The 71874-nt window shown below is 32.5% G+C and overlaps 8 protein-coding genes and 1 pseudogene across 15 annotated transcripts; 2 read left to right on the forward strand and 7 right to left on the reverse strand.

Annotated features, from left to right (window-relative positions):
• Positions 1-8259: 8259 nt before the first annotated feature.
• LOC124830959 (uncharacterized) lies at positions 8260-9204 on the reverse strand. The gene has a single exon (XM_047304869.2). It carries the CDS (start codon positions 9056-9058, stop codon positions 8519-8521), a length of 540 nt encoding a protein of 179 aa, XP_047160825.1. The 5' UTR covers positions 9059-9204; the 3' UTR covers positions 8260-8518.
• Positions 9205-10623: 1419 nt separating this feature from the next.
• Positions 10624-11404, reverse strand: LOC124830126 (uncharacterized). The gene has a single exon (XM_047303798.2). It carries the CDS (start codon positions 11281-11283, stop codon positions 10912-10914), a length of 372 nt encoding a protein of 123 aa, XP_047159754.1. The 5' UTR covers positions 11284-11404; the 3' UTR covers positions 10624-10911.
• Positions 11405-14487: 3083 nt separating this feature from the next.
• Positions 14488-15551, reverse strand: LOC148204552 (uncharacterized). 2 transcript variants are annotated; one of them, XM_088103740.1, is made up of 2 exons: positions 15394-15538; positions 14488-15109 (listed from the first exon to the last, which is right to left on the reverse strand). In XM_088103740.1, the coding sequence occupies exons 1-2, from the start codon at positions 15485-15487 to the stop codon at positions 14802-14804; spliced, it is 402 nt and encodes a 133-aa protein (XP_087959866.1). In that variant the 5' UTR covers positions 15488-15538; the 3' UTR covers positions 14488-14801. The 2 variants fall into 2 exon arrangements, with proteins under 2 accessions (XP_087959866.1, XP_087959829.1); XM_088103703.1 differs by having other exon boundaries at positions 14491-15112; positions 15394-15551.
• A 2965-nt stretch (positions 15552-18516) lies between these two features.
• LOC148204553 (uncharacterized) lies at positions 18517-19736 on the reverse strand. Its single transcript, XM_088107488.1, has 3 exons — positions 19612-19736; positions 19318-19377; positions 18517-19199 (listed from the first exon to the last, which is right to left on the reverse strand). The coding sequence occupies exons 1-3, from the start codon at positions 19721-19723 to the stop codon at positions 18700-18702; spliced, it is 672 nt and encodes a 223-aa protein (XP_087963614.1). The 5' UTR covers positions 19724-19736; the 3' UTR covers positions 18517-18699.
• An 8523-nt stretch (positions 19737-28259) lies between these two features.
• LOC148204554 (uncharacterized) lies at positions 28260-30433 on the reverse strand. Its single transcript, XM_088093783.1, has 2 exons — positions 30286-30433; positions 28260-30126 (listed from the first exon to the last, which is right to left on the reverse strand). The coding sequence occupies exons 1-2, from the start codon at positions 30398-30400 to the stop codon at positions 28493-28495; spliced, it is 1749 nt and encodes a 582-aa protein (XP_087949909.1). The 5' UTR covers positions 30401-30433; the 3' UTR covers positions 28260-28492.
• A 2854-nt stretch (positions 30434-33287) lies between these two features.
• On the reverse strand, positions 33288-34573 carry LOC124834356 (uncharacterized). Of its 4 annotated transcripts, none has more exons than XM_088093802.1 (4): positions 34434-34573; positions 34212-34359; positions 33959-34141; positions 33288-33838 (listed from the first exon to the last, which is right to left on the reverse strand). In XM_088093802.1, the coding sequence occupies exons 2-4, from the start codon at positions 34339-34341 to the stop codon at positions 33606-33608; spliced, it is 546 nt and encodes a 181-aa protein (XP_087949928.1). In that variant the 5' UTR covers positions 34342-34359; positions 34434-34573; the 3' UTR covers positions 33288-33605. The 4 variants fall into 4 exon arrangements, with proteins under 4 accessions (XP_087949928.1, XP_087949925.1, XP_087949922.1 ...); XM_088093799.1 differs by having other exon boundaries at positions 33288-33880; XM_088093796.1 differs by having other exon boundaries at positions 33881-34141.
• Positions 34574-40892: 6319 nt separating this feature from the next.
• On the forward strand, positions 40893-43316 carry LOC148204555 (uncharacterized). 4 transcript variants are annotated; one of them, XM_088103880.1, is made up of 5 exons: positions 40893-41253; positions 41335-41518; positions 41825-41896; positions 42743-42807; positions 42903-43316. In XM_088103880.1, exons 2-5 carry the CDS (start codon positions 41444-41446, stop codon positions 42913-42915), a joined length of 225 nt encoding a protein of 74 aa, XP_087960006.1. In that variant the 5' UTR covers positions 40893-41253; positions 41335-41443; the 3' UTR covers positions 42916-43316. The 4 variants fall into 4 exon arrangements, with proteins under 4 accessions (XP_087960006.1, XP_087960042.1, XP_087959908.1 ...); XM_088103916.1 differs by having other exon boundaries at positions 41376-41518; XM_088103782.1 differs by having other exon boundaries at positions 41386-41518.
• Positions 43317-47019: 3703 nt separating this feature from the next.
• On the forward strand, positions 47020-48177 carry LOC148204556 (thaumatin-like protein 1 pseudogene; annotated as a pseudogene).
• A 3787-nt stretch (positions 48178-51964) lies between these two features.
• LOC148204557 (uncharacterized) lies at positions 51965-54492 on the reverse strand. Its single transcript, XM_088109555.1, has 2 exons — positions 54378-54492; positions 51965-53092 (listed from the first exon to the last, which is right to left on the reverse strand). The coding sequence occupies exons 1-2, from the start codon at positions 54460-54462 to the stop codon at positions 52503-52505; spliced, it is 675 nt and encodes a 224-aa protein (XP_087965681.1). The 5' UTR covers positions 54463-54492; the 3' UTR covers positions 51965-52502.
• Positions 54493-71874: the final 17382 nt, after the last annotated feature.

The raw sequence follows: 71874 nt of genomic DNA on the forward strand, positions 1-71874 counted from the left end.
AATATTTTATGTTATTTATGATGTATTAGTTAATTATTTAGGTGTTACTTTTTATGTGGTATTTAATATTTTGTTATTAATTTTTTTATTTGTTATTAAGTTTTTTATTTGTTATTAAGTTTTTAATGTTTTATATTGTTAATGATATGAAGTTTTATTTAATTTTGAATAAGTTTTTTGTTTTTTTATTTAGTATTTAGTTTAGAATATTTTTGTTATTTTGTATTTATTGTATAGTTATAATTTTTTTAACTTTTGATTTAATTTATAAGATGTTTATATTTGATAATTTTATTTAAATTTTAAAATTTTTTCTTATTTCTTATTTGTTATTTATTACTTAATTTGTAATATGTAATAATATTTTTAAAATTTAATTTAATTAATAATATGTTAAATTTTTATAATATAATATATTGATATTTTTTTTATTTAATTGGTAATTTATATCTTAATGTTTATAATATATGTTTTTTATCTATTATATAAATTTGAATATGTTATGTTGTTTCGTCATTAGTTAAATTTTAATATTTTAATGTTTATTATAAGATGTGGATAAAAACTATTTTATGATTATAAATTGTTATATTATAGTAATTTAAACACTTTTATATAATCACAATGATAAATTTACACAGAAGAGAACATGTTAGGAAACAACATAATTATATAAAAAAATATCAAAATAATATTTTATATATTATAAAAATAAACAAAAGTAATAATATTAAGAAGAAGTAAAAATATCAAATATGTGTTCTAGAAACAATTTGATGTATCACGAAATCACATAAAAAACATATAATTAACATTATGATAAGGCACTGGTGCAATAACACGAAATAACACCGGTTATTATTTATCATAAACACCGGTTTTACGACCGAGGCGTATACCAACGAGGTAAAAGGAGGTAGGTTTTATGCCTCGGTTATGAACCGGGGCGTAAAGGAAGAAGATTTCGTCTCGAGCCACTGTAACCGATCTCATAAGGTTTTGGTTTTTTTTTTAATTAATTTCCTGGTATACTGTCCCACCGTTTCGAATAGTCCATGAAAGAGTCTCCAGAACAACAAAAATGTCTCTGGATCAAGAACAAAACCAAGCACAAGATTCACAGCGGGGACAGATCAAAAACCCAGGATCAAGAACAAAACCAAGATGAAAAACCCAGGATCAAGAACAAAACCAAGATCAAAAACCCAAGATCAAGAACAAAACCAAGAACAAAAATGTCTCTGGATCAAGATCAAAAACCCAGGACAACACGGCATGACGGCAACAGAGACGACAGCGGGGAGGATGCGGTGAGGCAGCAGGCGGTGGATCTGGAGCGCCGGATCTGGAGCTGCGGATCTGGAGCTGCGGATCTGGAGCTGCGGATCTGGAGCGGCGGATCTGGAGCGGTGGAGGCGCGAGCACTGGCGCAACAACAGGAGGAGGCGCGAGCACTGGCGCGACGACGGGAGGAGGCGCGACGAGGGGAGGAGGTGCGACGAGGGGAGGAGGCGCGACGAGGGGAGGAGGCGCGACGATGCGAGGAGGGGCGACGACGGGAGGAGGCGCGACGATGCGAGGAGGCGCGACGACGGCTGGACGCGCGACGACGACTGGACGCGCGACGACGGCTGGACGCGCGACGACGGCAGGAGGCCAACCCCAAGCGGCAGGCGCGACGAGGAAGGGAGGAGGACGAGAGTGCAGAGCTGCGCATAAGAATGGGAACGAGAGGGAAGAGGATTGGGCTACGAATAGCATATGGCACGAAAGTTATACCCGAAAAAATAGCATATGGCACCGGTTCAAATAAACACCCGAAGTTGAAACGTGTATAGGCACCGGTTTTGTAGGTAACCGAGGTAGTAATGATTTTTAATAAGCTCCCAGTCTGATTTGCAGTGTTATGTGGAGAGGTATAGGTCTCGGGTCATCCAGGAACCGAGGCCATATCTGCATTCTGTCTTGGGTCATCCAGTAACCGAGACCATATCTGCATTTTGTCTCGGGTCATCTAGTAACCGAGGTATATAAGTTTTTATACTTCGGTTTTTATTTAACCGAAGCGTATTTGGCGCGTCAGATACCGCTTTTTGTAGTAGTGAGGGAAATATTTTAAAGATTTAAAAAAATATGAGAAATATGAAACTAGTCAAATTGTTGAAAAATGATGAAAATTATTTTATGTTACTCAATCAATTAAGAGTTTACTCAATTAATGAATTGTAAAGGAGAATTAAACATTTTCATACAAAAATAAAATAAATAATAAGTAAAAATATTAAAATTGAACAGAAATAATTGAATATATATACATATTCATTTATATTACCGTACCTAATTTAAAGAATTATATATTATCTATGTCTCCCGATATTGATATTAATTTTTTTATCAATACATAAACAAGTTGGAATAATACCCGCGTCAACAAGTTTAATCTTAATCACTTGTCATTCACCCTAAACTTATAATAACTTATTTATTGTCATTGTGACATTGTTGTCAGTGGAATTAATATTACTCCTTATTTTCATTTTCACTCACAATGGACTTATTAACTGTGGTAAATTATATACTTTTATAATCACTTAGAAGTTTTCCATCAATCACTATTTTCTTTATTACTTCCACAAATTAATCATTTGTAAGGTTATGTCTTGTCAACTCATACGTGACTAATTTGTTCTTATAATCATTGTATGCTAATACTTTTCACGACTAACAATTTTTTTTACGTTAAGTTTAGAATCAACATAAATATAAGGTTTCCGGAGGTTTTTATTTTTGGACAGAATTTTAATTCGGTCCTTTTCTTTCTCGGCGTCTCAATTGGGTCCTATTTTTATAAAAATTGTAACAATTCGGTTCTTGCCGTTAAATTGAACCCAACGACATCAGTGTCTTGTTGACGTGGCACACTGGAATGAGTACATGTAAGGGCTACTCTGTCTGACGTGTATATTTATATTTTTTTAAAAACAAACAAATGAAAAGTAGGGTTTTGGTGTTTTTGATGATGGTGCTAAAAACGGAAATGGTAGCCGCGGAGGTGGCGGCTGGGGAGAAACCCACTGACCCTAGCGGTGATTGTCGATGGAGTCCAGAGGAGGCAGAGTTCTTACCTTTAGGGTATGAATTTGGGGATTTAGGTTTTAATTAAAGTTGACGTTGACAGAGAGCATGCACAAACCCTAACCCTTGTCGTTCTACGTTGACAGATTGCAAAGTTCAATCAATTTCACTGACTTTTTTAGATGTGGTTTATGCAAATCCACCTTCTTCCAATGCCTCCCTTCTTCCAATGCCTCCCTTCTTCTAGGATTCTCTTCCATCTGATTTCACTCTGCCAAGCTGGAGGCTCATTATTGGCTCATGAAGAATTTTACTTGAGAAAATCTTTTTCCATTATTGTAGAAGCAAAAGAAAAACAAAATGGAATCTGGAGTTAGGTTCTACTCAGTTGATGAGTTCAGATTGGACCCCAAATGGCTGATTGATGCTAAGCATCTCTTTATTGGGCCACAGATTGGAGAGGAAACTCATGCTAAAGTCTATGAGGGAAAGTAAGTTCGTATATTCAAACCCCATTTCCTATTTCCTATTTCCTCTCCCCAAGGTTAAATTTTTAATCTTTTCTTATTGGGAAATTGCATATCTCATGCCTGGATGTCATTTACTTTTGGATTTGTAATTATTGATTGTGTATGTTATTTACTGATTTGTAAAGCTTATTGGAAAATTGCATATCTCATGCCTTGATCTGAATAATTGTTTTGAAATTTTTGATGAAGTTTCTTGTTTTGTCAATCAGCTTCTAATTCTTTTTGCTGGATTTTAAAATCCCTCCACTCTGTCCTTTAACTTTTCTCTTAATTTTACAAAGTTTTTAATTTTAAAACTATCTTAATACACATCATTTATCCACGTTAAGCAAAAAAATCAGTACAAATCAGGACAACGTGCCACGTTTATAAGATACTGACGCCGTTTGACTCAATTTAACGACAAGGGCCGAATTGTTGCAATTTTTACAAAAATAGGACCCAATTGAGACACCGAGAAAGAAAAAGACCAAATTAAGATTCTGCCCAAAAATAGGGACCTCCTGAATGATTAAACCTAGATATAACTGATATAAAAATTCTAAACTTTTTAAAACGTTGAATAATTGTTATAAAATATGTCAGTTATAAAATATAAAAACCAAGCATGGAAAAAATATTAAAAGATGTTATTTACATGTTTATCACCTTACTTTCTATGATAATTAAAATTACATTAATATATAAAATATTATTTTCTATGACAATTTTGAGTACAACCATCACAAAAAGTAAATGTCATAGAAAATAGATTTTCTTTTAAAATTTATGTATTTATTTCCCTATCTGCACAACAAATATTTTCACACAAGATTTCAAATAAACTACTAATAATCTAGTACATAAATATTTTTAAACTTTACTAAATGTTAATGTGTTTAAATGTATACGATTATTTAAGTTAGCTATACAAAGTTATTAATTCTATAACAATCATTAGAATAAATATTTTTGAAAAACATGTTCACAACTCTCAAATTTTTCGTAAAACTTCATAACGAGTCATTGAATATCTTCATAAACAAATATTTATTTTATCAATAAAGATAAAATTAATAATCAAATATTTACATTACCCAAGTTAATTGCATATTACATTCTTCCATAAATCACTGATATACATGTGCCTAGTCATATAACACTCGTACTTTTATCTCTCCAATTGATTGATGTGAGCATTATAAAGTTAAATACAAATAATATATATAATTGAATAACAATACAAAAAAAATGACTTATTAGATGTAATGTATTGCAGTCTTTTCTAATTATGAAAACTCCATCAATTTAAATGAGCTTTCATATCTTAATATAAAATAATATTCATTAAAATTATACTAATTACTAAATTTATTTAACTAATTAATGCATATAAAGAATAACAAATAATAACATACATATTATTACTACTATTATTATTGATATTATTGCGATATAAAAGTATTAAAATAAGGAGTACAAGTACATATGATGCTTCGAAAAATAATTTCATCTACTCAAAACTTTAAGAAAAAATCAATAAATTTTATCAACCAACCTTTATTTTATACTAGTCTCTCATTCTCTCACATATTAAAGTAAAGTTTGTCCACCAACTCTTATTTTAAACTATTATCTCATTCTCTGATATATATATATATATATACTACACTGTGTGGCATAAGTTTAAATGTTCACATTTTTAGTATTTATTTTTCTCTGGCTGATTATCTTCAAGAAAGAGTATGAGGCAAACGGAAATCTCTTCTTTCATGTAAAGTTTTTACTCTGTTAATAGTTTCTGTTATAATAAGTCTCATTTATTATGATAAATTTTCGTTGTTATAATAAGTCTGCTTTATTACGATAGATTTTCGTTTAGAAAGAGTTAACATTTTATGACTACCTAGCATCTATTTTTTGTTGTACAATCCGTGCTTACTGAAGTTTATATTAGTTTATACAGTCTCGATCGGATTTTAAGGTTATCTCTTAGCAAATAAACTATAGATGGAGTATAGTTTATCAATCAAGACACAAATTATTTTTGTGTTAAACTTTACGAATTGTACCTATCATCACACAGCAATTTTTGTTTTAAAAAGTTAAAAGAAAGTGAGAAAGATGGATTCACACCATGTTTGGTAAGAAGTGTTGTATCAGTACTGCTATATACTGTTGTTCTAATGCATTTAAAACGATAGCACAATCACATCAAAATTGATAGCAATGGCATCACTCGAATGTAATGGTATCAGATGCAGTGGAGTTTTCAGTCACACATTATTTTGCTCAATTATTGATGTTGCATGCTTCAACCAACACGCGATAAGCTCCAATCTGCTATTCCTAAACCAGTACTTACATTCAACATTACTCAGTTTATTATACATCTAACTCTCCAAATTCAATATTTTATTCACTTGCTTTATAAGAGCCAGCACGAACATATACGTGTGTCAGCATTTTATTACACTGTTGTATTTTTTTTACATTAAAATAAAATAATCATATAAAACTTATTATATTGTTTGGAAAGGACGACGATCATGAAAGTTAAAAAATAGAGAATGTAAAATGCTTTCTTGAAATACAAGTTTATGATAGTTAGTAGTTATGCAAGTAATAGACTCTTCTTTTTATTTTTTTGTCTGAGAGAATATGTAATATTATGATAGTAATTTTGGAAAACAAAAATATGTGCACAAATTGAAATATCTCATCTGTTATTGTTATGAGTGTATATAACCATCATTGGAGGGGCAAGTAAGTGCAAAATTAATGACAAATTTAGAGACAAGTGCAACATACTATAAAAAATATATTGAAATTCTTGCTGATATAGTGAAGAGAAATTGTTTTCAATAGTGAAATGGATAGAAAGATCGAGAGCAAAGATAAATGTCATAATTACGTTCTTACTAGATAACATACTAATGTACATATTTAAAAACATACTAAGAAAATTGAAATGTAAAAACATACTAGATGACAAATATTCTTCACGAGAATTTCACAAGATTTGGAAAATAAGAGAAGGATTCAAAGGATGATATAGCAAAATAAAAATCTAAAGGATAAAAGGGACATAAGGCAGATCTGTGGGTTAAGAAACTTCGACACTTTAAGTCATAATGTTCAAAGTAGGAAAAGTCAAACGAAAGAAGTTTGTCAAAAATGATTCCAAGAAAAAACTAATGTCACATGGAAAAATTTGACTTGGTTAACTTTGAAGATGAAGACATATAGAAGAAGAATCACAACTTTGTTTTATGGTAGCCATGATGGAGTTTAAACTACCTTTGAATGAGTCACATGAATAGGTAGACTTTATTAACATTCATTTTATCATACAGGCATGGAATGAGCTTCTACATAAGTCTTTACTGCTTTTGGAAACCTTCTATTAACTGCTAAAAAGGATTTAAGAGTTGTTTGTGACTAAATAGCTCAGCATTTGAAAATCATGTTCAACTCTACAAATGATCTAATCACTCAAAATTTGGAGCAGAGATAATACAATGAGAACTGTTCAAAGTAAACGAAAATGTGAAATAAAGTCCTAAAAGTCTAAGTAAAAACTTTGGAATAATAAGAACAAAAAATGATTCATTGATTTTGTCAGTAGAAAAAATCTATAGAAAAAAAAGAGAGTCTTTCTTCAATAGGCCATCCTCCACATGTAGACAATCTACTAAGATAGAACAGGGTTTTGAAAAAATTCACATCCTTGAAAAGATCGGAGAAAAAAGGCTTGATCTTCTTGTAAGAAGTTCACAACACCCCCACATGATAGGATATCAATAAGTTGTGAGAAGAGAAAAATAATCTCATGAAAATTCCTTTTAGTTTAATTTCGTTTGGTTATTGATAGTTTTTAGTTCAGTTTAGTTTCTTTCCCACTTCTATTGCTATTTAAGGTTAGTTTTTGCAAAACATGATTTACTTGTGTGGCACGCAGTACTGCAAAAGCTGTGAATAGGATGCAGCATGGTCCAAAAATCTTAACCCTTATGAGAATGTAGATCATAGCAAAATTGAAGAGAGCAAAAATGGACCCCTTTAAAAGATCCATAATGGATTGTCCAGAAAAAAGAACAGTACGCAACATCTAAGACATCATGTAAAAATTAGCTCCACCTTATATTCCGAACAAAATTGGTAAACTTTTCTTCTACGAGTAGGGACTCCATATATACAAGCTTGGTAATATTTAAATATACCATAGTTACTTAGTCAGAAGATATTTGTATAGATAAAGTGTCTCCATACCGTGATGAAATGCAAGTGCAAGCCATTTCATTCAATATTTACCATCGGCAGATCCCAGGTGCTTCTGTTCTTCTCTTTGCAAGCACTTGCTCACATTTTGAAGCAGCATATACAAAGCCAACTGCATGAGTGGCACAGACCAATTAAATTGCTTATTTATAAAAGAAAAAAACTTAGATAAAAGTAGTGTTATTGCTGTTAACCAATTAGAAATTAAGTTTTACCTTGATAATCTGCAAAATCTTCTGATTCAGACTTTTATGATGCAAGTTACCGAAATACAACTTCAATTCTGATAAGAGAACAATATAAAACAGAACTGTATCCAAATTCGTCTCTATAAGTGTTTAACAAGTAGCTAGCATAAAACAAATTGTAGGCGTGGGGTGCGGGCAATGAGAGGGAGGAGGAAAAACTGTGTGCATTTCTACTTCACTTCAAAATCTTGAGAATTTGCAAGGCAAGGATTCCCATAAGTAGAAACATGTGGTTCTACTCAATCAAAATCAACCGAGTTTAAGAAGAAAATTTATTAGCATAATCACCACTAATGAAAAAAACCCATCGAAATCCATCGCACCTTACACCATTTCTGTTACATCTCAACAGACAAAATATGTTAACAGCTACAACCAACACCTAGAAAACAACAACAACATCAACTATCGAGTAGAACTACTACCAGACCTCATGCTGGACCAGGGGAACTTGGCATCATCGACACTCTCGCGGCGGCCCAAACGCCCATGATTTTGGGCCCGGAAGGGCCGTTGGGCCCTGAAGGGCTGCTGGGACTCTTTCCTGTCATCGAGCCAGTGACTCCTGGCGTGGGTGTCTTCCTCGACGACGCTGGACGTGGTTTGCTTGTTGACCCTCTTCTTATCCTCCTCGATGATTCGGATCGGGTAGAGATCGGGCGAAATGGAGAGCGGGTTCTTGAGAGTGACATAAGCCTTTTTGTAATCGGGTTTGGCGATCAACAAGCCGCCCCGTTTCTTCTTCTTACCCTCCATGTTCAATGTCTGAACCTTTTCGACCTCGAACCCGTAGAGGGATTCAAGAACACGCTTGATTTCGATCTTCGAAGCGGAAGGAATGGTCTTCAGTGCAATTTCTTGGATGTTGGTGAAGGTTTTGGGCATCAAAAGTTTTATGGGTAGGTTTGCAAACTGCACCACCCTTCTTCCCATTCTGCTTCCCATGGTCGTTCACGACGTCTCTCGCCACACTACCTTCGCAAAACTTCAAAACTTTCCCCTCTGCTCTTTTGCCCTGAAAATAAATATCGCTTTTCCGGCCAAAACCCAATTTTCACATCGGGCCTGATTATTTTTGTTCTTTCCAGTCCCCAAAAGAAGAAGGCCCAATCTTGAATGAAAAACATTAGGAATTATAAAATAAAATGATATTTTATAATTAAAAAATATATTTTTCAAATCAAACACCTTTAAAATCGTAGAAGAGTAGAAGTAAACTATTTTTCGGAGTTTACCTGAAAGATCAGCAGCATCCAATTCGTAAAGTCCAAACAATGTACAACGTTTAAAAAATGTACAGCGTTCTCACAGTGGTTGCAACATTGTCCCTGGTATTATGCGTTGACTCAACAAACATTCATAATTTTAACCTTCACTTCCATATATTTTTTTTTATTTATTTTGATGGTATAATTTAAAATATAAATTTTACATTTTAAATTATATAATCTCAATCATATTTTTTATATTATAAATAATACAATTCAAAATATGATTTTTTATATTCTAATGGATATAAATCAAAACGTGTTCCAGAACATATCCAAACATTTTAACGTTTAAGTCAGTTAAGTAAGTCAATTAATAATAAATATAATAATTAATAAAAATAAATCACATATCTTATTAAAATGCATTATTTGTATCATTGTTCATAAATTCTTACTTTGAATAATAACTTATTAATCTTGAATTATTTTAGTTAATATTAAATTATTGTGAATAGTATGTGTTGATATGATGTCGTCGTGATTTAATAAATACACATTAGGTATTTGTTTACTTAGCAGATCAACAAGTATTCAGGAGTAGGTCATATATTTTTACAATCGAAAGAATCTTGAACATATATAGTACACAAAATATAAAAAATGTATTTTAAAGTATACAATTCATAAGATGTATATTTTTTATTTTATATCTCAAAATACATAATATATTCTAAATTTTACATTTAGAATAAAAAAATTATGAGGGTGCAGATTAAAATTATGGAGGTGTAGGAAGAAGATGCCAAACAACCAATTTTTGCTTATTGAGGTGAATTTTTAAAACTAAATCTTTCTTTTGTGAGCCCAAATTCTGTAAAGAAAGAACCAAAACAGATTCTAATAATAAGTTACAAGTGCTTATTTCAAACATTCATATATTTAAGTATGTGTTTCAACTAGACCAACATATAAAATAATTCACTTTTTGAAAATATTTTTTCTAAAATATTTAGGAAGTTACCAGTGAATATTTAAACTGACAATCTAGTTTTCTTTTTTATGGTAAACGTTTAAAGGGGAAACAAAATTTAAAGTGAAGTATGAGATGTTATATCAGTGAGAAAAGAGAGTGAATTCTTTATTTTTCTTCTTTATACAAGGCCACCCACTTTTCCATCATTTTCTAGATTTCTGCATTAATTTCTGCAAGAATCCTGTGAACTCTCCTTCATTGATCCACAACAAGAAAGAAAAGAAAAAGAAAAAGCCCCTTCTAAAGTTGGAGTTATGTAGTAATAATTTATCTAAAACCAAAACAAATCATAAGAAAATAGCATAGCCATTTAATCTTACATACAACATTGCATGAAGTTGCTTCAAAATTTGCCATATAGTCGTGCAAAAGTAACCTATTGTAGCTATATAACTCACTGGACTATGGATACCACCACTCCAAAGGAAAATTAACAGTTCACTGCACTTATTCTCTGATACGAGAAAAATGATCTCAGACTAAGTTCTCTGTGTTACAATAACTTTTACTGGTTTAGTTACCTCTTGATAGAAACAGTAACAACAGTAATCATCTCATCTTGTAGCCAAAGGAAACCAACGTTGGTGGAAGGAAGATTGGTAAGCCATCATGAACAAGACAAAGAGAAGCAACAGTGCCACTCCCCATGGAGACCCTCCAGCTCTGTGAAGCGACTCTCTCTCTTCTGGCAAAGGTATTGGGAACGATGCTCCGCTTGAGAGGCAGTGAACTACCAGCAGCAACAGCAGTGGAACCAGAGCCAGAAAGATCTTCACCTGCACAAGCAAGTCCTCGAACAAGGACTCGTAGTTTATGTACCAGGAGAATGCCAGCACGAACAAAAGGATGATCACGAAGAACACAAGGTGGAGAGGGAAAGACAAATACTCCCACAAGTAGTAGTACTGATCATGGTACCTTGCCATGTTGAGATGTTTGTGAAGAACTAGTGGCTCAGAATTTTAGATGTGAGATTGAATGAGATCTTGTTAATGTTTCAGATGTTGTGTGGAGCCTTCTCGGGGTTCCATATGAAGAGAAAGTTAGGTCAAAAAGGTTTATATATAATAAGAAAATCACTTACCACATTCGTTATTCATTCTTTCACACCGAAATTAATTAAAAGTCTTTCAATTTATGTCATAACTCTCCTAAAGAAAGTCACAGTTTATGTTTCTGCCATTAATGGAAGCAAAAAGTATATGTTAATTGTAATTATGTTGATGCAGCCACATCATAAATAACAGATAAAAGAAAAAGTATAAGAGAATCAAAGTAAAAATGAACTGCGTTTAAGAAAAGTAAAACATACATAACAAAGTGAAATACGAATTAATAGTGCCTGTCAAAAGAGAAAGTAGAGATTCTACTTTTTATTTTATTCTGGTGAGGAGTGAGAAACATCGAGATTATCCCAGAGACTATAGGAAGAGAATAATAATTGCTGATTTAGATTGAAAATGGTGTGATCCAATGGGGAGGTGCCAGATACTATGAACAAGGAACAAGAAAACGTGTGAAGATGAGAAAATCAAGGAATTAAAATTAGAAATTTAGAAGCAGTGAACACTGTAGTTTCTGATAAAGAGGAGGCAAATGGGGTCATTCCATTGGGAAATCTGCGTCTTGCTTATTGCCATGTATGGCCCATGTTTCCACTTCCAAGCTTTATTAGGGTTTAGCTACCACATTCTTCACTGTATCTGATTCTTATCAGATAAATTCGTGTCCATTTGCATATTCTATATTACGCGAATAATTAATATATATGATATAATAAAAAACAGAAATAAAAAATAAATAAATTAAGAAACAAAATGAAGATATCTTAAGCAAAATGCATAAATTAGTTTAAGTTTGAGCAGAATTTTCTCTTATTTATCTAGTTAGAAAAAAGATACACACATAGTACTCTGTCATCCATGATCATGCATATTTTCATCCGTTCTTTTGTCTTTTTCTCTTTTTGATAATGTTCCTCCGCTCCTTCAATGGTTGCTTTCAATTGTTTTTGAAGTATCTCTTACCAGTAATAATGCAATACACAGAATCAACTATTTTGATTAGGTTGGACCACTGTAGTTTAATCCAAACATCATAATAAATATTCTTCACTGTTTTAATAATGTAACTAAAATAAATCAAACTTAGATACCTTCATAACTTGCATGTACATAGTCTTAACATCGACTCTCATCTTGAGTCTCTATTATATATAATATAGAATGTTAATAAATAAGATGTATGATGTATGAAAAGACAATTTTTTTAATATATGATTTAAGTACTTTATGATTCAGTTGTTGAATAGTGATAAATACTTTATTTAAAATAAAGTTATAGATTAACTAAACATAACGTAGAAAAATATTTTTCAGACGAAGTTAATATACAAATTATGTCCCTGTTCTGGAAACTTTTTTTATTTAACAAATCATAATTATATTTTTAATATAGGTGAAAAATTACATTTTAAATGATATTTTTGAGTTTTTTTGTTTTATTTTTTTGTGACCAACCCACCAAACTCAAACACGCTATATGTGTGGGTGAGATTGGGCTTGCTAAAATTAATCCGTTTAGAATATGGACTTTGTGAAGCCCATGTTTCACATGCTTTGGGTTGCGGCATCCATCTTTACGTTAATATAATGGGTGTTGCTCCCTCCACCTCCACATCCTTCTCCCTCCACCTCCCCAATTATCTTTAATTCCAATTATATCCTTAAAGTTAAAATTTTTTATTTTTATTATTTTATTATTTTAATATTTTAATATTTAAATATAAACTAATATAAATATACATTATTAAAATACATTAAAAAGATATTAAAAAATAATAAATCAAAATATTAAAATATCTAATAAAATAATAACAGAAACATAAAATTAAAACAAAGCTTAAACGGATGACATCCTTCAACGGATGTCAACATCCGTTTAAGGCGAAACGGATGTCGACATCCGTTTTGCCTTAAACGGATGTTGACATCCGTTGAAGGATGTCATCCGTTTAGGCTTCGTTTTCATTTTACGTTTTAGGGTTAAAGGATTATTGGAAAGATTATTGGAAGGATTATTGGAAGGGCTTAGGGTTTAGGGTTTAGGATTATTGGAAGGATTATGACTACGTACCTGGAGAGGAACCATGACAAGCACATTACACCACAAACGCACTACACCACGTACTGCACCGAAAGCAAGAGGAAGATTGCTTGATAATTCTTTTCACGATCACTGAGCTTTGCAGAAAAATATTTTACTCATACAAGGAACTACGTAGGTTATCAGTGAAATATGTTATAAATGAGTAAAATTAAAAAATAATAATTCTAAAAATAAAATTTTACTGAGGGGCAAAATAGTAAAGGGGAGGTGGAGGGAGAAGGCTGTGGTGGTGGAGGGAGCAACACCCTAATATAATTTATTAAGAAAAATTACAGAAAAATCAACAAAAAAAAGTAATGGTTTCTTTATCAAAATATAAAATCAGGGGTTATCTAAGGGTAAGAAACTTATTAGTACCAGTTAAGATTATTGTTCTTTTTATTGAATGTGTATGATTGATGAAACTTTCAAAGTAGTTATTTTACTCCTTAAAAACAATATAAAAAGAAATTTGATGAAATATTTATTTAGGTATGGTAACATATTAATTTTGATCTCATGTATCTTTTTAATTTTTAAAATAAGTTTTAATCATTTAAAAGTCTTTTTATAATTGGACACTAAATAGGAAGGGATGAATTTGATCGTACATACGTCTTAAACTACTTGTATCTATATTATATATTAACTTTGGAACGTTTATATTAAAGCGTTTGATTCATAATTTGTAAAAATTATTATCATATTAACATAATAAAAAAAGAGATATTAGAAATTAAATGATACAAGTGGTGATACATGTATTCATTTAATCAAATATATTATTAAATATTTGCCTTGCCATGGCTTTGAAGACATTTATTTATTACTTTTGATGTAAGACATTTTTATGGTAGTTATATATACCAATAAAATAATTAATTGATTTTAAGACATTTATTGATCTATAAAATTTAAATTTATAACATTTCATGAAAAAATTAACATTTCATAAAAAGGAGAAAATACTCTATAAAAGGCAAGAATTTATTTTAAATGATGCCTATATGGATGGTTAAGAAGACGAGACAGTAATATTGTAGTAACTTCTAAGAACTTAAACTCGTACAAGCTACTCTTTTTTTTTTTTTAATTTTATTATTATTTTAAAAGGTGGTATATTGAAAAGATGTGCTTCAAGTACATCCATGATGATTGTGGGGTAACCCTAGCAAAGATAGATTCAATGCTTTTATTTCTAATTTCTTATTTTCTTATTTCACATAGCAGTCATCACATGGATTACACGTGTTATTTGCAGCCTATTTGACCACACATCCGCAACCTCCGCCGTGACCTAATCTCCTCCGTGTCCTCCTCCGGGGCTTCCACCGGGGCCTCCTCGGGGCCCTCCACCGGGTCCTCCACCGGGGCCTCCTCGGGGTCCTCCACCGGGTCCTCCACCGGGTCCTCCTCTGGGTCCTCCACCAGGTCCTCCTCTGGGTCCTCCACCGGGGCCTCCACCGGGTCCTCCACCAGGGCCTCCTCTGGGTCCTCCACCGGGTCCTCCTCTGGGTCCTCCTCCGGGTCCTCCTCTGGGTCCTCCTCCGGGTCCTCCTCCATCTCTTCCCCAGTCATCTAATCCTGCTCGTGTCTCGGAATCTTCTGCTGCACACGCATATACAAACATTTTTAAATATTTTAATATATAATATCCATTCTTTCATTTTTATGTAGAACAGTGTCTTACATTCAAAGTTTTTCAATTAAACAACATAATTGCATGCAAGGGCTATGTTTAGAAATTATGTTTAAATTCTTTCACTAAAATTAATTTTCAATTGCTTTAGTGAAATGTGAATAGGAATAACAAGAAAGAAAGATGGAGATTAATTGGTAGAACAGTGGTTCTTGGTGATATGAGGAAGGAAGAGATGCAGTATACTTACCCATAGTACCATGTTTAGATGGCTGAGTTGCCATAGCAGAGATGAGAAGCAACGTGCAGAGGAAGCAAAAGAAGAAAGTGGTTTTGGTATTCATGTTTGATACTAGGTTAAGAGTTACTGTGAGATACAAAGAATGTAGTTTCTCAATATATAGCTATTTATAGTGATAATGGAAGAGTATAGAAGAGAGCTGAAAATAAATGATAGCTCTTGATTCAAGACAGAAAAAAAAAATGGAGTGAATGATCCTTATCAACACCACTGAGCCACTAAAGGGTTAAATTGGGACAAGTGTAAACTGAGGTAAGCAAATCTAACACAAGATGACAAGTGGCAAGTGATTAAGGAAATCCGCAAACTCGTTGCTTAAAATATGTAACAAAATTTCTACAAACATTAAACGAAATGGATATTCGTGCTGTATTTTTGGTTGATCAATGTCTCAAATTTTCTGCTTTAAGTTCTGGGGGAGTCCTCAACTTTATCTTTATATGAAAATTTTGATACGTTGAATTTAACTTTATCTGGAAATTTTACTTGGGAGTTTCAACTTTATCTTCTCTTTTTCTTCTAAGTGTATACTACTACTAGTACTACACCTGTTACATAAATTTTGAACGGGTTTTTATATCGACTTACATAAACGTAGTCAAAAAAGAGATTTTCAAATAAGGGCATGAAAAGTTGTAATGTGGAGGACACAAATCAAACACTTTATATGCAGGTAATAAAAATAATTTTATATAATAAATATTACAATTCTAGTTATATTTTAAATATATAAATTAAAATTTTAACAAACTAATAATGTATTCAAATATAATGATAAATTAACTTTCTAACACTATTATTTTTTTAATAAATGATAAGAATAAAAATTATGTAAAGAGTGATTGACTAGGTTAGCTCTTGCATTGAGTCGCTTAGAGACAGAACATTCTTTCGACCACCACGGGATGAAATATGCATTATATGACAACTATAATTACAATAAATTCAAAGGTTGTCACCATGGTAATGGACACACTAATTACACAAATTTTCTTTTCACAAGTCAACTATTGTTCTTAGGCTTATCTATTATCCTAAGAATATATATATTATTCGTCATGTATTTTCAACTTTTCGCAATGTAATATGGAGAGGATTTGTATAATTATCTTTTATCTTTTTTATATATATTATTTTGTATATGGATTAAAAAAATTAATTGTTTTTATTTAATATATTTATTTTATTGATAAAAAGTTAGATTTATTATCCATATGCTTTGGAAAATCCATACAAGTAAATAATAGATTAAAGTTGATAAAAAATCACACAATAAAAAAAATCTGACAATAATTTAAAATTATGGTGGGTCTTACGTCTAATAAACAAGGGACAGGAAAGGTATGGAAGCCAAGTTATCACTGACTTTTAGAAACGGATGTTATAGTATGATTAACTTAACGCTAATTTATTATTAATTTTTATATTGAATTAATTTATTATTAAAATAAATCTTATGTATATGTTGTGTATAATTATATATCTGATTTATATTATATTATTATGCATATATATATATATATATATATATATATAACACAGTCAAATCATCTTTCTCTATCTACACTTTTGATATACAAAAATTTTAAAAAACCTTTAAAATTTATAAACAAAAGTAAAATTATACAAAATTATTTTAACCTATCACCCCAGGAAAGCGAAAATAATACAAAATAAATAATTACAAAGAAAATACAAGAAAAGAAATCATCTAATTTGTAAAAATATTATAATTTCACTTAATGTCAAGTAGGAGAGTTTCCAATAATACTTAATTTTGATTACTTTTAGATTAACAAAGAATGTTGCATTGTAAATATCTCAAAACACTTTTTTCCAAGTTATTATGAGTTTGTATTATGAAAAAGACTTATTTAAATAGATATTTTTTTAAAAAAAGAGACAATTGTTCATATTAATTAATTATGTAATTTATTTAATTGATTATGTAATTACTTCATCAATTAATATAGAAACAAGAACAATGTTTTAGTTTTTATTAGATTAATTGATTATCTTTCAGATTAATTGATTAACGCAGAAAAAAACATAGTTTTAGTTTTGCATTAACATTAAGTGATTATGTTATTAATGTAATTGATTAAAAAAATAATTTTTGCAAACTTTTTAAAATTTGATTTATTTAACGCTAAAACTAACTCTACTTTATTAAAATGAAATTAAATTAATTTTATGAAAATCTTAACTTTCGCAACCAATCTAGTCATAATTATGATCTAACTATTCTAAATCATTCACTACGTATGAATATCTTGATCTTATTTGACATATGGTAACAACATTTGTTAGTAATGTTAGCTTGCAGCAAGAGACTTTATTATAAAGTTTTAAACCTATGTTTGGTTAATTTTTTGAAAGGGATTTCATTAAACATTGCTACAATTACAAATAACTGGCACAATCCTATCTCACCAAATTATGACATCATAAGAATGAAGAAAGATGAAACTAGAACAAGTCTGTTCTTGTATGCATAATTCAAAATTGTTAGAAATCATCCGTGCTTTTCATTGATACGATAGTATCAATATATACATCAAAACAAGAGGAATCATAGTTTATGATTATGGATCTTACCAGTGTGAATCTCTATAATTATGATCCTATTCAAATTATTGATTTCTAATAATCATTTATAAGAAAAATATTTGCCATGCATTTATTTACGTTATTTAACAAAAAATAATCACTAAGTTTTTCTCAATAAACTATGGGTGACAAGTTCAGTTTCTATATTTTCAAATTTCGTTTTCTTCCATATTTCATCCTAAATGGTAATATAAGAAGAGCTGATCATCAGAATTCACCAATGATAATAAACAACAGAACTACTAATCCAAAAGTATGTGTTATTCTGCACAACTCACATTCCTCCTTCTCTATACCCACGATATGATCCATATAAACACAACGGTACCAAAGAGCAACCATAAAACTTTCAACGTGTGAGTGCAGGGATTGCAACTTCTTATATAATTTATGTTCGAAGAAAGTTATTAGTTTTAAATTAGGTGAAACTTGTAGGAGGTACAGATAATAGCATGGATTCCTTGTATAAATATATATTATATTGATTCAATATATGAAGTTAAAATATTACAAGAATAGGGGAGAATGAAACCAATTATCTCATTGAAAGCTACGTTTAAGTTCGAGAAAGAACTAAGTAGCTGTCTAACTTTGGACTTTGGTTTCATTTGCACCAACTCCTTTATTCTGCATCTCATTACTCTTTCAATATCCTCCTCCTCCTTCTCCGCCACCTTTTCCTCCTTTACCACATCCGTTTCCACTACCGCCACCAGCAATGCCTCCTCCTCCATGGCTTCCACAACCTCCTCTTCCACTGCCACCACCGGCACTACTTCCTCCCCCTTGGCTTCCACCACTTCCCCAACCTCCACCACCTCCCCAACCTCCACCACCTCCCCAACCTCTCCCACCTCCACCACCTCCCCCACCTCCCCCACCTCCACCACCTCCTCCACCTCCACCGCCTCCCCCACCTCCTCCCCCTCTTCCACTGCCACCACCGCCACCACCACCACCTCCTCCTCCTCCTCCTCCAGCACTACCACCTCTTCCTGGGCATCCACCACTACAATCACCACCTCCTGGTTTACCTCCTTGGCCACCGCCAGATCCACCACCACCGTATCCGCCCCCTCCTTTTCCTCCCTTTCCTCTATAATGATCCGTACCATAATTTGACACGAGTTTCCTACCGCTAAAAACTGCAAAATCGCCAGGTTTAGGATTAATATATCATGTTTATTTCCTCAAATTGCCATGATTTGCAAATATTCCAACTGACTAAAACAAAAGGAAAAGAAAACGAAAGGAAATACTCACAGAGTCCCTGCTCGTCATCGCTTCCAGTAAATTTCTCGTCAATTCCACTCATTCCTGGAGCTTCACCAGCAAAGGTTTAAAATAATACACGTCAATTTAACATGCATTTCATGCACCAAATAATTGCAAATAGGAATGCACTTCTAAACTTTGATTAATCTTATGGCATCACAAACATAGATATATTGGCACGTCGTTTCTATATACTCTTGCTAAATTGTTTAACAAGTTTAATTAATTGTCGAAAAAATAAAGTGCATTATCGATACTAAAATAAAGCTGAGAGCTTCGTACCATTTCCCTCTTCTAGAGGTGGATCATCAGCCACAACCGCAGCGATGACAACCACCGCGGACAGAAAACACAGCAGAATAAAAGGCTTGAGATTCATTTTGTTACTAACCATAACAATACTTGAGAAGGATGAAAACAAGGGTCAGGGAAAACCCTATATATAGTGCAAGAAAAATATAAAAAATTGCATGCGAGTGAGTGAGCAGGACCACATCTGAATAGCAATATTAATATCTTTGGCTCTTTTTCGCGCACTTTCAGGCCTTCTCTAACTTTGCCATGAAAACCTGCTATTCTAAACTGTTACATTGCGCACCTCCCAGGTTCAACAACACCAAGTAAAATGTTTAACTACATTGAAATTCAAGTTCTCTTCTGACTAAGTGCTCGGAATCTAACTCTGAGTACAAGTTCAAAAATTAGATAAAAATAAAAAAATAGAATAATATATAAAGGTAAAAAATCTATTAATCTATTATCTTAACATTTTGGATAAAAATATCAATCTTTAAAGATTTTGGATAAAAAGTGTAATTAACTCCAATGTTAAGTTCCTTGGTAGACCAACATTAGGAACCAAGTTTCACATTCAGTGTCATCTGGCACTTTAGGTTTTAAACTTTCTTCTTTTATCATTTAGCAAGAACATTTGCTCCTTGATTTGGTGTTTTTGTGATGAAAAATTATACTATCATATAAATGTTTTACATTTATTTTGATATTAATTTTCCTTACTTTTTACTTTCTTTTAATTTTGAAAAAAATAAAAAAAAATTATTTTTTATTATCATTTTATTCTTAAACTGTGTATCAAATATTAAAGTATGTCATTAACTATTACTTTTTTTTATGATAGCTTCAATATGCGTATTTGTTAAAAGTAATGATACTATGACTATATATTTTTATCTTCATTTCACATATAATACAAATGTAAAATAAAAAATAATTTTTTATATTTTAAGAAAATAAATAAATAAAAAGTAAAAAAAAATGTGAATAACAAATGTAAAAAATTTATATGTATTAAAATATCACTTTTCTTTCGTTACAATAAAGATGACAACCTGACATATCATCTAAGTTTCTTTCAGTCAAAGAAAGAGAAAAAGATTGGAAGAGGACACTTGAAGGTCAAATATTAGGAAGAGTTTCTGATTTCACGTATCCATGTCACTGACCATGAAGAACACTAGGACAAATGAGGTAGGTAATATTTAAAGAAAAAAAAGTATTTTGAGACATTTGTTTTACGACATTTTATATGTTATTCTTTTTAATTAATTCACTATTTATTTATTATTGGGTTAAATATGTTTTTAGTCCCTAAACTATTGGCCGTTTCTGGTTTTCGTCCCTCTTTCAAAGTAAGGTATAATTTGGTCCTCATTTTTTTCGAAACGTTCATTTTAGTCCTCGAAAACTAAACACTGTTTAAAAATTTGGTCCTCATTTAGCAACAAATGAGGACTAAAATCAAAATTCCGACGAACGTTTCGAAAAGAATGAGGATCAAATTGTACCTTACTTTGAAAAAGGGACGAAAACCAGAAACGACCAATAGTTTAGGGACTAAAAACATATTTAACCCTTTATTATTACACTGACGTACTCTAAACTCTTAGGGATTTGGTTAATTATAACACTATCCATTAAAAAAGACCATGCATGCATGAGTTGTGCTGAAAGCTAAATAATTAACAAGAGCTAAATGGCAGTAGAAAGTTTCCAATATCCTAGAATATTAGGGCTTAGGCACATACACACCACACACATACACAATACATATATATATATATATATATATATATATATATATATATATATATATATATATATATATATATATATATATATATATATATATATATATATATATCAGGTAAATTTGTAGCTACTGAAACAATCAAGGCCAAGAGGCCATAGGACAATGGGGTTTCCTTATAAATCATTTTTCATTAGTAAACAGAAAGTTGAGTAAAATTTTTTGATAAAAGATTGATACCATAATTATAAAGGAACGAAGGAAAAGGTTAAGAAAGGGGTACTGTTGATATCAGAATTGATGGTTAGTTTTGGCTACCGATTCATACGAGTGTAATATAGTTCCTGTATCAAAAGTCTTCCTGAAAAGAGTTTCAAGTAAGCGTGTCTTGTTAAGATAAACGACGATACAAAAAAAAAGAATATTTTTTGGAGGAGGAGTTACCAATGTAACAGGAACTCACCCTTAAAAGGAAAATTACTGAAAATTCAAGTATGAGTCTAAGTCCCACATTCGATAAAAATGTAAAAGGTAGGTAAAAACCCGTTCACCCTTAAAAGGAAGATTGTTGGAAATTCAAGTGTGAGTCTAAGTCCCACATTCGATAAAAATGTAAAAATAGAGTAGGTAAAGACTCGTTCACCAAATTGTCTTAAGATTTTGGATTGAAAATAATACTCAAATGAAACACTTTTATACCTTTTAATCTCTTAATTAAATTTTAAAAAAGAATAATTTTGACATAAATTATTGTACAATATTTTAACATAATACATATGTTATTTTTAATTAATTTATTATTTATTTGTTATTATGTTGACGTACTCTAAATTTAATGAAAAATACATATTATTTTTCATTAAATTTTCATAATAAAGAAGTAATTAACTAATTGCTTGATGCTGATTTGTAGGATGTTTTGACTGAAAAAGCTAACTTTTGACAACTCACATTTGTTTTTCGTATTTAAAAATTATGTAATAATATAATATTAAATTAAGTCATTCATTTAAAATATAAATAAAAACATTAAATTAAAATGGTTATGGAATGATGACAGGGTATTTACCTATCATTTACGTATTTTGATATAAAGAAAGCATTCACAGAACAATTCATTCAAATAAATAATAATATATTTTAAAATTCTAAATTAAAAGTAAAATAATTTTAATCAAAACACTGTTATTTTGAGTCTGTAAGTAGGTGAGTGGGTGAGTCAAAATATTATTACCGTTATACTATTATAAGGATTTCTCCATTGAAGGTGGGTAAATCTTGAACAAATGGGTATATATATGTTGCGCAATAAAATTTTTAAATGAGTATTTATTCATTTTTATTATTTTATTTTAATAAGGAGGATTGTCAAACGTTTAATTTTGAAAAGGGACTGTAAACGTATAACTAATCTAAGTATCATTAGCTGTAAAATAATGAAAAGCACCAAAGTTAACTTGAAAATGTCTACTTGCTTCATCTTGGAGTTTCTTTAACTGACTAATAAATATAAACGAAACTTAATTCAGTCTCTTTAGTTTCTTTTATATAAATTATAAGAATAAAAACAAAACTTTCAATAGTTCATTAAATGTTTATCATAAAGTTTGTAAACCATCAATTCCTGTAGTTTTGAACATGGAATAACCTTCATTAAGAATATGTATTGTAAAAAATAATATCCATTTTTATTTGACATTTTATGATAAAAAAAGAATAGAAATGTTAACGAACTTATAGTTTTAGGTTTCAAAATATAGATTCCAAAAAGAAAAAAAATCGTTTCACTAAAATGCAGCTAACAAGTCGCTTTAAAGTCAAACTAGTCATGTTCATAGCTAAATTAAAAAAAAAGAGGACTAGAGACATTGTTCATGACGAATCTATTGATATGAATATGTATGGCTCAAATTGTATTTTTAGAAAAATGTAGTAATCAATATTTACTAAACTCAAAATTTTAAACACAACAAAAATTGAGTTTAAAAGCGTCAAAGATTACATAATTCTAAAGTTTTCAGCAATAATAATTATACATCAGATGTAACAAAATTTCACAGTTAATCTTATAGAGTAATATTTTTTAAATATTTCGTCCGAATTAGGTTAGATCACCTTCCAACATACATTAATTCACTACAAAAGAAAATAATTTTATTGATAATAAATATTTATCAGAAACTATAAAAATTCTTCGGTAAAAGTGTTGCTAATAAGATTTACCGAAAACTATATTCATCAGTATTTACATTACTAAAGTACAGGATATTATCCAAGGATTTATCCATCAATAAATTTCATTGATAAATGACACAATAGTTTTCAGTGCATTTATTTCCTGCTTACCAAACAAACATCCTAGACATAAACATTAAAAAGGCTGTACAAAATTGATAACACCAACTAGACAATAAAATCCAAACAAATATTATTCAATACGAGACAAACATCACAAACATGTTTATATGACAATCCAAACAAACATAGAATTTTTAAGGGTTAAATATGTTTTTAGTCCCTAAACTATTGGCCGTTTCTGGTTTTCGTCCCTCTTCCAAAGTAAGGTACAATTTGGTCCTCATTCTTTAGAAAAACGTTCGTTTTAGTCCTCAAAATTTTGTTTTTAGTCCTCGTTTTAGTCCTCAAAACGTTCGTTTTTTCGACTAAAACGAACGTTTTTTAAAGATTGAGGACTAAATTGTACCTTACTTTGGAAGAGGGACGAAAACCAGAAACGGTCAATAGTTTAGGGACTAAAAACATATTTAACCCAATTTTTAAATATATGTCTATAAGTAACAAAGTCCTAATAATCTACATATCTATCAAAGTTGTTTCTTTTTCAGGGTGTTGTTGCTGTTGGATGATTCCTTTTTGTTTTTCCTAAACGAGTAATTAGTGGGCAATAACCTACGATGACAGTCAAACCAACAACTTTTTCGATCATAATTTAATGTGGATGTTTTAGTATGCTCATGAAATGGGGACAACCTAATAAACCATATGTGCTTCAATCAGACAACATCCCAGACAACATCCCATATGCATGAAAGTCATTAATAGTCCACATCAAAGCTACCCTATAAAGAAAATTTTCTTCCTTAAAACATTATACATCCAAATATCTCTCTACAACTTACTCAAATCATCAATTAAAGACTCTAAATAAACATCAATGGAAGCGTTAGGATTAGATGGACTTGATATTAGACACAGTAAAAACATATAAGACTTTGTCATTGGTTTATTGTTGTGATAGTCATACACCTACAAAAATTTATGGAATTGATGAAAATTTACTAATGGAAATAAATCCATCGATAAATTTACATACGAATTTTGAATTTTTAATTACATATAAATTTTATTAATAGGTTTATTATTAATGCAAAAAATTCTTCGATAAATTTGTGAATAATACATATTTTAGTTACTGACAAAACAATTGGTTGATAAATGAAATATGTTTTACTGATGAAATAATTCGTCGGTAATTACATAACTTATTATCAACAAATAAATCTGTTGGTAAAATGATCAACAAATTCTCTATCCAAATCTTGCAGTCAATATCAACATATATCCCTTTCTTCATCTTCTCCCATGTGCAACCCACCACAACTGCAACCTGGGGCCTTGTTGCCATTGCCCTTTGCCATCGACTGAGATGAGACAGGCACCAACACCACTAGCGAGATTTTCTTCTTTTCCTTCTACAGTGTTCGCGTTTGAGCTTCTCCAACGAGCCCTTGCTCACATCGTTGCAAGTTTCTCACGGTGTCGACACAATAGTGCGAATGAGAACATCACCGGCGCTGACAACATCTTTCTTCCCTCCCTCTTTCTCTCTCAATTTGAGAATCATGAAAACAGAGCACTGCAACCTGACCTTGTGATAAGTGTGATAATTACCTTTTATTCACACTTAACATAATCCCTTATTTGTCTCTTTGTCATTTATTTTGTGTTGAATTCCATGAAAAGATGCAAGACTTGTATATAGTTGTTATAAAGATAGATACTTATTTATTTTTGAGTTATTTTGAAGAAAATTGAAAGAATTGGAGAATATTAATGTTGTTAAAAGCCACTCGCTTATCTCTACTCGGCTAGCGAGAGCTTGACAATACTACCTTAGTCAAGAAGCCTAATGAGTTGAAAAAAGTCACGTGTCTGAAAAGCAACCTCTCGCCCAAGAGAGGATTTAGTGGTCCAAGAAAACACTTTTTGGTGAACCATTTAAAGTGTTGAGAGTTTTTTGGATGTGGGAATGAACCAGACACTCAAGACAAGGGTTGAGGCAGTTATAGGGTTGAAGAACTCCGTCTTCCTTCATCCTTTTCATCACTCCAATCCATTCTTGTTTTCTAGATGTATAGGAGTAGCTAAATTCCATTTCATTGGGGTTGGATGTAAAGTACCTAAACTCTTTGTAGTTCTTTCTATGCAATAGAATATCTTTCATATTTCTTGTGTTCTATTCGTTTTATTCACTTGCATGATGGAATATCTATGCTATTTTATTGGTATCTAATAATTGGAAAATGCTTTGGAACCTAGACATGGATAAAACAACCAAGAGGCTAGGCTTTAGACATAAACCAAGGCTTTGGGTCATTAGACATCTTTTCTTAATGTAAATCTTGTGTTTGAATATCTAAGGGATTAATATTTTCACATAAATATTTAGAACTTGTCTATAAGGAATTAGGGCTTGTATACTTGTGATGTTAATGCTTGAATATGTTATAAATATATTGTGTGGATGAATGCATAAAATTTTTTGGATCATGGAATCCAACTCCGATGAGTCTTTGCCCACATCACTTTATAATCTTTATATTTATTTGTTTATATTCATTGCTTAAACTTGTAAGTAATTATAATTAACAAACACAAATATTTTGGGAAACGATATTTGGACTTACAATCTATATTACTTGCACGGTTTGGTGCATTTGCCAATGAGTTAACACCTTGCCGAAAACAAACATTTGAACATCATTTGCATGAGGTTTCTTTCTACTTCGCATGATGGTTCCCTATGATTTTCATTTCCCGAAATAAACTGGTTGGATTAGTTGTTGTTTGAGGCTGATAGTACTTTGTTGGTGACAAAATTCATGAAAATAGAAAAATAAAGGAAAAAAAAAGAATGAAGGAGGAGGAAAAAAATGAACTAGATCGTAATATTTATTGACATATTATATTGATAAATATTTTTGTTGGTAATTACCGATGAACATTACCGATCAATTTTATCCATCAATATTTTCTTTAGTATTTAGCTATAGAACAAAAATTTTCTCAATAAAATTTACTGATAAATATTTTTTCGACAAATTTTTGTCATCAGTACAATTTTAACTTTTGATAATATTACTTTTCTTGCAGTGGTATAAGCACTTTTGCTATACTTCTGATTATATTTTGGTTTTATAATAATTTGAATTTATCGTATCACTAATGCTCAACTTTTATCTTTGTGTTCGATGATATCAAAATACCCATAAATTTCTCATTCTGTCACTAATTGCAAGTCATTTATATTGATCTAAAGTACTTTAGCATTCTAATTTATGAGTATCCTCCAACAAGTTGACTTTATCCTTCCAAATCCGGAAACCTCTGTATTTTATTATCCTCTCAAATTTGCAATACTTCAAAGGTTTGTTTTCTTTTTTCTTTTTTAGTTGCATGAATTTCCAACTTGTCAATTCAGCCTATATATTAAATTCAGGTTTCTCCAACAAAATTCGCATTTCTAACACCATACTCAACCGCTCTTATTATTTTTGGGATGTAGCATTCATTGTTTGATGTTGATGCTTGTAAGTGTGTGAATTAAATTCATGATAAGAAAATTTGTAGACTGAAGTTGATTTTCTATGTATAGAACCAATGGTGAACTTCATTAGGGTAAATGCACCCTGTGTTTTAAAAAATAAAACAAGAACAAAAGATCATAACAACGTAAAAAAATGTTTTTAGGATTTCAAAATGTTTTCTTATAAACATTTTATACATGAAGTGAATATCAAATAGCCCGGTGATTAGGTTTCTCTTAGCATCGTTCAGCTAAGAAGGCTCCAACGTATAAACTAAATGTTAAGATTGAGTAGTCTACAATATTTTAAATTTGTGGAAATTAATTAATTGTAGAATTTATCTTTTCAATTAAGCTTAAACTAACCACTTTTTTCTTCACTTTCTTCAGTGCTGCAATCAGTTCTGTGTAGTGTTGTGCGTGAGAGATGGGAAATGTGTTGTGTGGGAGGGACATGATATAGTAGAAATGGTGTTGCGTGGAAGGAGATATGAGAAAGTGTTATGCGTGGGGAGGAGATGGAAGAAAATGTTTAGCAAATAGATTGTGTGAAAACTCAAATGTGATGCCTTTATTTAATCTTCACTCAAAATCCAACAACCCCTAACTTTAATTTCAAACCTAATTCTAATTTTCTAGACCTAATTTCAATTCAAACTATTTTAATCAATTTTGTTGAAGAACATAAATAGCTAATTAATAGATAATACTTTTTTAATTAAGAAAGCTATATATTGATATCATTATACATAGCATTCAAATCTAAAAACACTATCGATTGGTATATCAAAAAAATAGTATTTTTTTTGAAAAAATAAATAAATCAAATATAGATAGCATCTTTCAAATGAAGCCTTTTGTATGTGTAGTCCATTTTTTTTTCGTAAAGTTCTATGTTTTGATTTCGTGTTTTAATTCCATGCATTTAATTAAATAAGGACTCTTTAGAGGGCGTTGTCTATTGATAATTTTACAGGGGTGATCCTCTTTTTTCACATTGTCTTAATATATTTCTGTTGTAGAATTCATTCATTATCAAAAACAACATTCGTGGTATCTCTTACCTCCACTAGTGGGGTATATAATAAATAATATTATTTAGGTTAAATAAAGTTCTATTAAGTGGATAACATTCCACTACTTTGTGTTCATATAAGGATGACAACATACTCTTTAGGAGTTAACATAACTTGTTCATAAATTATCTAATTATGGTCTTTAAGATAATTCTTAATGCCAAATCCACGAGGCTTTCCATTTTATTTATCACTAGGCTTGTCATCGTAATCTCAAGGAGCTTCACCATTATAACCATGAACAAGGTTGTCTCCATAAACACCATTTCCATGTCCACCTCCACAATTACCGAGTCCACCATCTCTTGATTCACCTCCATGAGATTTACCACCTCCATGATCGCCTCTGTAATCACCGGGTCCACCACCAGGTTTATCACCTTGATGGTCGTCTCCATTGGGTCCATTGTCTGGTTTATTACCTCCATGGTTGTCTCCATAGTCACCGACTCCACCACCACCTCCAGGTTTATCACTTCTATGATCGCCTCCATAATCACCGGGTCCACCCCCTGATTTATCACCTCCATGGTTGCCTTTGTGGTCACCTCCATAATCGCCTGATCCTCCGCCTGGTTTATTACCTCCATGGTTGCCTCCAGAATCATCGTGTCCTTCACCTGGTTTATCACCTCCATGGTTGCCTCCATAATCACTGGGTCCATTGCCAGGTCTATCACCTCCATGGTTGCCTTCATAATTACCGGGTCCTCCGCCTGGTTTATCAGCTCCGTGGTTGCCTCTATAATCACCTGGTCCTTCGTTTGGTTTATCACCTCCATGGTTGCCTCCATAGTCATTGTGTCCACCGCCAGGTCTATAACCTCCATGGTTGCCTCCAAAATCATTGTGTCCTTCACCTGGTTTATCACCTCCATGATCACCTCCATAGTTACTGGGTCCACCACCAGGTCTATAACCTCCGTGGTTGCCTCCATAATCATCATGTCTTTCGCCTGGTTTATCACCTTCATGGTTGTGTCCATAATGATCGGGTCCTCCATCTGGTTTATCACCTCCATGGTTTCCTCCATAATCATTGTGTTCTTTGTCAGGTTTATCACTTCCATGATCGCCTCCATAATCACTACGTCCATCGCCAGGTCTATTACCTCCATGGTTGCCTCCATAATCACCGTGTTCATTACCTGGTTTATCACTTCCATGGTCGCCTCCATAGTCACCAGGTCCACCGCCAGGTTTATTACCTCCATGGTTGCCTCCATAATCATCGTGTTCTTTGCCGGATTTATCATTTCCATGGTCACCTCCATAATCACTATTTCCACCGTCAGGTCTATTACCTCCATGGTTGCCTCCATAATCATCGTGTTCATTGCCTGGTTTATCACTTCCATGGTTGCTTCCATAGTCACCAGATCCACCACCAGGTCTATTGCCTCCATGGTTGCCTCCATAATCACCGTGTTCTCTGTCGGGTTTATCACTTCCATGGTCACCTCCATAATCACTAGGTCCACCGCCAGATCTATTACCTCCATGGTTGCCTCCATAATCACCGTGTTCATTGCCTGGTTTATCGCTTCCATGGTTGCCTCCATAATCACCAGGTCTACCGCCAGATCTATTACCTCCATGGTTGCCTCCATAATCACCGTGTTCATTGCCTGGTTTATCGCTTCCATGGTTGCCTCCATAATCACCAGGTCCACCGCCAGGTTTATTACCTCCATGGTTTCCTTCATATTCACCGTGTCTTTCGTCTGGTTTATCACCTTTATGGTCACCTCCATAATCACTAGATCCACTACTAGATCTATTACCTCCCTGACCACCTTCATAATCACCTGGACCTCCATATTTGATATCATCGATGTGGTTTTTGTCTATAACAAGTTCAATTACAAACACATGGAAGAACATGAGCAACGGTCATAATCACATATATTTCATATGAAAGCAGAGTAACTATGATTGAGGAACAAGACACAAGTTTTATCATGAGTTCAGTAAAGTTATTGAAAGCAAATGCATGCAGAACTAACCCTTTGTAGAGGACATTGAGGGAGTCTGAGCAAGGTTCCTAGCAGTCGCATGAGAGGGTATGAGAGAAGCCATGGCCAAGAGGCCTAGGATGAGTAAGGTTTCGTGAGAAACCATTTTTCAGAAATATATGTTTGGTGATGAGACGTTGAATTGAAAATTAGTGAGGAAGTGGCCGTATATATAGTAGTAGGAAGGAGGGAGATTGTTGGTGTTGAGCAATCATCTTGCCAATTTAGTCTAAATAATAATAAATTCAGTTTTCTCCAACAAGCTCAAAATTTCCACTTCTCGTACAACACTCAACCTAACGTTCTTTCTTCATAATTTTCTGAAGTAGCATTCATTATGCTTGTATGAACGTAATTCTGTAATGAAATAGTAAAATGTGGAACGAGTGCATATCTAAACTTAAGCTTGCATCGCCATCGTTACAAGCATGAGGTTAACACGGAAAGTTAACATGGGTATATATGGGTCATGAGGATGATATATTGACAACTCTCACTTAACAACACTTACATAACAATTCTAAAATATAATATTAATATTTTAATTATTATTTTTTAATTTATTATGCTAATACATATTATTATATTATTAAAACAGTTGTTGAGTGGGTCTAATTACTCTTTCTCATACCTCATCCCGTGATGTCATTCTGAAACTATTAATATTGTTTCAATGTAAAAATGAGAAATGCATTCAAGTGATAGAAAATGAAATCAACTATAAAATTTATAAAATCAAGTTACTGCTTACTATAATAATTTTTAGTGATTTCTTTTTGAAATATTTAAGTTGATATAACATTGCCAAATGCATATAATTTATAGAAAAAACATTCATTTAAAAATTTGGATATTTTAAAACAAATATATACCAAATTTTATCCGTGCCCCTTACTGTAAAATGATCACTCATTATTATATAAGAAAATATTTGAATAATGATTATTATTAATAAATTATAACTAATTTATGAATTAGGTTTTAAATTAATTTTTATCATCAAGATTTTTATTACTTACATAATTCATCAATATAGATTTTTTTATCAAAAAATATTAATTAATATTATAATATTAATGGAGAGTTGAACTTACAACTTTTTTCTTTCACTTACTATTTTATCTTTATTATTAAGTGAACCTTGTATGATTTATTTTTGCATTTATCATATAAGCACTTTTGCTATACTTCCGATTATATTTTGTTCATAATAATTAAAATTTATCGTGTCACTTATGCTCTCGATTATATCTAGATACCCATAATTTTCTCACTCTCTGTCCACTTATTGCAACCTAATTTATGTGTATTTTGCTATCCACCAAACTTCTCACTTCATCCCTCCAAATCCCGAAACCTCCCTATTTTGCTATCCTTTCAAATTTGCAGTACTTCAAAGGTTGTTTTCTTAATTTTCTGTTTAGTTGCAATGAATTTCCAACTTGCCAATTCAGCCTACGTAATAAGTTCGGTTTTTCCAAAAAATTAGCATTTTTGATACCATACTCAACAGTTCTTTTTATTTTTGGATGAAGCATTGTTTGATGTTGATACTTGTATGTCTGTGAATTAGATTGATCTTCAAAACTTTAATCCAATTTAATATCTCAATTCCAACAATGTATGAATTTAATCTTTTTAATTAAATTTTATTAACTTTATTTAACATTTTTTATAATATTAGTTGAATTATTTACATTTTTTGACACATTTCTACTTTATAATGTTAATTTAAAAAAATATTTGAAATATTAAATAAATTTAACAAAATTTGATTAAAATAACTAAATACTTATATTCTTAAATGACTAAATTAGTTTAAAATTTTAAAAACAAACTAATTCTAATTTTTACTTAAAATTAATAAACTAAAAATATATTTAACTTATAAAATAATTATTTCACACAGCAACATAGGGATGAGGTTGTCATGCCCCGTCCACCATCCTCAATCTTTTTAAAAACTTTTAAATTTTTATATTAGAAATTTTTAAAACTTTTTTTTTAATTTTATATTATATTTAGTATATATCCAAATTGATTAAAATTAAATTATGTATCTTTTAATTTTTTTTATAAAATACAATATTTAATGTTAATAAATAATAAAATATAAATCAAATATAATACAAAAAATAAAAATATTTATTAAGTTTTTTTTTTCAATTGTCTTTTGTATTTGTCGGATATCATTTTTACGTGTTTTCTTATTGTTTATGAAGAAAAAGAAGTTACCCAGAAATTTATTATTTCTACTTTATTTTTTCGTTCTTAACGAAAATAAATTATCTCACTTTAATAGTGAAATAGTATTTATTAGTTAATATTATAATATTTTTTGACCTTTATATATTCAGTTTTTATGAATATAGAAAAATAATAATTTATTATGTATTTTTTCATAATTTATTTTTAATTGTGATTTAATTATTATATTTTTATTTTAACAATTTCATCTCTAAATTTTTTATTAAATTACGATAAATTATTTTTTTAAACTTTTTTGGTAAGAGAATATTAATTTAAAGTTCCAACTCTAACATTATATTCTTGATGCTCCTATCATCTAAATTTAAGGAATTTATTAATCATATTTAAATTATATCAATCCGAAAGTCAAGGATGTACTATATACACCTCAGATCATTTCCGCAGCCCAAGCCAAGTAGATTCGGTTTGCATATTCTCTCGACTAGGACAAGTGTGGTAGCTGTTATCTGCATCCCTAATAATTTTAATTTTTAAAGGTACTAAAAAAGTTTATTTTGTATTTTATTTAAAAAAAATGTACAAATAAATATTATAGGTCACACATTGAGGCTTACTTTTTATTTTCTGAGCATCTATATACAAAGATTAAATGGTTTGATAGGTTATGAACTTATTCAATCAACATTAATCAAGTTGTTCAATTAAGCTTTGGCTTGCAATGTTCTATGATTAAATAAAATATAATTATATGAATTGCCTACGGTTATAATGACATGATAATGTAGAAAAAAAGACAAACTTATAATAGTATATATAGATGAACAGAAGTAAAGTGACAAACTACATGATATTTCAGTATGCGGTAAAACTTATAACACTATACTACAAATTATTTAATTGTGAAATATCCATATGATAAGAAAGGTTAGAGGAAAACACAAGCCTCCTTCTCCTCCATCATGCCTCTCACACACAACACGAAATTTTAATCATAGAATATGAAGTACGTAGAACTGCACATTATATAAAATTTATTTGGCTGATTAAAGAAAAAAAAAAAGTAGAACTACACTGTCTTATCTTATTTGTGGGTGAAATCCTCAGATTGTGCAGCAACTTGAGCAATATCCATCAGTCCAAACACAACAGCCATAAGGGCAACGCAATCCTCCTCTGTATCCTCTTTGACCGGGATAGCCACCACCATAGATGCCACCACCGATGCCTGGGATGCCACCTCTGATGCCTCGGATGCCACCGCCGATACCTGGGATGCCACCGCCGATACCTGGGATGCCACCGCCGCCGATACCTGGGATGCCACCGCCGATACCTGAGATGCCACCACCGATACCTGAGATGCCACCGCCGATACCTGGGAGGAAACCATTATTACCTGGGATGCCACCACCGACAATACCTGGGATGATACCTGTGATGCCACCGATAATACCTGGGATGATACCGATAATATCTGGAGTTATACCACCAATGACTGGGATGCTACCGACAGTGCCTGGGATGCTACCGACAATGCCTGTGATGCCACCAAAACCTCTATTACCTATGTCTGGGATTTTAACATCATTTACTAATCTGCCATCACCCGCTTCATTTGTCTCTTTAACAAATTTGCCTGCAAGCACTAACTTAAGTCAACTAACCATATTAAACAGAAAAATGAATTTCGCAGATATATAACTCACCCTCTTCAAAATTCCTAGCTGCCATTGCCACCTTTGGGGAAATCAAAATGAACATGACCAACAGACCTGGGATAAGTAACGCTATCTTTGTCTTCGAACCCATCTTTCTAGGGTAAACTATGATATGCATATACTCAAACGGGATTATCTGTTAATAAAGGATGAGAAAATCAGTGGAAATGCATACTGTTTTATAAGAGAGGATGAGGAAAAAGTTGGCACCCTCTTAATTGGCGCCGTATAGCGTACAAATTCATTATTTTCTAGCCCACTTCCTCTTCGTCTCCATTTTCAATGCTTAGAATAGTTGTGGGCTGTCTGAAATTGAAGTGCAGCAATTACTGTGAGTGACTACGTGTGTGTGCTATGTTATAAAAAGTATAAGTAGCCACCTCATACTAGTTTGATACCATAATATATCACACCTTTGGCCATAGAGAATATAATTTAATGGGTAAAATTATATCTTTAAAATTTATATATGAGTCATTCAACTTTTTTATGTTTCACAGAAAATTCTAACTGCATCTTTGAATTCGGAACAATAAATTTAAAATTAAGATTTCAAATAGTTAATAAAACAGTTGAAAGAAAACGTTAAAATAGAAATATTAGAGTAAATATAAAAATGTTTTATATATATATTGTGTGTGTGTGTTTAATACTTATATATTAATACAGTAATCGGCTTCTATTGGGTAAAGATATTAGACTGGGCCATTTGTCATGGTATGAATTATGGGTTTTTTTTCTTACCTATTTGGAGAATGGGCACATTTTTAGTTTAGTTTATTATACGAGGTGGGATAACCCATGCCTAGTACTTACAGAAGACTTTAACATATAATACATAAGTTTTGTCCATGCACATAATTTTTACTTTTTAATTTAAAAAAAATTACAAATTATCCTTGAGATAATTAAAAAAAAAATTATAGTGTAAAAACTACTCAATAAAACATTATTGATATGGTAATCACTAAGGAGAGAAGACTAACATATAACTACTATATTATAGTTATTCATATAAGTATGTGTTGCATACATATAATCATATAACTAAACTAATAGAATTAAAATTTTTCAAAAGTAAAAAAATTATACATAATAAGATTATCTTAAAACTATACCACTGCATCGTTATCGTTATGCATTGGATCAACTTTTACATCATAATATACTCACATTATTAAGATGATTATTGTAAATAAAGAAAATACATACAATAAACAACTCAGAAGAAAACATAAGTTGATGTGCAAAAAGAGTAATCATAAAAGAGGTATAAAGATATTATTACATATAAATCATTCATAAAAACCAAGACTCATATTATTAGGCTTGATGACCCAGATATATGTATTGATATCAGACTCTAGCACGAGTTATGCATATGTGATGATCTTTGCTGCTCTACAGAATCATTGTCAATGAGTTTCAACTACCACACACAAGGTTAACCCGTTAACATCTTTGACCAAGAGAAAGCCCCTAAACTATAACATTTTGCTTCTCTCACCACATAACTCACTCTTCTCTGCTTGAGATTGAATGGTGTACAGTATAAAATATTAACCGAGTGGTTACAAACAACCAACCGGATATTCAGGTAATCTGTTTATATCTTATTCTGTTTATATTTTATTGGGCTTATATCAGCTTAGGATCCATGAGGTAAATTATAAATACAAAGCCAGGGCCGAAAGCCAGGTACGTTCCACTTACGCATTATTCACTAAATATTCAACTAAGAGCCGAGGCTCTTCAAATCACACGCCTAACTTGAGCGTCGGAGTATCTTTTGCAGGTACATCCACCCTCGTCAAGAAGGAGACTGATCGGCTTGCGCCAACATCGACCGGCCAACTGTAGGAGTTTGGAGGCGAGCAAGCGGCCCAGACGCGTCAGCAGGTTAATCTCTCGGTCCCCAAAAATATCCATCGAGACATTTTGGCGCCCACCGTGGGGCCGAGCAGCAAACCCAAATGGTGACCACGAGGAGCATTGAGGAAGAACAACACACCAGAGATTTGATAGCGCAGATGCAGGCCCAAATACAGGCACAAGCCAGAACCATACAAGCACAGACGCACGCACATCAAGAGATGCAGCGAAGGCACACAGAAGAAATTACAATGTTGAGAGCAGAGCGAGGTCGTGCCGAACGGTCAGCTCAACACTCGGAGTCCACAGCCGATCGGGGTAACAACCAACACAATGATAACGTTGGAAGTCGTAATCAGCAGCCATCTCGGCATACTAACCCGAACAATCGGGGAAGAAGGGAACCATCCCCCTTACGAACCGATCGGCCCTCCAGTCTGCTCCCTTTCACTGCGATCATCATGCAAACTCCAATGCCAGAGAAGAACCCTCCTGTATTGGATAAGTATGATGGCTCGACAGATCCCGACAATCATCTCAGGATTTTCACCAATGCAATGGTGTTCTACACGGACAGTGATCCGGTTAAGTGCAGAGCCTTCTCCTTATCACTCAAGGACGAAGCATTAGAGTGGTATAACACTCTTCCCCCAAACACAGTGGATTGTTTCACCACTGTGGAAAACCTTTTTAAAAGGCAATACGCCTCCAATCGTAATCAGGAAGTAACGCCAGCGGAATTGGTAAATACTAAACAGGAAAATGGAGAAACTTTGAAGGCCTTTATGAAAAGGTATATGGAAACTGCACGACGAGTTAAAGAGGTAAGTCAATCTTTTATCATCACCAATTTGCCTTCCTATCTAAAACCAGGATATTTTGCTGAAAAATTGTATGCACGACCGCCAAAAACAATGGAGGAGCTCCAAGAACGGATAACCGAATTCATCCGCATGGAGGATATGCGAATTTCACAAAGAAAGCAACAACAAGAAGCTGAGGCAAGTGGAGGTAGAAAGGACGGTAAGCGACCGTTCGGCAATAATGGTAAAAGCGGGGAGTTTTTCCGAACATTTAAATTTAATCACTATACACCCCTCAACACACCTAGGGCAAAAGTTCTTGAAGAAGCTCTAAACGCTGAACTTCTCACACTCCAAACGAAACCATCTCCAAGATACGCAGATGAAAGGAAGAGCTGTCATTTCCATCAGAATCGGGGGCATACAACAGAAGAATGCATTACGCTGAAAAACGAAATAGAACGTCTCATTCGGGCTGGACACCTTCGTAAGTACATACAAGAAGCAAGAAGAAGTCCCGAACGAGCGTATCGGAAGAACGAACGAAGGCGAGACTATAGTCGCAGTCCTGCTCGTCATCGTGAACGATCGGTTCGCGGAGTTATAAACTGAAGATAGCAATCCAAATCTTTATTTGATGTCATGTTTAAATTTTTGATTTAGACTTTTGTTATTAAACTTTCATTATGCAATGAATAAAACCGAGCAATTCACGCTCGATCATCGGTTACCAATTTCGATCAAGAATTTCAGTCAACACTAAAACCCTCTCAAAGACGAACGGTAAATCCCGTTCACTAGGAAACACTTCTAGCTCAAAGCAGAGGTAAAACCCTCTCAAAGCCGAACGGTAAAGCCCGTTCCCTAGGAAGCACTCCTAGGTCGAAGACCGAGCGGTAAATCCCTCTCAGGAGAGAGGTAAAGCCCTCTCAAAGACGAGGTAAATCCCGTTCACTAGGAAACACTCCTAGCTCAAAGCAGAGGTAAAACCCTCTCAAAGCCGAACGGTAAAGCCCGTTCCCTAGGAAGCACTCCTAGGTCGAAGACCGAGCGGTAAATCCCTCTTGGGAGAGAGGTAAAGCCCTCTCAAAGACGAACGGTAAGTCCTAGGTTAAAGTTGAAGACCGAGAGGTAAATTCCTCTCGGTTCCTGTTGACGGACGAGCGGTAAATCCCGCTCGGTTAATGTCGAAGGTCGAGAGGTAAAGCCCTCTCGATTAATGTAGAAGACCGAGAGGTAAATTCCTCTCGGTTCTTGTTGAAGGACGAGCGGTAAATCCCGCTCGGTTAATGTCGAAGGTCGAGAGGTAAAGCCCTCTCGATTAATGTAGAAGACCGAGAGGTAAATTCCTCTCAGTTCCTGTTGAAGGACGAGCGGTAAATCCCGCTCGGTTAATGTCGAAGGTCGAGAGGTAAAGCCCTCTCGATTAATGTAGAAGACCGAGAGGTAAATTCATCTCGGTTCCTGTTGACGGACGAGCGGTAAATCCCGCTCGGTTAATGTCGAAGGTCGAGAGGTAAAGCCCTCTCGATTAATGTTGAAGACCGAGAGGTAAATTCCTCTCGGTTCCTGTTGAAGGACGAGCGGTAAATCCCGCTCGGTTAATGTCGAAGGTCGAGAGGTAAAGCCCTCTCGGTTAATGTCGAAGATCGCGAGGTAAATTCCACTCGGTTCCTGTTGAAGGACGAGCGGTAAATCCCGCTCGGTTAATGTCGAAAGTCGAGAGGTAAAGCCCTCTCGGTTAATGTTGAAGACCGAGAGGTAAATTCCTCTCAGTTCCTGTTGAAGGACGAGCGGTAAATCCCGCTCGGTTAATGTTGAAGGTCGAGCGGTAAAACGCTTTAAGTTCCGCAAACCCAGCCTCCCTCAAACTCATCAGTCCTATAGTTAACCACGGCTAAAGCCAAACGCTTAACTCGGACTTGGGGGGCATAGTGTACAGTATGAAATATTAACCGAGTGGTTACAAACAACCAACCGGATATTCAGGTAATTTGTTTATATCTTATTCTGTTTATATTTTATTGGGCTTATATCAGCTTAGGATCCATGAGGTAAATTATAAATACAAAGCCAGGGCCGAAAGCCAGGTACGTTCCACTTACGCATTATTCACTAAATATTCAACTAAGAGCCGAGGCTCTTCAAATCACACGCCTAACTTGAGCGTCGGAGTATCTTTTGCAGGTACATCCACCCTCGTCAAGAAGGAGACCGATCGGCTTGCGCCAACACCGATCGGCCAACTGTAGGAGTTTGGAGGCGAGCGAGCGGCCCAGACGCGTCAGCAGGTTAGTCTCTCAGTCCCCAAAAATATCCACCGAGACAAATGGTTATTAGAGCGGCATGATAACTCATAATACTAAATTCATATATTAATACATACACTATTGTGATCACAATTAATCCTCCTTGGATTAGTACCAATCATTTTCAGATAAACATTATAAACCAACCATTATTTTAAGATTTACAATATCACACATTAAGCATACTAGAAGAGAACATATAAATAGAGTTAGACTTTGTCAATTTCGCTCACTGAGAATATCTACTCGCTCAACGATTAGTGCCTAAGAGCACACTTGCTTAACGACTAGATAGTTTGTCTAACGAGACTTGTCTCACCCAGCTATTACCAAATCAGTGAGCTCTCTAACTTTCGTTTCGCCCAATGAGTATATTCTTGTCCAACGACCACGAAGTCAGTAGTTCTCTAACTTTGACTTCGCCCAACGAGTATATTCTCGCTCAGCAACAATTAAGTCAGTAACTCTCTGACTTTGGCTTCACCCAACGAGTATATTCTTGCCCAACAAGTTTGCATAACATAATTTTGCAGATTGATGTCATTCGAACCCCGCAACTTAATCAAACAACTATTACAGATGCCAAAATATATCAATTATCATATTGTACACTACTCAATGATTCCATTAATCTAAATTGCAATACCAACTAGACAACATACCCAATTTCAAAATACAATTCATGTAAGTCAAATTAAATCCTAACTCAATTTCACATATCATATTTCATCAAACAGCTTAATCAAACAAATATAACATCATACTAGCATATAGTTAGCAATTACAATGTATCTATCGGTTAAAATTACAATTAGCTTCCTTTACTAAGAAGATAGACCAAACTGCTTAAGAACTCTAAAATCACATATAGACGCACATGTAGTTTTATCTGTCTCTATGAATAACACAAACATGATCAAGGCACACCATTAGGATAATTGATCAGTACATACTAGTAAAGAAAATTCAGACCCTACATGCGAGTAAAAAAAAGTCACATGCATAGGAAGAACAAAGATAGCAAGAAAAGAAGCGAAATCAACTTACTTTCTTGAAAAAACTTATCAAATAGAAGTGGAGAGCTCGTCGCAAGAATCATTGAAGCAATCTTTGATCTTTAAATAAATAAATAAAAGGTGAGAAAACCTAGAAAAAAAGAAAGAATGCTCGAAAAAAGTTTTTAAAAAGGATATGTGTTTTTAAATGATAAAACTCATTTATGAAGAAATTATTTATAATTTAAATTTTTAGTATTAAAATAATCAAGTGTCATAATTTTAAACAAATTATCAATTTTAAAATAAATTTTTTAAAACTTTTATACGTCATAAAATAAAAATGGAGTAAGAGAGTATAGAAGTTAAAATATCATTTAATATTTATAGTAATAGCACAAGTAAAAGTGACGATTCATGAGAGAATACAGTGCAATTTCAGTTTTGTCTTAAAACAGGTCACACAAATACAATGACGCATTATATTATTCAGCATGCACTACCAAAGAAATCCTCCTCAAATAGACATTATTTACAATGATTCTGATAAATTATCTGAAAAACAATAGGAGAGAGGTTTTAATTTCTTTTTAAAGAGATTGGTTACCAGATTATAATACTTTTTCATGATTTCCCTCACTTTTTTTTAAGCATTTTCCCTCCCAAAATTTTTCTTTTCTCTCTCTCCATTTTAGGTTCTTCTTTTCTAGAATTAGAACACAACAAACCCAAAAGACCGAAACCCTTCGTGCCTCAGCTTCCTCCTTTAACCTTCACTGCCTCAGTTTGCTCTTCATCCTTCATTGCCCTCAAACGTCGGTGAGGATTCTGGCGAGGCTCATCTAATGGCAGCTTCAGTAATTAACGCTCCATCACGACCACCATGCGCCTCCTCGGAATAACTTTCTCCTCTGCCCCTTTCTATCTCGCGCTCAACGCAACACCTAAACCCTAAGCTACCATTTCCGGCAATCCCACTATTGTCAGCATCGTCGGTCCACCACTGCATGTTCCTCCACGGCCAAATCCTCGTGAAACAATGTACAAGAAGGTACACGTTTCAATATATGATTCCTTTTCTTCAGTATGCATTGCAGTATACTTGTTTTCATCTATGTAGTTTTTGTAATAGTTGCCAATAGGTCACTGAAACTAATATTGAGGAGTTTGAAGCAAACAATAGGGATCTGACTCTGAGAAATGAAGCTTTCGGTGAGGTGAGGCCAAGTGGGAGTAAGAGGATGGAAGAGAAAACTCTCGTAATGTTATGGTTTAGAAGCATAAGTGTGGTCAAAGAAAGAAGCAAGTTGGAGAAGGTGGGTACCGGATATTGTAGTATTTTAGTAGTTTGTTTGGGAAATTTCTTCATTTACTTCTCTTAAGTTAAGAAACATTTTCCTAAAAGCAAGTTTTATGCTACCATCCATTCATGGAATTAGAACCTGAGATCGTTTGTTATTGGGCCATATTTATTTCAGAACTTTTGGATCTCTGTTTTCATACATTCATGGAATATTCAGTTCATAGATTTCTAGACAGCATTGCATTAACATGCACCTTTCCTAATTAAGTTTTTGGTTGGGATCTTTATCCTTGGCTTGGTGCCCTCTATTGCATTGTAGGTGGGTAATGCTCTCGGGAATGCTAGCCCCAATATTGATGTAAACATTTTGCTACTCTCAGTTCGAATTAAGGTTTTTGTCCTTTGCATTTCTACCTTTTCTCAACTTCTCTATAATTATTTTATTTTATTTTCCCTTAAACGTCCTCTTTACCTCTAATTTGATTGCTAAGCATAAAACTATTAAACACTCCCGGGCTCAAATGCAAATAGCATTTGAATTGTTGTTAATAAGTTAATTTAGTTTACTTATGTTACAATTCACTAAAGAATAACTAGAAGTGAATGCATTATACAATAGAAATAAGCCAAAAAAAACTCTTTCCTGTGTTGCAAAAAATAAAAAGAATAGTTGTTGTGAAAGGTACTGATTGCTTGTGTTAGAAAATATATGTGCAAGATTTGACGTATATGAAATTTATTTTTTGTGGCAGCTAATTCACCGAAAAGCATTAAAGCTAATGAATAATTTTTTTATGGCTTTGTTTTCATCATGTTGTGGTGTTTTCTTTTTTGTGATTAAGATGAAAGTTGCAACAAAAGAAAAGAAAGGAATGCGCACAACATAGATGCTTTTATCAATGAGTAATTATTTGTACTAATTGCAAACTAGTATAATGATTCTCTTATTGTCTTTTGTTATTTTTTTTTATTCAAAAAGTTTGAATTTGAGAATTGTATACTTATTGAGTATACGTGTTCCTCGTTAGATGCATTATTTGAATTATATGTTAATGTTACTGTATAATTGCATTTGTTGTTTTTAGAAGCCCAATGTTATATTAATTAACCTTTTCTATTAGTTTTTGAAAACTCGAAAGTTACTAAAGCATATGTTTCCATGCATTATTACTTTTATGCGTCTAGGAACATTTGGTTTACTCTAATTATGTGTGTTAAAGGATTTGGTTTTGTTCAGGCTTTTGTGGTTGGAGCCACGGCTATTGCTGACTTGGTCAAGACAACCTTAGGCCAAAGGGAATGGTAAAATCTCTTGGTTCATTTGTTTAAGTGGTGGTGTTTAATGCTTTATTTTCTACTCCTAGCCAATTCATATGTCTTGGATGTGATTACTGTAGGATAAAATTTTGAGTGTACAAGTAGAGGACGTGAAATTACTCTTATTAATGATGGGCTAAATCTTGAAGTCCCTCCATATTGATAATCCAACTGCTAAAGTCCTTGTGGGTATCCTTATCAATCTTGTAGTGGATAAGTCTCGGTCGAATGGTGGCAAAAGCTTAGTGGAATGGACAAGGCCTTTGCTGAGAGATCAGAAAAACCTTTATAGCATCATAGATTGTAGACTATAAGGGTCATTTCCCATTAAAGGAGTCATAAAAGTTGTTATGTAGGCTTTCAAATGCTTGAGTCCTCACCCAAATGCAAGGCCAATTATGAGTGATGTGGTGAAGGTGTTGGAGCCACTTTAGGACATATATTGGTTTGAAAGTTGAAATTGAAGCAATTTTATAACGATTTTGTTTTGTTCATCGACATTAGTTCAACACTTTTCAATTCAACTAGTTATTTTTGATCATTTTAGATTTTTTAGTCCATTTTGCAACGTTTCTTAAATATTATGTAGTTTTTTCTATGTTTACATTTTAATTGTCAATGAATGAATGTATTTTATCTTAAATTATAAAAAAATTAATTTTGAATTATTTTTATGCATTTTATAATTTTATATAATTTATTTATTTCTTATCTTAAAAAGCAGATTTTATTAAATTAATAAATTATGAATATATCTGAATAATTATAAATAAAAAAGGTTTTAAACTTCTATAAAAATAATAAAAATAATAGTCACTGATAAAAGAGTTTATTACGAAAAAACTTCCCTAATATAAATATGATAACATGTTCCAAAATAAAAAGAAAAACTTCACTAAATAATAATTTTTTGTTTTTGTGATGATTCTAAGGTGAAGATAGATTGGGGAGACATCTTTGTAAACCATGTCTCTTACACACTGTAACAGCAAGCCTCGCAATAAATTATGTCTATCCGGTAACAGCAAAGAAAGCAATTTTTTCCTTTGTAACCACCAGCTACTTGCCCAGAATCATAACCACCACCAACTTTTGGGATACTAACACTAACACCTTCAAGGTTTTTCGCATCACCCATTTCCTTTACCTTTTTTCCAACCTCACCTGCACACACGTTAACTCATCAATAACTTTCAATTACCTCTATAGATCTTTTCATACTTAGCTCTATATATTCAAAATCTCAAAAACTATATATTACATAAACTAAAAACAATTATTCAAGAATAAATACAAATATAATAAATAATGACATAAAAAATATCAGAAAACATAATAATTATATTATCTAACATGTTAACATAAATACACCACATGTAATTTTAACTTAATTAAAAAATATAATACTTTTAAATATTAATCGTGATAAAAACTTAATAAAAATTCATTTAAAATGAACTAAATCTAGAATGATTTAACACTTAATTAAAGTTAAAATAAAATGTGGCTACAAATGGTCAAAACTTGTAGGAATAAAGTATAATTGCAGGGCAAGAATATTTAAGTCAATAAAAAGTCATAAAATGTTTATAATAAATCTACACTAATAATATATTTCAATAAATGTATTGTAAATTTAAATATTTAATTACTTTTTTAAAAATATACATTTATTCTTTAAAATACTACAGAAAAAAATTAACAAAATGATAGGAAGTTCACCTTCTATCAAATTCCTGGGTGCCACCTCTGAGGAGATTAAGAGTATGACGAACAGGCCCAAGATTAGTTTTGCCATATTCAAACCCATCTGCAGATCAAATATGTTTGGTGACCATAAAATTAGTGAAAAATATTAACCATATATATAGCAGAAGGAGGGACAACTATGAAATTTTTTCACAATTTGAAGAGTTAAGAGCAAATTTATTTTTATAAAAGAAATTATCAAAATTGTTAAAATAATTGTAACCCACCAATCAATATATATTATTCAAATTTTATATAAGAAAACGATCTTATTATATTGGTTTACCCATCCCCTCAATGTCATCCATAGCTAAGAATATGATTTCCAGACACCTTGATAATAGCTATTCATATTATTAAAGAATACTTCAGTAAACTTTTTTTTACGTAATATTTTATTTATTTTAAAAATATTTACATTTTAATTACTTCTGTTTCATTTTTTATCTTAAGACTATTCATGAAAATTTAATTAAAATATAAAGATGTTAATAATTTTAATAAATTCATAATAATAAAATACATTAAGCTTTCATATTTAATCGCTAGGGAGGTTAGAGAAGGAGAGGGAAGAGAGACAAGAATATATATATATATATATATATATATATATATATATATATATATATATATATATATATATATATATATATATATATATATATATACCTTTTGACATTCATGAAACTGCCCATAAAATCCGATGGTTTTTTAATCAAAGATGGTCATATACACTAAATGATATGCTAATTAGAACAACAGTATAATAATAACCCCTAATTGCTTGCTTTGATTTGTAGTTGAAGTATTTGTCGGGTGATGTAAATTATGCTTAGTTTTGTCTTAAAGTCTTACTTGAAAGGAAATAAACACTTTAGTATATACTTTTTCGAAGGCCGTTATTAAAATTTATATAATTTGAATTTACCTTTTTAAATAATTATGTTTAGTTATAATTTAAATTATTTTACACATTTTATATTTTAGTGAATGAATAATTTACATTTTGTCTTTGGGTTAAATATGTTTACAATTTGTTAAATATGCTTATAATTCGTGTAACATTACAACTATGTAGTTTATTTATTTATTTTTTTGTCATTAAAAAAGAAAAAGAAGGTGTTTTTAGTATCTTATTTAATACGATGAAAATATTAATTACTGCCATTATTAAGAACTAATTATAGCGGATAGATACAGTTATATAATAGGTTAGAGTATTTGTATATATTACATTTTATATTATATTTAAATATTTAGTTATATATATATATATATATATATATATATATATATATATATATATATATATATATATATATATATATATGTAAGGAGTCCTATTGAAACTAAGAAATATAAGCCTGCCTGCCATCCACACCAGAATAAATGAAGTTTTCCGAAAAAACCTGCTAGTGGAGGAAGACCTCCTAAGGATAAGAGACATAGGGCTAAAGAGAGAGCCAAATAAGGATCTTTCGTGTATAATCCTGCATAATCTCGAATGTTATCAGTTCCGGTACGTAGACCAAATGATACAATGCAAGCAAAAGTTCCTATATTCATCGAGATATAGAACAGCATATAAGTTATCATGCTTGCATATCCACCATTGGAGTCTCCAACAATTATTCCAATAATTACATATCCGATTTGACCTATGGACGAATACGCAAGCATACGTTTCATGCTTATATATATATATATATATATATATATATATATATATATATTAGAGTTGTCAAAATGGATAACCCGGTTCGATCCGATCCGATCCACTACGGGTTGATCATTTAGTGAGTCAACCCAACCTGGTTCACTTATTAGCGAGCTGGAAAAACTCAAACCTGGCTCGACCTACCAAGGGTTGGTGGGTTAAACGGGTTGACTCACTGACTCATTTAATTATAAGTTTTTTTAAAAATAAAATTACAATTTTTTAATTCAAATCTAAATAAACGTCATACTAAAATGATGTTAAACTCCAAAGATAATTCAAAATAAAAAAAAAAAATATCATACAATCCAAGCGTAATCTAAAAACATGTACAAAAGGCGAATAAATAAGTTTTTAATATTGATAATTTTTGTATCACTTGTCTATTTATAACAGTAGAGTGTTGAATAGATAAATGGGTTAAATATGTTTTTCGTCCCTTAACTATCACACGATTTTGGTTTTAGTCCCTACTCAAAAACTTTGATGGTTTTTAGTCCTTATAGTTTTGAAACTCTTACTATTAGTCCTTAAAATTGGTCGGCGTTAACTTTTAGTAGATGTGGCAAACGACGAGACCACGTTTTATGCCAGCTGCCCTCTTCACTCTTTGCCACGTTGGTTGTTTAAGTTTTGAAATGAGATTAAGTATGTAAAGTGTGCATTTGGTTGAAGTGCACATCATCATCTCTTATAAATGAGATTTTAAGAAGTTGGGTTCTTCTTCGTCAATGCACTTGGGGGCAAAGAAAGCTCAGGAGGTAGATTTAATTTCTTTCATCTCATATACCCTACACCCTTCTCAAGGGCTCTTGGACATCACACTCTTTCTCGTCTTCAGAGGCAAATTTAATTTCTTTTATCAAATTAACAAAATGGGTGTTGGAGAATCATAAGAATAACCAAACTATGTCGTCGTGTTTTCAAATGCAGGGGTTTCAGGGGAACCTTTACTTTCGTGAACAAGTGCGATTACACGGTGCAACCAGGGATTTTAGGCACGCCGGAACTCGCAAGCACGGGCTTTGAACTCGCCAAAGGGCTTCCAGAAGCTTTCAGGCTTCGACCGGTTGGTCCTGTAGATTCTGGCCAGAACTGGTTGCCAATTTGACAATTCCGGCAGCGGGACATGCGCCACTACCGACTACGGTTCCGGAGAGGTCAACTGCAACGACGCTGGAGCCTCCCAGCCGGCGAATCTCGCCGAGTTCACTCTCGGCACCGCTTCCATGGACTACTACGACGTGAGCCTCGTCGACGACTATAATCTACCGATGATGGTGGCGGCAAGAGGCGGGTCGGGGTCCTGCGCCACCACAGGGTGCAGCGAGGATCTCAATCGGAGTTACCCATCGAAACTGAGGGTGGAGGGCGAAGACGCGTGTCAGAGCGCGTGCGACGAGTTTGGGAAACCGGAGTATTGCTGCAACGACGCGTTTGGTAACCCTTCGACTTGCAAGCCTTCTACTTACTCTGAAATTTTCAAGTCTGTATGTGCCAAAGCCTATAGTTACGCGTACGATGATGCCACTAGCACGTTCACGTGTTCCGGCGCCGACTACACAATAATATTTTTCCCCTCTTCTCCTAGGTAAAGAAAGTAACAAAAACAACCTTAGTTTCATTTAGTCCTTAGTTTTATGCTTCTTACTTGTTGATTTGAATTCATGTAAGAGCAAAATGAATGATGATTGAGATTTGTTTTGTTGTTTTGCAGTTTGAAGTCTTCAGCAGATTCGAGTCCAAAGGGAACGAATTATGGGTCTGGGAGTGTGACGGGGACAGGTTCATCGGTGGAACAATCTGAATTGGCTACTTCGTGGTTAGCCGACATGGCAACGACGACAAGGGCCTCGCGAGCACGACCTTTTGTGATTTTGCCCCATTAAGAACCCTAATTGTTAATCTGATTTCAATTAACAACACATGCCAATCACTTAATCTCATGAATAAAAAGAAAACCAACGTGGCAAAGAGTGAAGAGGGCAGCTAGCATAAAACGCGGCCTCGCCGTTTGCCACATTTACTAAAAGTTAACACCGTCCAATTTTAAGGACTAATAGTAAGAGTTTCAAAACTATGAGGACTAAAAACCATCAAAGTTTCGAGTAGAGACTAAAACCAAAATCGTGTGATACTTAAGCGACGAAAAACATATTTAACCCTAGATAAATCTATAATATTTTTCTCTTTGAAACGTCTTATTCTTTATCACCATGTACAATATAATAAAAAAAATGTTAACTAATAATATTGAAACACAAAATAATAAATAATTAAATTAAATTAGGTGGGTGATGAGGCCCAATTTAACTTGTTAGCCGTTGCTAGGACTCAGGTTCAATCCCCAAATCCCCGGCAACGGCGCCAAAAACTTGTTAGCTCAAAATCTTGTTGGGCTCGATTTCGGCAAGTGCACCGAATCGTTTCAAGTAATAAACCGGTAAGACCAGGTATCGTTTTCCCAAGAGACTCGTAATACTAGAGAATTGTGCGATTAACAACTCATATAGACTCAAGAACATAACATCAATTTACAGAACAAGTGCAGAAATGTAAATTCATACATAATTACAAGGTTGGACTTTGGTATTGAAGGCACTTGGAAATGGAAAAGACTCGAAATGGTATGAAATGACATTGCTAAGGTTAGTTTTCACCAATGCACTCTTGTGTATAACCAATTTTATCTTCTCTCTATCAATTTACTAAAGTCAATCCACTAAAACACTATAGCCCTAATTCCTTAGGTGAAAGAGCCTAGGTTTTCCTTATCAAACCCCAATTCCTTGGCAATCTAACAAGCAAAACCCGCATTAAAGAGCTGGGATCTAAGACAACATGTGAATCATCTTCCATTCCTAGAATCAATGACCCACAAAGACTCCTATTTCAGTTCCGGGTTTCATCTTACGTTCCCATAATCCATAAAACCCCAAAATCAAGTCATGAACGTTCCCATTACATGCAAGCTTTAAGATCGGAAACAAGAATACTAGCAATTGATAGAAAAGGCATATATATATTCAAATCATTCAACAATTACACAAGAATTCAAAGGCTACAACTAATCCCAACAAGATGGGTTTGGCTCTCCATTTCCATGGAGAGCCCTAAAGCTTACAACATGACCATGGAAGAAGATGAAGAACCCAAGAGGAAGAAGGGAGTGTTCCCACGAACCCTAGCAGTCCTCCAAGCTCTCCTCTAAGTGAAATCGCGCCTCCAAATAACCAAAGACCTCAAACCCTTCGCGTTTCTGGGTTAAATAAGTTGTCTGCCACATCAGTAAAAATCGCGCCCGGGCGCCCTCTGTCAGTCGCGCCCGGGCGCGAGGCTCTCGGGAAATATTGAAAACTGGCGAAAAGTCGCGCCCGGGCGCCCCTCTGTTTTCGCGCCCGGGCGCGAGCCTCTCGCATTTGGACGAACGTCCTTCAAGCTGGACGAGCGTCCCATTGCTCGCTGGACGAACGTGCTGGACGAGCGTGCTGAACGAGCGTCCTCTCTGCAACTTGGACGAGCGCCCTCTCTGCTAGCTTGGATGAGCGTCCTCTGCCTGGCTGGACGAGCGTCCACTTCTGCCTGGCTTGGACGAGCGTCCTCTGCCTGGCTTGGACGAGCGTCCTCGGACGAGCGTCCTCCTGGACGAGCGTCCTCTTTCCTGGGCGAACGTCCGCTCTCTTGGACGAGCGCCCGCCTGGCTGGACGAGCGTCCTCAATCTGGGACGAACGTCCTCCATGAGCTCCTGGACGAGCGTCCGCTCGTGCTTCCACTCTGGACGAGCGTCCGCTCTTTCCTTCTGGACGAGCGTCCGCTCTCCTGGGACGAGCATTCTTGCACTGCTGATGGATTTCTTCGTGCTAATTTCTTGGTCAAGTTCTATAGTTTGTTGGAGAGTCTTCCAAGCTCATTTTTAGCTACAAAACAAGGGATTATTGATGAAAGTACATCAAAGTAGCCAAAAACACAAATATTTAGAAAACAAGGCAAAACAAGAGGATTAAGCAAGTTATAAGTAAGAAAGGAGTTGATTTTGCCACTAAAATGATGCTTAAAATATGGTATAATTTAGCATTATCAGTGGGTTGGTGAGCCAACCTGGCTCACCACGGGTTCAACCTGGTAAGCCAGATTCTAAGTGAGCCGGGTTAAAAACTAACCTGCATAAAAAAACTACATTTTTTTCAAATCCAATCCGGTTCAAATCCGTAGTGAGCCGAGTTAGCTCACGGGTTACAACCCATTTTGACAGCACTAATATATATATATATATATATATATATATTATATTATCATAATAATGTGGAAGCTCTTATATCAATAGAGGTATGGTAGAAAGAACACATGCTAGTTAGTATGAAAGTTATCTTTAGAATGAATATAATATACTGTCATAAATAATGGGATAGATAATGGGATGAACGTAGAAAAAGAGAAAAAATTGGCCTCCATATGCAAGAAGGTGAAGCTTACAATAAGGGATATACAAAATGGTATGCTGAAGCAAAGTAAAAAAAAAGTAAAAAAAATGGTTGTTGATGTCTTTAGAGTCAGAAATTGAAAAAAGTATTTTCATTTACTCATTATCTTTACTTTATCAAGAAGCAAAGGAAATTTCATTACAAAAGAGAATAGTAGAACTTTAATTGAATATCATGAAGTGTTGATTAAGATTTTAGGAAATTAGATAATTGGGACAAAGTACTTATGAAGGACCTAAATGATGTAATGTCATATCAAAATAAATAATGATTTTGAACAAGCTTGTAGAGAAATCTTGAGAGAGGTTTAAGGGGTTAAATATCGTCCAAAAGTTATACAATAGAAAAGTTTGTTATATGAGTAATATTCTATTTTTATAAGTTAATTATGAGAAATGGGTATGGAATGGTTAAATTGGAACGTTTGTAAAACAATGTTTTGAATTCATGCGAATAGTTTTAGAAATTGATTGGAGATTAAATGCAATATAATTTGGTTTCTGATAGAAATTAAATGTTGTGTGTGAACATGATTTTAGAATACATATATGAATCTAAACTTTTATATTTTTATATTTTATTAGGTGTTATAAAATTTTAAATTAATAAGCTAATTTTCTTTTTAATTTATTAATATTATGAACATGATAAATTTACCTAGGTAAAATGTATTTGAAACATTAATTAATTAAGTATCACATTGTACCATTTCTCTAATATACTAAGATGTATTTTTATCACTATAATTAATACAAAAATAAATAACAATATTTTCATTTAACGATAAAGTGCATTTTAGTTTATGATAAATTAATTTTTCTTGTCTATACTATTTTAACATCGTAATTTCATTGAATAGTAATATTTTTCTTTTTAATTCTTATCCTTGTTGGATGAAGATGTTGAAATATTATTAATGTTTTAATTTATGATTTATTTTCTTGTAAAAATATTTTTTTTTCTTATTTATGATTTTCAAACTTGTAGGTAAAAGTTATGATGACAATATATCAATGTTATTTATTTAGATTAGAATATGCTTTGGATGGTTAAAGTTTGAAGCATTTTTGTGTGTGTATAAAGTAAATGTTTTCTTAAACTCACTTTTCAAAAAACAAATGGCCAAACAAATTGATTCTTTGTCTATAGACTTTTGGAGACATTGGTGTTATCCATTTTTGGAGACTTGATTATTGAACACTTTTTCTTTAATCATCCAATAAAATACTATAAAACATGCGTCTTAGTAATTGATACACCTCTCAATATTACAATCCATTACAAAAATTATATAATGGGCCGAACACCATTGAGCCTCATGCCCAAGCCCAACTGCAACTTTTCCTCTATTTCCCACGGTGGTAGGACACACTTAGTCATATTTGTGTCTAAAAATCTGAGAGTTCCATAATAACACAATGATTGCCATTATCATGAACCACCAATATTTGAACACCGACAATTCTACTTGAGAAATATCTGTAGTAGTAAGAAAGGTGGGAGAAAACACAAGCTTCTTCCAAAAGAAGAGATATATTTATTGATAAAATATTTGTTTATTAAGGTGATAGAAGTACATTATTACATAAGTGTGTGATTATTCCTATCATAATCAACCCTTTTTATTCTCGTAACAAAGTCTATAGCAACAAGACTTTTGGGCTTATAAGCCTTGACCAGGAAAGTTACGAGGATAATCACTTCTAAGAAAGCTTGGGTTAGAAAACGCAAATTAGTCATGATTGGAGAAATCATATCTAGGAAAGTCAACATTGGGTAAGTTATAATCAGAAAAATCACGATTAGGAAAGTTAGGACTAAGTAAGTCATGACTAAGATGAGTAGGACAAGATAAATCACGATTGGGAAAACTAGGACTATAATAGCCACGATTAAGTAAACTATGACCAGAGTTTTGTAATGCAGTTTCCCTACCACCACCACGACCAAGGAAGCCAAGACTAGGTAAGTCACGACCAAGATGGTGAGGACGAGGTAAGTCACGACCAAGATGGTGAGGACAAGGTAAGTCACGACTAGGAAAACTATGACTAAAATAGCCACGACTACATAAACTCTGACCAGAGCCTTGTAATGCAGTTCCACTACCACCACCACCACGACCAACGAAGCTAGGACTAGGTAAGTCACAACCAAGATGCCTAGAATGAGATAAGTCGTGACTATAAAAACTAGGACTAAAATAGCCACGACTAGGTAAACTATGATCAGAACCTTGTAATGCAGTTCCACTATCACCACGACGACCAATAATGACTAATTTGGCATCACCCACTTTATTTGCGGCTCCAATAATCTTATCTGCAAACATATTTACAATAAATACATGAACCATATATATTAAGATTAAATGATATTTTGACACTTTTTGGGTGATAAATTTTAAATTGATATATTCACTAAAATAATAATATTTTGAATTTATAAAGAAAATTTTTAATAAGTGAAATTTTAGTTTAATTCAACTTTATACAATACATATACATTTTTAGTGTAAAATTATATATTTATAATATTTGTAAGTAATTCAATAGTAGATAGTACAATAAACCTAACAAAATTAAGAGATAAACTTTAAACATGAGTTAATCTTACATAACCAAATCATAAGATTTCACAACTTTATATTTGCTTAAGTTAATTTTCTAATAAAAAAATTGAATATAAAATAATAGATATAAGAAGAATATAAATATTTATTAGATACGATAATCAGACAAACTTTTCATGCAAAGAAAATGATCATTTCATTTCGCGAAGAGGGACAAATAAAAGAATAAAGAATGGAATTAGTAATAAAAATTGTAGGTCTTTGAAATTAATGAATTGTTGACTATTTTTGGTATTGTTCTTCATCAATCAACTTTATTGTTTAGTATATTTAAATTTATTCTGAAATAAATAAAATGATTGATAATGTTTCGGAAATGATATAATTATTTTTCAAAGTAGTAATTAAAAAAATCAATTGTATAATTATTTTTCTAATATATATATATATATATATATATATATATATTTAATTAGTGAATTAGAAAGGATTTATGTGCATCTAAACTTTTAATATTAGAGAAAATTTAACTTATTATTTTCAATCTAAAAACTAAAAATTGATGGATAGTTTATACTTTTTCGAATTATCTCGTTATTTTTATCCATTTCAGTGATCAGTTTGTCATTTTAATGACTAAACTTATTAATGATATATAACTTAAGGAATTATTTTTTCGTTTTGTTAATTTCAATGATGAAATTGAGAAATGTTTACAAGTTTAAGTGGTAAATTCGGAGCTTGGTTGAAACAAAAATATTAATGTGATTGATCGCATATGAGGATGAAAAAAAAAAGAGATAAAGACATAAAATTTAAAATATAAGAAAAGGTTGAATCATATATTCCGTACACAAAATTTCCATCTTTGTGTTCAAAATTTAAAAGAAGAATTATATATACTAAAACAAATTATATAGATATTATACAAAGTTTATAACCAAAATAAATTTATTATATATTTTTAATTATTTAACTTATTTATTAATAACCTCAATTGCTTTAAAAGGCTCATGACATGAGAATAGAACTCACCTTCTTTCAAATAAGTTGCTGTGACCTCTAAGGAGATGAAAAGAAACATGGCTACCATGGCTGGAATTATTAATGATGTCTTCATCTTCAATAGAAAATTATTAAAAATGGGATATGTTATGGTAATGAAGGATGAAAAAAATGAATGAAAATGTGAATTATATATAGGAGGGAAGGAAGGAGAAGTAGGATCTCTCTATTAATTGACACAGTAGAGTAAATTAATTCAAGCTTTAGCAGAATTAATTAAAAACCTAATTGTTCTTCACCTTTAAGTTAAGTTTCTTTCATTTTCAATTAGTAGGTGATTATTACTTGTAGAATCTTTCTAGGTAGACACCTGTAGTTTGCTATCATATTATCAATTTTGAATATCACAAGTAGAAAATAACTGGGAAAGAGTTAGGTAGATTTTTTTATTTTTTGCTTTTGATGAAAATAATTTTTTTTAATAATCTATATATGCATACTGAGATTTTTTTTTATACAAGTCTATAAAAGGTAGTTGCTAAAGTTAAATTTTAATTATAAACAATAAATTATTTAAATATATTTTCGTAAACTGTAAATATTTAAACTAGAGTTAAATATATTTATGCTTTGTCAAATATGTAAATTTTAAATTTTATTCTCACAAAAAGTAATGATTTTAATTGTTATAAAACTTCCTTCCTTTTGTGCCAACCTTTAACTGCTTTTTTATGTAAATTTAATGGAACGTTAAATGGTTATCCGTTGACGGATTCGAAACCTTAACTAGTGAAAAATATATTTTAAAATAAATAATAATAATGATAAACTATACAATTATATAAAGGATACTTATTTTCTTCTTGTACACATTTCAATTTGAGTATTTTTTTTAGTTTAACAATTTTTTAACTAAAATAACTATTTATAACAAATAAATTACTTATAAAATAAATAAAAATTATTTACAATAAAATTAAAAAAATTATTCATATTTATTTTTATAATTATTTTTTTATCTATATTTGTATCTATATATATAGAAATTCTCCTTTTTAGTGTCCATATTTATTTTTTAATTTTATTCTTTTAAAAAAAATTAATTTAAAATAATTATTTTATTAATTTTACTCTTTAACTAACTTTTTTAAAAATTTAAGCTTTTTTAAAATTCAATCCTTTTTTAATGATAAAACTATTTACAAAATAAATAAAAAATATTTACAATAAAGTTATCTAAAGTATTTATTAAATTTTATAATTAAAATAAATAATAATAATTTTATTATTTTTATTATCATAAAATAATTAAATAAGCATACGCTATCTGTATGTATTTTCCCTAGTTATTATTGTTATTATATAAAGGAGATTTCCCTTGTATGTATTTAGTCTTTTAGTTTTAAGTGCTAAATTTTTTAAATTAAAACAATTATCTTATCAATTTTACTCATTAACTTCTCAATTACCAATTTTCTAAATTAAAATAATTTTAATAAAAAAATATTTTAAAATAAATAATAATAATAATAATGGTAAAATATTAGGATTAAATATGTTTTTATTCCTTAAACTATCAAACAATTTTGATTTTCGTCCCTCTTCAAAACTCTTCAAATTTTTTTTTAATTTGATGTTGGTTTTAAATGTCGTATAAAAAATCTCATTTCCTATGTCAACTCTAAAGAACTATCATTAAAATGTGTCACTTTCAATATTAATCATCAAAAAGTCTTAAAAATTATATTCTTTCACACCACTTTCTATGTAAGATGAGATAAAACCGTGGAAAAAAAACCCCTTATATGATAATTAGGGTTAACCTGTGATGATTTTAATCCTTTTCATATCCGCGTAATGCCACCATTGATAAGGGAAACTTTTTCCTTCTAAAGTTTCTTCATACGTTATACTATTTTCTCAACGCAGGAGAAGTTTGAGATTAAAAACCCTTTAAACTTCTTTATTTGCTTTTTACTTTTCTTTTTTTCATCACTTAATATTAGTCTATATGACCAAAGTAGATCTTCAAAAAATATTTTAAGAAATTTTTTTAATGGACAACAATTTGGAAAGTATAAAATACATGAAATATATTAAAATTAAAAAAATAATTTTACTTATATATATATAGAGAGAGAGAAATTGGAAGGACTAAGACTCCCTTACCCATATATAAGCTCCACCAACCACTACTTGTAATTTAATGAAATTATAAAGACTTAAAAATTTATGAATACACAAATGTTTGATTTTTCATTAACATGAAGATACCCAAGAGCACAGACCATTCTTGTTGAGTTAAATAAAAAATATATATAATATTAACATTTATCTTATATCATAATTTTATAATAACAATTATAACTTATTTAATTTTAAAATACTCTTTACTACTTTTAGCATAAGAAGAATGTTTTAAAAGTTTGAATAATATACTCAATTATAGATGGTCTTATTTATGATGAATGTAAGATGTTAATATAATCAATTCCTGAACTACAAAATTATAATTTTATAGATTAATATTTATATATGGTTTTCACAATATTTTTTCGTAAAACATATTAGTGACAATTTTATAAATCTTTTAATGTTATTTTGTTGTCCAGCCACAATTCTATTATGACAATAGTAAAAAACATAATAACAATAATTCATACATAAAATTAATTTCAATAATTTAATTTTCACGAAGTATAATTAGTAGTATTATAATTTTAATTACATGTTATGAAGAAGAAAATATAAAATTTAAGAAGACCTTATTTAACAGTAGCACGCAACCATGCCATTACAGCTTCTCCTTCTTACTCTTTTTCAATGAGCTGATTCTATTAAAAAAAAACCCTAACAATCGAGAGAGAATAATCATATCTTCTTCGGTGAACTCTTCTCTATTCATCTGCTGCCTCATCAGCTACGTAATTAAGTGATTTCTCATCACTTTCCAGATAAATCTAGAAATTTCATCTTCAATTCAATATCTATTGTTTTCCCCACTCAATGATGAATATAGGTGATATACATAATAGCTTAAATTTGACTTGATTTTGACTGAAATATCCCTTTTAATTATATTAGGTTTATATCATTGTGTCTTATATAAATAAACTTTGCTTCGATTGTTTAGTCAGGATAACCTAACTTGTTTTTAAGAACTCTTTATTCTTTTTATTATTTCTATTTCACAATTTCAATTTGATTTATAACACTGGTTTGCTTGTAGTCTTCAGGAGGAACACATAATTGTCATCAAGCTCATGGAAACTAAGAAACTCTATACCAATTTTGCCTGTACCTCTAAAATGAATAAAGAAGAAAGTCCATCGTGTAACCATTTCTCTTTACGGTAACTCCTTGCTTTTTTTCATATACGTTTAGTTGTGGAAGATCAAAACTTATTAGATAAATGTATTTTTTTTATTGATAAATGTTAATTGTTAATGAAAAAAATTGAATTCATAACTTCTTTCACTCTATCTTTTAAATTTTTCAAATCAATCTTATATATATCAAATGTTATTAGAAGAATTGAACTCATAACTCTTACTGTTTTTATTTTCATGCTATATTTTATAAATCTAAGGAATAAAATTGTTCTAAAACAACTTAAGAAAAGTATATTAATTCTTTCTTTAAGATTAGTATCCTTCAAATTTAATAGTTTAAATAAGTAACTAATTACAATCATTATATCTCAAAAAATAAAAAGAAAATAAGAATTTCTCTTTAAATTATTTTAGGCCTAATTGATCTATATGTACATATATATTGGAGAATTTATAGACACAAAATTATAGCATTTTGAAGTTCATGAAGAAATGAGTAGATATAGTTGAAATATAAATTTATTTTGGACCTGAAAAACACAATAGTTATATTTTTAAAGCACATAGATATGGCAGAAGTATGTTCAATAAATCTTTAGAGATAATTTCATGCAGTATTTTGAATTTCCAAAATGTTTAAACGGGGTAGTATTTGTGGAAAAAATTCCACCAAAACATTTGTAGCTATTAGATTAAGAATGCCTTGGACAGGGGGTTATGATTATTTTGTACAAGAACAACTACGCATTCTCATGCCAGGTTCAGATTTTGTAACACTTCTTTATTACAAATGCAGGGGCTACGTTGCTGAAATGCGCCAAAAAGATTTGAACCTATGTCTAGCGTTTCCAGTAAATGGATCTGAGACACGACCATCACTTCCTCCATTAGTTGTCCGAAGATTTCGATCATGGAGTTGTAATGTATGTCTTCGAGAAAATGAGTTTAACATGGACGATCAAAGTGACCAAAGGACATGCTGTGAGGAAACTCAAGAAACCCTGACATGTAAGAGTGTTCCTGCAAGAAAAAAGATTGATATTAACAAACTCATTGACTTGACCGGCGATAGTGATGACAGTGAAAGTGATCGTATGTCAATACATGAAGAGGAAAAGAACGATGATGAGGTTTCAATAAATGAAATAACAGGTAACTTCAAAATCATCACTTGAATAAAAGTGATTCTTTTTATATTTTAAGAGCCAGCTCCTGCAGATAATTTTCATGCAGGGAATAGTGACAAGAATGGAGAAAATGAAGATGAAATTCAGGATCTTCATCAAAAGAAGTCTTCCAAGAAATTTAAAAGGATGCGCTTGCTTAGGGAAATACTTAGAGAAGATGATGAACCAGTGGCTGAGCATATCAGAAGAGGAAGACCAGCACTTCAAAATCCTTCCAACAAGTCTGCAGACTCACAGAGACAAAAAACTGTCATGGATAAGGTGGTTGGTGAAGGAGACACAAAGAAGTTGGAAAAGAAGGGTCAACCAGGAAGAAAGAGAAAGTTAGTTGTTGATGAAGATGAAGAAGATGTACCTTTAACTGATTTGATCCAAAGGGCTGGAAATGAAGTATCAAATGAAGAAGGATTGGAAGAGAGACTGCATCTTTCTTCAAATAGTTCACCACAAACTTTGCTAAGGCCTGTTCAAGAAGGCTCAGGAGGTGAAACTAATTCTACTGGAGAACGAAGATCTCCTTTAACAAGTGCTTTTTCTACAGAAGAAGAAGGAGTTCCTACTGAAGTAAGTAACACAAAAGTCTCTTTTTTCTCAAGGTATAATATATGAGATTAATTCCACGTTCATGATAATGTCAGTACTATACTTAAATCCTATACAAACAAACTTTTTTTTTTCTCTATTATATCTCAAGTCACTTACCTTATATTTGTTAACTCAGCAGTTACCTTACATTTCTTAGCTTAGCAGGTAAATAAGATTTTCTTAAAAATGAACTTATACTTTTTATTCACAAGTTTTAAAAATAAACTAGAACAATTTAAAGAAATCTGTAAAAACAAAAACACTGTCCACACTATAAGTTAAACTTGAATGATTATCTAAACATTATGAGTTAAACTTTAAATCCTTTATCTTTATAGAAACAATCATCATGACCTAGACTTATAGAATCAGAAAATTAAAGCAATTTAAATGTAAAACAAAATTTTAAATAACTTAACTACTAACAATCTCTTCCTTCAACTAAATGCTTAGAAAAGAATCTAGTTTGCTTCTAATGTTTCAATCATGTCCAACATAATTCTAAACTTCAGAAATGGTTCTAATTTTAGTAGCTTAGTCATTATATCAGTTACTTGATTCTGATTATCCCAATAGTCCAACTTGATTCTTTCTTCTCTAACGAAATCTCTTAAGAAATGGAATCTAACATCAATATACTTGCTTCTACCATGAAATATTGTATTTTCAAATGGTTTAATGACTGAATTACTATCACATGAAACTCGAATATGTTTCAATTTGTTAAAACCAATAGTCTCCAATATTTTCTTAATCCACACTAGTACAGGATAAAGCAATGGCTTCGGTTAAATGACTTAATAGGATTCGGTTCTACAACCGAGTCATATTCGGACGGTGTAAAAGAAAGTGGCTTTATGCATCGATTCTGAATCGGGTTGAAAAGATACAGGATGATGCCTCGGTTCTAAAATAACCGAGGCAATTGCTTATTTTTTTTTTTCAAAACAATCCACTTCTACCTCTCCGTTACACAGTCCAGACAAGCAAAGTTATTGAATTTTTTTTTCATTTCACAGATCCAAATATCAGAAGAGATACACAAAACCAAATATCAGAATAGCAAAAAGAGTTATTGAATTTTTTCCCCTTTCAGAGAACCAAAATCTCAGAACATAGAACCAAATATCATAACAACACAGAAAAATCAACTACACCAACCTTAACAAAATTGCTCCCAAAACAACAGAGAAAAAAAGCATGGATTTTGATACAGTGAGCGTTTAGGGAAGAAGAAAAGATTTGGGGAAGAAGGGAAGTTGCTCGCCACTGCTGCAGGACGCCTCGCCGGCACCTCTTCGTTGCTCGCCAACGCCACCACTGCAGGACGCCCTCGCCGCGACCTCGCCTGACCTCGCCGCGACCTCGCCTGACCTCGCCTGACCTTAGATCTTCTCTGCTCGCCAAACGCCTGCACTTAGATCTTCTCGCCAAAGGCCTCGCCGCGACCTCGCCTGACCTCGCCTGACCTCGCCTGACCTCGCCTGATCTTCTCTGCTCGCCAAACGCCTTAGATCGGCGAGCCTCCCATCACCGCCGCCGCGGTACTCGTCATCACCATCGCGCCTCCCCTCCGCTTTCGACGTCGACCATCATCGCGCCCCCCCTCCGCTTTCGACGCTGGCCACCATCGCGCCCCCCCTCCGCTTTCGACGCTGGCCACCATCGCGCTTCCCCTCCGCTTTCAACGCCGGCCACCATCGCGTCTCGTCCTCGCACCGTGGCTGTCAAGTGGGAGAGGAGAAGAGAGATCGCGCCCTCTCTGTTTCGATGAAAGTGAGATGAGAGTGAGATGAGGAAAGAACGAGCGAGAGGGGAGATGAGAGTGAGATGAGGAAAGAACGAGCGAGAGGGGAGATGAGCGTGAGATGAGAGTGTCAGAGGAAAATGTATGGAAAAAATGAAAAAGCAGACTTTTCAGACTGATTTGACCGGGTAATAGGCCTCGGTTTTACCTTTAACCGAGTCAATAGGAAGGGGTTCAGACTTTTCACTGACCAACAGAGGTGTATAGGCTTCGGTCTCATTCCAAACGAAGCAATAGGGAGGGGTTTAGGCACCGGTTTCGTAGCAAACCGAGGCAGTAGTTACATTATAGGCACCGGTTTTGTGTTAACCGAAGCAATATGGCTTTTGAACCTCGGGTTGGATGGGGACCGAGGTATATAACCTTGTACGCTCGGTTTCTCAATAACCGAAGCGTATATGGGGCGTCAGAATCCGCTTTTTTTACTAGTGCCATATGTATTGACATGCACTTGATGTAACAACTATATACTTTGATTCTATTGTAGAAAGAGTTATTATTGGTATCTTCTTGGAAGACCATGAAACTACTTTAGTTCTTAGAGAGAATACAAAACTTGATGCACTCTTCGTGTCATCTATGTCTCTAGCAAAATCACTATTTGTATAAGCCATCAATTTTATGTTCTTCCTTTTTGTAGAAAATTCTCAATTCTATAGTTCCTTTCAAATATCTTAGGATTCGTTTAGTTGTAGACTAGTGTGTCTCTGTAGGCTGGGCCATAAATATGTTAATCAAAATAACTCCATACATCAAATTTGGTCTGGTTGCGATTAAATACATGTGACTTTCAACTACTTGCTTGAATAAAGTGACATATACTTTAGTCCCTACATCATTTCTGGATCGTTTGGTTTCTAGAACAATTGGATTTTTCACTACATTACATTCCAACATGCCAAACTTCATTAGCATGCTTTCTCTGACACATGAAAATTCCATGTTCATTCTGCAAATTTTCAATCCCAAGGAAATACCCTATCTTCCCTAAGTTAGTCATGTCAAATTCTAATATCATGGAATTTTTAAGATCATTACACATATCTCTACCATTTCTAGTGTAAATTAAATCATCCACGTATAGACTCAGTTAAAATTTTACCTCCCTTTGCTGATTTTGTAAACAATGTATGTTCATAAAAACATCTATCAAAACCATTTTTTATAAAGTAAGTTTCTATTTGTTGTACCACGCCCTTGGTGCTTGTTTGAGCCTATAAAGTGCCTTTTTCAGTTTGTATACTTTCTCTTGTTCCCCTTTCTTGATAAATGCAACTAGTTGTTGTACATAAATTTCTTCCTTGAGCTCTCCATGTAAAAGTGCACTTTTGACATCTAATTGAAATATGATCTAGCCATTATGAGCAGCCACTCAGAGTATCATTAAATGGTGTCTAGTTTGGCAACTGGTGCAAACACTTTTGTACAATCCACTCCATAGTGGTTCTCATAGCCTTTTGCTACTAATCTTGCTTTACACTTATAAATTTCTCTATTTTCTCTAAGTTTTCTTGAGTTCCCATTTCACTCTAATAGGTTTTACTTCTATTGGTGCATCAATCAACTTCCATGTTTGATTTCTTTCTATTCCTTCCATCTCTTTCACCACTACATCTCTTCATTTCTTACTTTTAAGGTCTTCTTCAACTGTTACTGGATTGGTTTCAATTAAAATCACAACACTTTCTCCTGTTTCATAATTTGTCGTTCATATAAGTTTTCTTCTATGCCTTATTGCCCTCCCTTCAATTTGAATATCAGGTAATATAGTTTGAGATTCATTTCAACAATCTATTCCGACATTGTATGAATCTGTCTCTTGCTGCTCCTCATTTTCTGATTTTTCTTCAAATTTATTTTTAATGCTTTCTTTGTGCTCATCTTTTTCAATAGTGTTATGCTAGTCTGTTGCTTTATTATGCTCCCAGTTCCAACTCCCATATTCCTTAAAATTGACATCTTTATTGATAATTTTGTTGTTGATAGGATCAAATAGTCTATATGACTTAGACTCATCACTGACTCCAAATAAAACACATGTCTTACTTTTGTCATCTAACTGGATTATTTACTGATTTGGTGTGTAAACATGAGATAAACAACTAAAGACCCGAAAATAGCTTATAAATGGCTTCACTCTATTCCATGCTTCTAATCAACATTGAACGAATCATGTTCATAATGGTTCAATTATTTCTTTTAGCAATCCCATTCTATTGGGAAGTATAGGCAACAGTTAGTTGTCTCCTTATCCATTCACTTTTACAGAATTTTTCAAATATTTTTTAGGAAAATTCACCTTTCCTATCCGTTCTTAAGCAAATGATGCTTTCTCCTGCTTCCTTTTCCATAAAAGTTTTGAAATCTTTAAAGAGAGAAAGAGTTCTAGATTTTTCTCTTAAGAAATATACCCAAGTTTTTCATGACAAATCATCAATAAAACTTAAGATATATCTCTTATTACTACTAAATGTTGGTTGAATGGATTTACACAAATCTGTATGAACCACTTGTAGTCGTTTAGATGCTCTTCACATTCATATTGAATTTCTGTGTTGTTTTCCAGCTAGAGAATGTGTACAAAGTTCCTTAGGTTTGTGATTGTTGACAGTTTGTCACCATTTTCTTAGTGACAATATTTTTTAAGCCATCATAGCTTAAATGCCCTAGTCTATTATGCAAGAGTTAGGAGTTGTCTTCTTCATTTGTTTGAAAACAAGTGCTTGATTTACGTTTCACGATTACTGTCAGGGCAAACATCCTGTTTGCACTCATATGTACCTCCATAATTAGTCTTTTCTCTGAGTGAACAATATTTCATTTATTGTTTTGAATTGTGATGCTTAAACCCTTTTCTTATAGATGACATATACTCAATAGGCTATTCTTGAGTTATGGAACATAGTATACATGTATAATGACATGTATAATTCCATTCACCATCATCTAAACACTTCCTTTCCCATCACAACTATGTGGTTGTATTTTCCCAGTTTTACTTTGTGCCTAGTGTTGAAAACCACTCTTTGTTACCACTCGTGTGGTTGCTGCATTCTAAGCCTAAGAACCATTCATCTTTCTTTCCTTCTTGACATTGTACTAAGGTCATCAACAAGACCTCTTCCTCTTGTTACTCTTTATCCTCTATTTCAACATAGTGTGCCTTCTTTTCCTACAAGGGATATTCATATTGAAAATGTCCAAACTTCTAGCACTTGAAGCATTCAACTTCAACCTTGTTGAATGCTTGTCCTCTTCCTCTACCTCAAAATCGACCTTTAATTCTTCCTTCTCCTCTTCCTCTTCCACCTTTATCATCTATTAGGGTTTGCATAACTTATTCTCCAGTTGTTAGAAGTATCATTCTTTGTTCATGAACCAATAGACTACTTTATAGTTCGTCTATTGTCATAGTATCTAAGTTATTTGATTCTTCAATTGAGAACACCACATAATTGAATTAGACTGTCATAGGTCACAAGATTTTGTAGTTATGTCATTCTCTTGCATTATTTCTCCAACAACTTGTATACTTTTGGTAATCTTTAACCCTAACAAAATAAGAATTCACATATTCTCCCTCCTTCATCTGCAACATTTCAAACTCCTTGTGCAAGGCTTGTAATTGAGCACGTTTGACTCGTGTTGAACCTTGGAACTTCTACTTCATAGAATCCCATATATTTTTTGATGTTTCATAATTGAGAATGGTGTCCAAAATTTCTCTATCTATTACTTGATAGAGATAGTTTTTTATCTTTAAATCCTTAAGTTTCTACTCCTCCATTACTTTGATTTTCGCCTCTGATGTAGCTTTATCTGGGATGACATTCACTTTATGTTCCACCAAATGTTAATCCTTTGATCTACCTAGTGTTTGATTTAAGAATCTTGATGTATCCGTCAACTCACTCATAATTTTCTGGTTCAACCTCTCTTGGGAACTTTTGATACCAAATTGTTAATAAGATTTTCTTGAAAGTGAAATAATGTTCCTTATTCACAAATTGTACAGATAGTCTACAACAATTCAAATAAATTTGTAGAAGCAAAAACACTTTCCACACCACCATGCGTGAAACTTGGATGGTTACCTAAGTTAAACTTTAACATCTTTTGTCCCTAGAGCAATAACCTAGATTCATCGAATAAAAAACTAAATCAATTTAAATGTAAAACAGAATTTTAAATAACTTAACTACGAATGATATTATCATATGCATTTGTTTCTTTGAAACGCAGACGATAGTTTTTCTACATCATTTGGTTTATAAAGAAGAGATTTTATTTTAGATTCAAAATGACTGAGACATTAGACAATTCTCTTGCCTTTCTTTATCATATATAACATATTTTTCTTTTGACACTATTATGTCATATTTTTCAAATAAAATTATATTTTGATGCGTAATTAATCTTCTTAAAGAGGCTCCTATTATATGTTTGCTGTTACTTCTATTTAAGTATTAATTCATTTACTCTGTTATTAGAAACCTTATCAGGATAGAAAATAGTTTACCCATTGTAATGCTCTTTATGAATCTCTATGGCAAGTTTAGAAGTTTATTTTATCAGATGAAAAGGAATATGCTATTGTTACTTAAGAGATTTTCATTACAGAGCACATCAGTGCCAAAGAAATGAAAGTTGTTACCATCTTCTTGCAGGAAATTAATGAGGCCACGAGGGAGCACAATGAACTGGAGGCTTTAGACGCCTTGTTGCAAATATCTCAGATTAATACGGTAAATGTAGAACCTGAGCCTGACCCACAGATTAAGCAGTTGAAGGGAATGGATTTTGATCTGAACCTTCCACATTGCGGTCACCATACTGACGAATATATGCTAAATGGAAACATTGGTCTCGGAATATCCATTGACTTGAATGTTGCCGCAGAAGGCATTGATCCTGATGAATGTTCAAAGACTAAGATGGAAAAATCACATGCCGCAGCAATCTTTGGTGGGAACTTGAATGGCCCTTCTGCATGTGGCTGGCTTGATCAAGAAGAAGAAACTCCAACACAACACTGTGGTGGTATTCGTGCAGCTCTAGTGTCCCTGAACAACAATATCTCTGAAAGGTTCTGTGGGACGAACAGAAACCCAGCTGATTTCACTCCCATTGCACCATGGAATCCCTACATGAGGGAGAAAAAAGATAAGGTGCCAAAAGAGGTTACTGGGGAACATCGCAGCCATTCATATTCCGAACAGAACAAGAGCCCTAGCTGAATTGGAACCATTCCTAATTCTGGTAGACCAACTAATGACTTCTTATTACAGTACCATACATAAATTTTTTTCTAAGTCAACCCTCCCTTAAATACTACCCCGTGTTTTCAAAATTTTCAAATAATTGTTCACGACATACCATTTCAAATTGTGTTCTAAATTATGTCTGCATAAATCATAACTTCTAAAAATATAGTCTTTTTAAATTCAAGCATGTATAAGTTTGTTTTTAATATTTAATCACAGTTGAAATTAGATTTAAATTCAAGCAACAACTGCTAAAATATATATGTAATTAAATAGACTGTGGTTTGGCTACTCGAGCTAATTTTAGACCGTTGGTTTGGTGAACCAATCCAATTCAAATTAAAAAATTTGAACTTCACCTAGTCACCACGGGTGATGGGTTAAACGAATTCCTGACTCACTTAATTATAAATTTTTATTTTCAGTTTCAAAAAAATAACATTTTTTTAAGTCAAATCTAGATAAATTTAAGTCCAAAATGATATTAAACTTTATAAACAATTAAAAAAAGTACAATACAATCTAAAATCATCTTAAACTTTAAATAGAATCTAAAATGAAGCACAGAAAACAAAATAAATAAGTATTTAATATTGATAATTTTTGTGTTACTTATCCATCCATAAGATTAAAGTCTTGAATGGATAAATCTATAATATTTTACTCTCTTTGAAACATTTTTCTTTTATCCCCTTTTATAATACAATAAAAAAAACAGTGTTTTGAAATATAAATTAATAATTAAGTGAGTTGGTGAGTCAATCTAACTTCACCAGTTTAATCCAAATGAATCGAATTCTTAAAGGATCATACTCAAAATGAACTCTTATCAAAATATTTTAAATTTTTCTCAACCAAATCCAACTCGAATCTATGATGAACTGGATGGATTCTAGCTCATTTTTCAAATCACTAAGTCTTATATTAGTTCTTTATACTTGAATTTATAATTGTTTTAATTTAAGTAAAATATCTCTTAATCAAGTATTTTGATTTAAAAAAAAACAGAATGTTATATTCCTCTATCATAACTGACTAATAATTTTTCTTTTACGTTAGGTTGATGATGATTGTGAAAGTTTCACAAGATCTTTTAAGAATTATGTAGATCTTTAGAAATTATGTAGTGTTTTGTGTTACAATTTACATATTAGTTTAAATGTGAAATTAACTAATAACATACGTGTAATTTTGTCGTTTTAAGTTACAACACATGAGAAAAAGTCAAAATAATCTCGAATCAAGTAGTCTTAGAAGTTCCCACCACACACATTTAATATATATATAATTTATTTCTATCACACAATATATGGTTTAGTCTTTGAATTTTAAAATTAAATAGATAATTTTTTAATATAATTGTATTATAGTTTTTTGTATTAAACGATATTTTATATTAATGTCTGATCAATTTATATACATTTGAACTTAAATGTAAATCAAGAGTGTTATTCAACACCTAAAATAAATTTAACGTCATTAAATTAAAAAAAAAATATCCATTATTTTAAAATTTAAAAATTAAAATATATTAAAATTAAAAGAAAAATTTCAATTTCATGTTCAAATATATTATTAGAAACATATTTATAAGTTGAAAATTTATTCATAATTAAATAAATTAGAGTAAGACATTCTATCAATAATTAACCTTAAAAATACAAATATAGTATTTGAATTTGATTATATATATATATTAGTCAAAATGTGAGGGCCTGTAAATTTAACAAAGGGCCTTTGGGCCTTATGTGGGGTAGCCAGACCCATATGACTAAGGCCAACTTGACCTTAGGAGGGGCTTTTCAGAATCCATTCTCTTCCCTGAACTTCAATTCTTTTCTCTCTCTAAACTCTGTGCCCTAAAGCTCTCTCTCTGCCTTCTCTCTAAATTTCCAGCTCTTTGAACCTTTCAATCTTGAGTTGGAGGGTGCTCAGACGTTCATCTCACCGAAGGCTTCCTTTTGAACCGATCGCATTTTCGATTGGACCGGGTTTGGTTGAGTTCTCATTTGGTGAAACTCCGTAAAGGAGCGTTCCTGTGAGCTTGGTAGTTCGACTCTGAGGTAAGGGGAGCTAGTTATGTTTTGTTTGAACTGTATGGTGTGTATGCTTGATAATTTGTGGTTTATTACTGTTGAGTTATATTCTGTGGTGAGCATGTTGATTTGTATTGGTGAAAATGTGAAATTTGTGTGACCATGTGTTTATTAGACTTGGATGAGTTGGTTGGCTGTAAGCAATTTTGGGGGAGAGGATTGGGAATGAGAATTCTATAATAACATAACAAGGAGTAATAATAAACTGTACAAGTACTGTTTTAGCTTACTGAAAAGGGAAGTGAGATAGGGAAATGGGGAATTTAGAGTCTAAACACCATAGGACAGTTTGGATGACTTAGATAAATAACTTGGGACTTGTTGAGAGTATTGTGTTGGTAGGATAGAAGAATCTTAAAAACCTGAGTTGGCACATCCCTGATCATAGAGCAGCCCTGGCCTGGTCCAGTCAGTTGTGACTAGTCATATGTGCTGGCATCGAAGGTGAGACTGATGCGTTCAGACATCTGATTCTTCTCCGATGACCAATTGGGTTAGGGAGATGTGGTTGAGGTGGAAATCATGTGTTAGTCATGTTAGATGAGTAAAGGGTTAAAGAGAGTATTGTTTTTGGTCCTTTGAGAGGAACTAAGGTAGGGAGTTTAAGCATGGGTGGTCTTGAGTGCAATTGGACAGTGTGACTAGCTTGTATGAGTCAATTAGAACAAGCCAGGGTCATAAAATTGAGTAAAGTCATGTTTAAAATGGTAGAATCAAAATTGGGTCCTTGGGTTAATGAACTTGGAAGTTTAAGTTGAAACCTATGTAGTAATCACTTTAGAATCATGCTAAGACTGGTTATAATCATCTAGACAAGTTTAATTAGGTGTGATACAAGAATTATGAGGGTTAGAAGTTGGAGAAAATAAATGAAAATGGTAAGGATTAGTGTGAGTGTGTGATTCTGCAGAATTCACGTTCTGCAGATTATGCAGTGTCGCTATGCGAGTTGTCTCGCATAGCGAGACCCTGAAAAGGGTGTTCATTGTCTTGGAAATTCGCTGTGCGAGTTGGTGCGCTATGCGAATTTCCAGAGGGTGATGCTCACTGTTTTCGGACTCGCCATGGCGAATCTTGTCGTTATGCGACTGGTGGTGGTCTAGGATCACTGCCCATTTAATTCGAAGAGCGAGTGGGGTGCATAGCGAGAGGTTTGAAGTCTGATGTATGCTGCGAATTAATTCGCCATGCGAAATAGGGTGCGCTATATGCGAATTGTAGCTGTCCTTTTGTCAGGAAAATTCGCCCAACGCATCAAGGGGGTGCGCTATGTGAATTTTAGCTGAAAAACACTCCCCTCGTCAGGGAAATTCACTCAGCGCACCAAGGGTGGTGCGCTATGCGAATTTTTGCTGTCATGCCTTGCATTTTGGTGCGTTGTGAGACCTGGTTCAGTTAGTTTCATATTTTTCCACATCTGTTTGAGCTGTTTGATGTTGTTTGACTGCCAGGATGTATGTATGTCCATATATTTGAATTATGTGGCTTAAAATGATGTGATTGAGTATGAAGTGGACATCTCAGGGTAAGATGATTGAAAGTGATGTGTGGGGTGTTGTTGTTGTTCTGTATAACTGTATGGAGCTTTGAACTGGTATGTCTATCCCTACACTCGAAGCACTGTTCATGCTCAAATAGAGGAGAGCAGTGTAAGTGGTGAGAGTAGAGGGAGGTCCTCGTCTATAGTCTTAGAGTTTAGACATAGACAGATTGGGGGATTTACCTTGCATAGTGTTGGGGAGTGCCAGCTGAACTACGCAAGTGCAAAGACGACCAATAGTTCGATAGTTATACTAATCCGGATGAGTCGCGTGAGTGTTTGAGTCATGATTTAAAGTGTTATGTATTAACTGTTTTATATGTACTAAGCATGATGATTATTAATTGATTGAACAATATGATTATTGCCTGTTTATCTAGCTCACCCTTGCTTCTGTGTTGTGTGCTGCTTGTGTATGTTTTTTCTTTGCGATGATCATCCACTTGGATGAGAGCAGATGTTGTTGAGGAAATACCTCTGGAGCAAGAGCTGGAGGAGAATGATGCTGCTGCACAGTCTACTTAGGATTTACATATTTAAACCTTTGGATATTAGATACTCTAAACTGTCTAAGTATGAAACTCTGTATTATATTTTAGATGACTGTAATTCCGTATTTAATTGCAAGTCATACTCTAACTATTCTCTTTATTGGAAATGTTGACTCCTAAATTATATGATGTGATTATTATATTTTGGGATGTCACACAAAACATTGTTTATATTGCACCAGAATCAAAGATTCCCATAAAAATAACAAGCTAAATCGAACAAAATTATAGTCCCCTCTGTTTCCAATATACTTCAAAATATCCCGCTCCTTCTACCATATACATGCTGTAAAATCGCTCTTCTGATCAGTTTTGTTTTTTATTTTATTTTTACAATTATATATAAACAGAATTTATGACAAGTTAATTCAAATTTGTTACCAATAGAACATCCCGATAGATATAGTAAAAGTTGATATTCTCTTTTTATAGCAATTAAATGTGTCCTAATCTAACAGAATTAAATATTATCATAAATATGTTACCACCTCCTCTTTCCATAATTTATGGTGTTCTTGTTTTCAAAATAGAACTATTGAAAAATTCCACTTCAAAGCAAAGATAATTAGACTTTAATTGTTAGGTCTTCTTGACATCCCCTATTGTTGAATTTCCTTCACTAACAGGTTTAGTTATATTGAGAAAAATAGAAATTAAAGCTGCAATGTGTCAGAGAATCCTAAATCTGATGGGTTCTTAATTTCATCAAGAAACACTTGTAAAATATGATGTAATAGAAGCATTAAACTATTTTCAACAGCCTGAGAGTATTTCTAATGGTTGTAATGCATCCTTCATAACCTTACAGCTAAGAAAGACAATCCAATAGGTCTCGAGGAGTAGAGAACTATTTATCCCTTCTTAATCATAGTTTGTAAAAGGTTATTTCTAACTATATCTCAGAGTTATCTTCTTATTCATAATATACTATATTATACTATGGCTTTTAAAAGATTCTAAAACAAGAAAGAAAATGTAAAAAATTATACAATAAATGACGCATAATTGAGAATTACTGAAATTTATGTAAAATGACGTTAACTAGTCTATTAACAGACCACACATCACATGAAACCAATTGTTTTGCGGGATTGTGTTTCTGCATAACCTAGTGAAACTGCATCTGCAATTGATGCTCTATCTTCATGGTTTCCATAACCCTCTT

This window comes from Vigna umbellata, chromosome 1 (assembly GCF_029865625.1).
Source record: "Vigna umbellata cultivar VRB3 chromosome 1, Vumbellata_1.0, whole genome shotgun sequence".
Taxonomy (NCBI): Eukaryota; Viridiplantae; Streptophyta; class Magnoliopsida; order Fabales; family Fabaceae; genus Vigna; species Vigna umbellata.

Excerpts from the sequence above, each read along its gene's own strand:
- LOC124830959 (XM_047304869.2), bottom strand. The coding sequence starts at position 9,058 with ATGGGAAGCAGAATGGGAAGAAGGGTGGTGCAGTTTGCAAACCTACCC.
- LOC124830126 (XM_047303798.2), bottom strand. The coding sequence starts at position 11,283 with ATGGCAAGGTACCATGATCAGTACTACTACTTGTGGGAGTATTTGTCT.
- LOC148204552 (XM_088103703.1), bottom strand. The coding sequence starts at position 15,487 with ATGAATACCAAAACCACTTTCTTCTTTTGCTTCCTCTGCACGTTGCTT. Across the intron at positions 15,113-15,393 it reads ATCTAAACATGGTACTATGG|CAGAAGATTCCGAGACACGA; the intron begins GTAAGTATACTG and ends ATGCGTGTGCAG.
- LOC148204553 (XM_088107488.1), bottom strand. The coding sequence starts at position 19,723 with ATGGTTAGTAACAAAATGAATCTCAAGCCTTTTATTCTGCTGTGTTTT. Across the intron at positions 19,378-19,611 it reads ACCTCTAGAAGAGGGAAATG|CTCCAGGAATGAGTGGAATT; the intron begins GTACGAAGCTCT and ends TTGCTGGTGAAG. Across the intron at positions 19,200-19,317 it reads CGATGACGAGCAGGGACTCT|TTTTTAGCGGTAGGAAACTC; the intron begins GTGAGTATTTCC and ends GCGATTTTGCAG.
- LOC148204554 (XM_088093783.1), bottom strand. The coding sequence starts at position 30,400 with ATGGTTTCTCACGAAACCTTACTCATCCTAGGCCTCTTGGCCATGGCT. Across the intron at positions 30,127-30,285 it reads CTCAATGTCCTCTACAAAGG|ACAAAAACCACATCGATGAT; the intron begins GTTAGTTCTGCA and ends AACTTGTTATAG.
- LOC124834356 (XM_047309026.2), bottom strand. The coding sequence starts at position 34,341 with ATGCATATCATAGTTTACCCTAGAAAGATGGGTTCGAAGACAAAGATA. Across the intron at positions 34,142-34,211 it reads AGCTAGGAATTTTGAAGAGG|GCAAATTTGTTAAAGAGACA; the intron begins GTGAGTTATATA and ends TAGTGCTTGCAG.
- LOC148204555 (XM_088103782.1), top strand. The coding sequence starts at position 41,210 with ATGTTCCTCCACGGCCAAATCCTCGTGAAACAATGTACAAGAAG. Across the intron at positions 41,254-41,385 it reads GTGAAACAATGTACAAGAAG|GGATCTGACTCTGAGAAATG; the intron begins GTACACGTTTCA and ends AGCAAACAATAG. Across the intron at positions 41,897-42,742 it reads TACTCTCAGTTCGAATTAAG|GCTTTTGTGGTTGGAGCCAC; the intron begins GTTTTTGTCCTT and ends GGTTTTGTTCAG.
- LOC148204557 (XM_088109555.1), bottom strand. The coding sequence starts at position 54,462 with ATGAAGACATCATTAATAATTCCAGCCATGGTAGCCATGTTTCTTTTC. Across the intron at positions 53,093-54,377 it reads AGCAACTTATTTGAAAGAAG|ATAAGATTATTGGAGCCGCA; the intron begins GTGAGTTCTATT and ends ATATGTTTGCAG.